Here is a 72,089-nt window from a genome sequence, read left to right on the forward strand (position 1 = left end):
ATGCTTTATGTTTAATATTGAGCATGTGCGTATAGAGTTACTTGTGCCATTTGACGTGCTTTTGTCTTGTTGTGCGTGTGTGATTATGTTTTTGTTGTTGTGCTTATTTACGTGCTTATATGACGTGCTTTTATGTGTATTGGAGACTTGAGACTTTGGACTAAGGCAGGTACCGTAAGGCCGGACTTTGAGACTTGAGATTTTTGGACTTATTATGGCGTAACTCTACTCGTTATATATTGAATTATTACCTGTTAGACTTAAAAGAATCGACAAAAGACTTATTTCTTCGACTAGACTTTTGACATAAAACCTTCGAACTCACCAACCTTTGTGTTGACACGTTTTAGTATACTTTTCAGGTACTCAGGCTAATCAGGAATAAAGACTGCTATGTTAGGCTTGGACTTCGGAGATTAGTGCTCCTTTATTTATTTCCAGACTTTGAGGCTACATGCCTTGGATTATTTCTTTATGTACTTGGTTGTAATAAGCTATTTTAGCACTGCTATGACTTTGAACTCATGTATCTGGGAATATATTTATTATATTCTATTTCATTTAGCAGTGTCTATGTAATTCCATGTCGTGCTGTACTTTTCATGGCACCTCATGTTTCCGCCAATGGTGGGGTGTTACAGAATGGTATCAGAGACGTGGTTGTAGAGAACTAGGTGGAAAAGCCTAGACTATAACCTAAGAACCCCGTATAGCATTTACGATAGGAATCATAAATGCATTCTAGACGTGCTAACGTCACTTATATTTTGAGTTCAAGTTCCATTGAGACTTATTATCCCTGTGCTTATTTTGACTATGGCTGTGATTTGGTGACTGTGTACTTGTGGTGACTGTGTGCTTTCAGTGTTATTGTGATTATTTATGTGTATTAGGGCAAGATGAAGTGATGGCGCTAACTAGTATCGCATAGCGATAATCATAGAAAAGCCTGATCAATTGTTCTATGATTACCGTCATGCCTTGCGACATTTATTGACATCAGTGATTGCACTTGTAGTAAGGGTGTGGTAGCTACCCTGGGATGCTTAATGGGTGTTGGTTAGGTGGAGGGTTAGCCGCTGGTACACCCTGTATACATACCCGACCAATACCTAGAGAGCATACTAGTACCGTGATCCGACTTTGCATTAGATGTACTAGGGGTGTGGAAGGTTAGCCGCTGGTACACCCTGTATACATACACCACTAGTGCAACGGATGTAGGTGTTAGATTCGGACCACATTTTAACTGCGGTTTAGGATTATATATTATTAGTATATATATATATATATATATGTATTGCATTGACATGAATTGCATGACTAGTTTAGGTCCTAGATAGCACCCCTTAGACCATAAGACGAGGGAGCTTACTGAGAGCATCATGTGATATTAACATCGTCGAGTGTATTCTTCCCCGACTAACGATGCATGGCTATAGGACAATGGCAAGAACAAGATCTAGTGCTGGAACTAGCGGCGGTCGTGGAAGAGGCCATGGTGAAAACGAAGACTCTGGTCAAGGTCGTGGTGTTGGTCGAGGAACTGGACGGAGTGGAGGTCGTGGTATTGGTCGTGGCACTGGGCCTGAGGTAGTTCAAGGTGTTGGCCGTGGTGCTGGTCGTGGAAATGAACATGTTGGAGGTCGAGGTACTGGTCGTGGCGTTGGTCGTGGTGCAGGGCGCGGTGGCGGCCGAGGTAGTGGTCGTGGACGCGGTCGTGGTGGAACTGAAAATGAAACTACTAATGAGCAAGGTGGCATGCAACCAGACCCAGCCATGGTTGCCATGATCACCCAAGTGGTTAATACTATACTTGCACAAAATGCTCAAAATGCACAAAATGCTCAAGATGCGCAAAACACAGAGAATGAAGATGCTCAGTATGAGGATGCTCAATATGATGATGCTCAGTATGAGGACGCAGGGGATGATCAGGATAGTGAATATTATGAAGACGTTGATCAAGGAATTCGTATTGGGAATGTGCCAAGGGGACCTAGAAGTGGTTTCAGGACTTGTACTTACAAAAACTTCAAGGATTGTGGCGTGCAAGAGTATGATGGTAGAGGTGGAGCAGTCAAGTTTATTCAATGGTTTGAAAAGATGGAAGCTGTGATTGGTATTAGTGAATGTACTCCTGAACAAAGGGTCAAGTATGTGGCAAACTCTTTCACTAAAGATGCTTTGTCTTAGTGGAACACTCAGTGCCGAATCAGAGGCAGATTAGCGGCAGAGGTGATGTCTTGGTATAACTTTAGAGAGTTGATTATGAGGAAGTTCTGTACAGCAACCGAACTGGTGAAGCTAGAACGAGAGTTTTTGGAACATAAGATGGTTGGTGCTGATCATGCTGGATATACTACCCGTTTTAATGAACTGTCAAGGCTTGTTCCACATTTGGTTGAACCTGAGAACAAAGGTATAGAGAAGTATCTTCGTGGGTTAATTCCTCAGGTTAGGTCGACTATGGCTGTTGTTCACCCACTTACCCTAGAGGAGGCTATATTGAGGTCTGAAGCTATGACAGAGGAGTTGGTTCAGTGTGGAACAATTACTGTTGTTGGGACAAAAAAGATAGGAAAGCAGTGGGACGAGTAGTAGTAAGAAAGTTTGGCGATTTGATGGGAAGAGACAGAACAGAGGCAAGGTATTTGCAGTGACTGATGCTGGCAAAAAGGAATATGTGGGTCCTCACCCTAAGTGTACCAAGTGCAATCTTCACTATGCAGTAAATCAGAATTGCTTAACATGCTACAACTGCAATAAGACTGGGCATTTGGCAAATTACTGTCGGGAACCAAGGACTCAGGTGGCACCATTGAATAGGGCACCATTGAATCAAAGGAGACCAACCGAAGTTCGTGGAGGATGTTATGAATGTGGGGCCACTGATCACTATCGGAACACGTGTCCTAAGTGGGTTGGAAAACAAGTTCAAGTGGCCATTCATCCTAACCAGCTACAAATTACTGGACCTAATCAGAATAGGGGCAATCAGGCTCCAGCTGCTAGAGGTTGTGCTTTTGTTCTAAATGCTGCTAAGGCTCGCAACGACCCGAACTTTGTTGCAGGTACTTTTCTTCTAAATGGTCATTACGTTACTGTTCTCTTTGATTTTGGAGTTGATTATAGTTTTGTCGCGACTAGTTTCGTTCCTTTACTGAATGCTAAGCCGAGCCCTATTTATTTATGTTTTGACGTAGAAATGGCTAATGGTGGGTTAGTCAAATTAGACCAAGTCATCCATTCGTGCACATTAGTTCTTAATAATCATGTTTTCTTTATTGACTTAGTACCTTTTGAAATGGGGAGTTTTGACGTTATTGTTGGTATGGACTGGATGTCTTTGGTCGATGCGACAATTCTATGTAGTGCAAAAATTGTTAGAATTCCCTTACCAAATGGCGAGATATTAGAAGTTCAGGGTGAGGTGTCTGATTCTTTTGAGGGTCGTGTCATGAGTGCGTCTGCTAAAAAGGTTAGCTTGATTGATGTCCCCGTCATTCAGGACTATCAAGATGTTTTCCCTGATGATTTACCTGGCTTACCTCCGTCTCGACAACTTGATTTTCGCATTAGTCTTGTTCCTAATGCAGCTCCTGTAGCAAAGTCCCCTTATAGATTAGCAACAACTGAATTACAAGAGTTAGCCATGCAATTAAAAGAACTTCAAGACAAAGGATTTATTAGGCCTAGTCAATCACCGTGGGGAGCACCTGTTTTATTCGTCAAAAAGAAGGATGGCTCTTTTCGCATGTGTATTGACTATCGCGAGTTGAATAAGTTAACAGTAAATAATCGTTATCCCCTTCCTAGGATTGATGATCTGGTCGACCAACTTCAAGGCGCAAAGTGTTTCTCAAAAATTGACTTACGTTCAGGGTATCATCAACTGCGTGTACACGAGGACGATATACCAAAGACTGCCTTTAGAACGAGATATGGACATTTTGAGTTCACAGTGATGCCTTTTGGATTGACTAACGCACTAGCAGTATTCATGGATTTGATGAATAGAGTGTGTCGACCGTATTTGGATAAGTTTGTAATTGTGTTTATCAACGACATCCTAATTTACTCAAAGACAAAGGAAGAACATGCTGAACATCTAAGAAGGGTACTAGAATTACTGAGGAAGGAAAAACTGTACGGAAAATTTTCTAAATGTGAGTTTTGGCTTGATGAGGTACACTTTTTGGGACATTTCGTGAGCAAGGATGGAATACACGTGGATCCTAGCAAGATTGATTCAGTCAAGAACTGGAGAACACCAGAGACACCGACTGAAGTCAGACAATTCCTTGGTCTGGCTGGCTACTATAGAAGGTTCATCGAGAATTTCTCTAAGATTGCATTGCCACTTATGCAATTAACCCAGAAGGATAGGCCGTATGTCTTGGGTGAAAAACAAGAAGCAACGTTTCAAATCTTGAAAGATAAGCTATGTAATGCGCCGATTTTGAGTCTGCCTGAAGGATCTGATGACTTTATAGTGTACAGTGATGCATCGGGTCAAGGATTAGGTTGTGTGCTTATGCAAAGAGGCAAGGTCCATGAGAAGAATTACATAACTCATGACTTGGAATTAGGAGCAGTGGTTTTTGCATTAAAGTGCTGGAGGCATTATTTGTATGGGACCAAATGTGTAATCTACATGGATCACAAGAGTCTACAACATATTTTCAATCAACAAGATTTAAATATGAGACAACGAAGATGGCTTGAGTTACTCAGTGATTATGACTGTGACATTCGTTATCACCCGGGGAAAGCCAATGTAGTGACCGACGCCCTAAGCCGTAAAGAAAGGGTTAAGCCTAGACGGGTACGTGTTATGAGTATTACAGTACAAAGGAGTGTTAGAGACCAAATCATAGAAGCACAGTCAGTGGTTGTTGGCGATAAAGATCTTCTTAAGAAGGAACTACGAGGAATGGAACAACATTTGGATAGAAGAGACGATGACGGCTTGTATTTCGTGGACAGACTATGGGTTCCTTCCACTGGTGATTTACGAACATTGGTATTGAACGAAGCTCATAATACAAGGTATTCGGTCCATCCGGGCACCGACAAGATGTACTATGATTTGCGTGAGTTATATTGGTGGCCTGGCATGAAGAAAGAGGTTGCTGAGTTTGTAAGTCGATGCTTGACATGCCTACAAGTGAAAGCGGAACATCAAAAGCCTGCGTGATTATCAGACAACCAGAAATTCCTGAATGGAAGTGGGAGAACATAACTATGGATTTCATTACCAAGCTACCTAGGACGAAGGAGGGTCATGATATGATTTGGGTGATCATCGATAGACTGACAAAGTCTGCTCATTTCTTGGCCATTCGTGAAAAAGACCCCACAGAGAAATTGGTGAGGAAGTATGTAAAGGAAGTCGTATCGAAACATGGCGTACCAGTTTCGATTATTTCAGACAGAGATACTTGCTTTAATTCTCAGTTTTGGCGAGGGTTTCAGAAGGCCTTTGGGACTAGGATAAACATGAGTACGGCGTACCATCCACAAACCGATGGTCAGAGTGAACGTACGATTCAGACCTTAGAAGACATGTTGAGAGCCTGTGTCTTAGATGTTGGTGGTAACTGGGATGACCATCTACATTTAATAGAATTCTCTTACAACAATAGTTATCACGCGAGTATTAATATGGTACCTTTCAAGGCATTGTATGGACGGAAGTATAGATCACCTGTTGCACGGTCTAACTTTGGTGATAGCCAGTTGGTTGGGCCTGAGCTTATTGAAGAGACTGCCGAGAAAATAATTCAGATTAAAGAGAGACTTAGATTAGCACATGAACATCAAAAGAAGTATGCTGACGTCAGACGTAGACCCTTGGAATTCAGTGTCGGGGACCGTGTACTTCTTAAGGTTTCCCCGTGGAAAGGAGTGGTTAAATTCGTCAAGAGTGGAAAACTTGGACCAAGATTTATTGGACCTTTTGAGATATTAGAAAGAATTGGCAAGGTGGCTTATCGATTGAGACTTTCGGAAGAACTTAAGGGAGTTCACGACGTATTTCATGTGTCGCATCTTCGAAAATGTCTAGCTGAAAAATATCGTCATGTGCCTATGGACGAAATCCGGATTGACGATAAGTTGAATTTTGTTGAAGAGCCTTTAGAGATTGTGGATTGCAAGGTGCGGAAACTAAAGAAAACCAAGTATACACTTGTCAAAGTTCGATGGAATTCAAAGCGAGGGCCTGAGTATACTTAGGAACGGGAAGATCATTTCAAGACAAAATACCCCCAATTGTTTAATGGGACTAGTTCGAGTTAAATTTCGGGACGAAATTCTTTTAACGGGGTAATGATGTAACAACTGTCACCTGAGCGTTCGTCTGACTGTACTTTTCTGTTCGAATAAGGTTAGTAACCGTCAAACATAAGTCTAAAGACGTGAGTTTTTATGGATTAAAGTATGATTAAGACATGTCATTTTATTGTATACTAGTGTTTTAGACTTTTTAAGACTTGGTACGAATGTTTGAGGAAAACTAGCGGTTTAATAGAAATGCCTAAATAAAGACTTAAAATACTTTCGTGAGTCAAATATGGTCATGTGACTAGTTGTTGTGTTCATAATTCAAAAATATATTATAAAATATGGTCAAATCATTTCTATGACATTCGGTGTTCGTTCGGTAAGCAAAAAGGACTAAATCTGTCAGGCGTTCCGTTAGTCTGACGGACCTCCCCTCCCTTGGCTCTCCCTATAAATAGAAGACACGCCTTTTGCCCTCTTTTCCTTGTTTTGGTCGTTCACATAGCTACACACACACTCAAGGTTTTCTTTCAAGAATTCTAGCAAAATTTTCTATTGATTTTCGGTTCTAAATGCATGTAAATCAATCAAGGCTTCAATCATCGATCAAGAAACAAGTGTGTATTATCATAATCATCATAAAAAAACATGGGTAAGGCTGTTCTTCATCTATTTAATTCGTTCTATATGTATATATACGTTTACTTTTTCAGTATTTATCAAAAGCTAAGTGAATCATGTCGTTTGATTGTGGATTGTGCATCTTTCGGTTACATTTGTGTGTAAGAAACGAATTGAACCTTGATTAAGGCTTTTATTTGACATATTATGCATTCATGTAATTAGTTTTGTGCAACTACATATTAAAGATATCCTTTACTTGGCTAAAAGACTCAAAAACTAGTCGATTTCGTATCCTAAACGACGATAACAACCAAAAATTAAAGCCCGGATGAAGAATTCGGGCACAGTTTGTCAACATCAAAGTCTTCACCAGCAACCTCATCAACGAGAGATTGACCAGCACGAGGATTCACAATAGTCAGATGATGCACAAAAGGAACCATATTGGACAACACCTAGCTTGAAGAAGAGACAATTCAGAGCGAAGCGACTGCAAGTGATTTTCCCTCTCCAACATGCCATCTCGAGCCACCTGCAATTGAATATCTTTAATTTCAAGATAGCTCTCCAATTTACAAAGATCAGAACAACAACTGGTTACATCAAACTCAAGAACAGGATCCAAGACACAATAACCATCTTCAAGGCGCTGCTTCAACGTCTTCAGATCTGATTCCAAATGACGTATTTTTATCATATCAAAATATGAGCCAGATCCGATCTTGAATTTCTGGCCGACAGTCTTTATTCGACCATGTTTGCAAAAGGTACTCCTCTTCTTATGATGGTCCCACTTCATCATAAATGAATCGGAAACTTTAAAGGGAAATTAGGAAGGCGGTAATATAACGATAAGTCTTCAACAACAAAAGCCAGATCTAACATCCATTTATATCAAGATACGAGATCAACTGTTGCTAATTTACAAGACCCAACGAATATGCAGTATAGTCAAATTCCACCCCTTCCAAAAGATAGCTCACACCCAGAGGCACGCGGAAAGAGTTTTCAAAGTACTAATAATATGACCCTCGCAGCTCATACCTACACTACAGAATTAAACATATTGCTATTTTACAAAAGCTACTTGTCATTATCAGATCTCTGAAACCTTAGCATACTCACATTCGACAGTTGCCTGAACTTTGTAACGGCTTACCTATAAAGCTTGGGCAAACTCCGTGATAGGCTTACCATACGAAGTTGTTGATATGTGAGTAACAGGGGTTAGGAATTTTGTAAACAAAGAAACGACATACGCTCGAAAGAATTACAACTATCAAACAACTTATAGAATACATTGATGTGCCACTCATGCAAAAGTTTTTTGAGTTTAACATAACGATCTTCGCAGCTCCTTATATTAAATTAGGGGCTTGATGACGTACCCACCAATATGGATAAGGACTTCAGACGGAGACAATCCCAAAGGGACTTCAAATGGAGACAACCCCGAGGATGCCACGCAGACTACACGAAGCTTTGGTATAAAAGATAAGCACTAAACGTTACATAACCATATCACTTCCTTAAATAGAGGAAATTGTTGCCAATAATGCGAAAGGGCTAACCGAGTTTCCAAAGCTTATCCCCCAAGAAAACTGTTCGGTCGAATGTTCAGAAATAGTTGAAGTTTAGTGAAGAATACTTGTACAGGATTCTGAACCATTTCAGAATCACTTCACTGAAGCTTCACTTCAGATCAGATTAGCCCAAACTGAAAGCATTTATTCTGAAGTTGAAGACTGAAGACTGAAGAAAGAGAATCATCTCAGAAGCAGAGCCTAGAGAAGATTCTACCTGATCGAAGACTGAAGCATCTCAGTGTAAAAGTACTTACAACACTTTTACACTGATTTCAAGTAAGCTTTTTTTTACTTTATCTCTCTTTACCCGGTTAATTACATTGTACCTGGTAAAGTAATAGATTGAGTAAAAGGTTGGGAATAAAGTGTGAAATGTCATATCAAATGACTTTCACACTTAACCTTAAAATACACATTTTGAGGAATCAATTTGAATTCCTTAAATGTTTCCTAACAGTATTTATGTACGGCCATTGTCCACATCATCATGGACTTTGCCTATAAATACAAGGCTTCTCATAACTTGCAAAACGCTCGAAATTTTGGCATTGTAACTTGTGAGTTATACTCTAAGTAATTCTTACGAGCATTTCCAAGTTATTAGATCATGTGTATTTCAAGGTTGTTTAGATATTACACTTGGGTGTTTATCTTTGTTCCGCAACAACCTTTGTATTTTTTTTATATCAATGAATAAAATACATTGAAAAGTATATCGTGTCTCAATGCCACATACTTGATTATATATATATATATGGTAAAGTTATTTTGAGAACCCTTTTTTTGTGAGAACCTTTGAGAACTTTTCAAATCAAGCCCAACCGATGATTGTTCTTTACATGAAAATAGTTTTTTGACTGTTTTCTGAATAACTTATGTGTAACTTTGAAGTTTATAATTGTGTGGAGTCATGTATTATCATCCGTTATACAATTATGTGGAGATTTGGATTCTTGATCACATGTGCACGAATATTGCTATGATCACATGTAATCATAGCAATATTCGTGCATATGTGATCAAGAATCCAAATCTCCATATAATTATATAACGGATGATAATCCATGCATCTACATAATTATAAACTTCAAAATTACACATAAGTTATTCAGAAAACAATCAAAAAACAATTTTCATGTAAAGAATAATTATCGGTTGGGCTTGATTTGAAAAGTTCTCAAAGGTTCTCACAAAAAAAAAAGTTTCTCAAAATAACTTTTCACTATATATATATTATTTATATAGTTTCAACATTTTAGTTTCTTGCAATTTACTTTTAGTTATATACTTTATTGTTTATATCCATATCTGGAACGCATTTTGAACTTGTCATTCCAGATCAAAATTGCTTGTCAGTCGGGTTTAACCATCTTATTTGGGACTTACAAAAACCTACTATAAAAAGGAGAGAAGCGGAAGAGAAGAGAATAAGGAAGAAACCCTAAAAGTAACCTATATCATATTTCGATAGGCGTACAAAGGAGTAATATCTTACGAGCAGGGAATCGCCATCTAAATCATCCATCTCCCTCTTTCACAAACCTCAATTGGTTGTACAAACACAAAACAACAAATAAGAAAAGGGAACAAAACTGCAATTGTAGGTTGGTGGTTGTTTCTCACACTGGTCCCCATTACCCATATTCCTTCCACGATAGCATGCCACCAAATAAGACAAGAAACTCGTACCGAATCCTAACCCTTATTGAGATTCATTTATAACAACCACACATGCGTGTTAATCACATGACTTAACTTGGTTATTGAAGCATTAAAATAGATAAGTTTGAAAATCTCAAGCTGATTCAGTTCCGAGTTGACCCTACTCCAAGCTGATCTAAACTGGTTGTCCTGATCCGACTCTTCTTCTAAGTTGACTCAGATTGGACGAACTCGCAGGCTGATCTTCAAACTTCCCCCCAATTTCAGGCTTCCCATTTAAGTAAGATGAATCCTAAGGGGCATATAGGATTACTAATTTTCTTCCCAAAGTGTGCCATCGAGAAAAACATCATCATGCGTTGAGCTGAGTCCAGACTTATTCGGTCTGAGTTTAATTCAGGGCAATTTCGCATCACATTGTGTTTTATACTTAATGGTGAATGATTTTTAAGAAAAATTTAAAATTACATATAAATTAAAATTAAAATTATGCATAAAGTATAGTTAGTTTTTTTTTTTTTTTTAAATTTAGATTCGATTTAGACGTGCTGAAGACAATTTTAACCAGCGATTTGCTGGACCTTCAACCCCCTTCTCATGAAAAATACCTTGAGATTTAATTGGTGTAAATCTGAGATGAGTTCAAGTCAAAACCTCAAGACCGGATCGAACTATGGTCGGTTGGACAAGCAAAATCCGATGAGCGAAATGTTGTATTGGAATTGTATAATTATTGTACCAACGGTTCGTTTAACTTATTTTGCTTGCTGATTCCCTTTCTCAAGAAAAGAAAGTAGGGGGGGTTGTAAATAATTTATCAAAAATACAGCGAAACTCCTCCCTTGTCTGACATTTTTTTCCCCATTCGTTCTTTTGAAGTTTGAACAAAACCCCTAAAGTCAGTCAGTCTGTCCTCCTCATCTCCTTGCACAACGAAACTTCTTTCTTCCACACATCTATAATTCAAAAACATACATCAATCAATCAATATCTACTACTATGGCGGCGGCGACAGCTGTGAATAATAATACATGGCAGCCACAAGAAGCAGGGTTTAAAGAGATCTGTGGCTTACTCGAACAACAAATCTCTCCTTCTTCTGATAAGTCTCAAATTTGGCAGCAGCTTCAACACTATTCTCAGTTCCCTGATTTTAATAATTACCTCGCTTTCATCTTGGCTCGCGCTGAGGTATCATTTTCCTCCCCAAACTTTTTAAATTAATTCATCAATTTAAATTTAATGTTAGGGATATTATTATCATTATATTGATTTTTAGATTGATAGATTTTAGTCTATCATGGAAAGCTTGTAATTTGTGGGTCCCCCATAGTTTGATTAAAGTAGTAGAAAGTATGATAATATAGTTGAGCTTCTTTTAGTTCATCAAGCATCTGTGAATTTGTATGTAGTTTAAAAACTTATCTAATAATCATGAGTTTAAATGACTAATACTTGGAGGCTTTATTACTTTTTATTTTTCCTGTTATTATATCTTTTGGTGTTATTATAAGATCCCCCCCCCCCAAATAATTAGGAAACACCTTGTCCTAAAAATACAACGGTTGACTTATAATTTGTTTAGGGTAGTTTGACTGATGATCAGTTACGTAAAATACCTTGGTAGCAAGGCAAAATAGAAAAAAACTCTTACCGATTTCAATCTGTGCAATATCTTAAGTTAGGTAGATAGATATTTTGGTAGAAACAAGATAGAAGCTTAGGGTGTGCTTAGTTGTAGAAAACTATGAGTGTTTTTTAGGAAAAAATGTCAACGGAAACATTGATAACAGAAAATGTATACAACTGTGATTTTTTCGTAATGTTATTTCTGAATACAGAAAATTCAGTTTTCTATTTTTTTGACAAGTATATGTTCTATATATATCAACTACTCCACAATTACGAAGTAGCAATCATGGTACAGGAGTTACATTACATTAAAATTGTTCCAATTCTCCCAACTAAAACTACCTTTCCTAACCTGATGTTTGTACTATAAGAAGCTTAAAGCCTTAATTTCTTGGAACACCTTGTCAATGATGACCGTTTGTTGCTCAAAAATCTTTTCATTCCGGGCTTTCCATAAGCACCAACAAGTAACAAATACAATTCCTTTGAATACTTTTCTCTCTTTCTTACCTAGACCAACTTTCATGTGCACCTCAATTAAATCCTTGACTGATGAAACCATGAAGGAGTTGGTTTTGCACCAACATCCAATCCTCCCCCAAATTGTTACAGCCACTTGACAAGAACAGAGTATATGCTCGATTGTCTCATTCCAACTATTACATAAGCCACATAAAAGAGAACCAAAATTACAACTACGTAGTTGAAGAGCTTTATAGGTAGGTACCCGATCAAGAGCCGCTCGCCATATGAACACGTTACACTTTTTTGGCACTCCTTTTGCCTACTTAAAGACGTATCTTTGACTGTAATCCTTGCCGCTTGAGATGAACTTCTTAACACTTTTCACCGAGAACACTTCATCTTTCTCCCCTAACCACGCCCACCTGTCATATGAATCGGTTAACCTCACCCCTTCCATAAGAGTACTAAAATTACTCCATTCTTCGACTAGCTCAGCAGATAATGGTGTCGAATACCACTACGGGCAGCCTACAAATCTCTTTTCATCAGGACAGAATCGGTCACTCACCGAGCAAGTTTTCGCTTTCTCCATCTAAAACCATCTGGGAAAGCTATCTTTAAGACACGAATCATTGATCCACGGGTCCAACCAAAAGCGAATGTTGTTACCATTGCCACATATACCTTTAAACATGCTGCTTAGACCTTTACCATGAACCTTATACTTATCCACCAGGCCAAATAAAGACTTCCAAACTCCTGTAACTGAAGCCTTAACCAGAACTGAAAGCCTCCCCCTATTTGATCCATGGATTGCATCAATTACCTTTCTCCACAAGGCTGTAGGTTTGTTCCTGTATCGCCAGATCCACTTTGAAAGTAACGCGACATACGAGTCTTTCAATTTCGTGAGACCAAGACCACGATCTTTAATCGGTGAAGTAACACGATCCCATGACACCCAATTAATCTTATTTTGATCCAATGTCCCACCCCATAAAAATCTTTGAATGATCGATTCCAAACCATTAATCACCGATTCTGGAACTTTGAATAACGAGAAGTAGGAAGTTGGTAAACTTTCCAAGACCCCTTTAATTAGATTTATCCTCCCCCCAATGGATAAACAGTTGGCCTTCCATCTAGCTAATCTTGATTCGAAGATGTCAAACAAAAAGTTCCAACTTGACAGCCTGTTCATATTTCCTCCCCCTCCGTATACCAAGATGATCATAAGGTAGTGTGCCTTCTTTACAACAAATAACATCAGCCATTCTTTTAACTTCTACATCCTCCACTCCAACACCAAAAAGATTTGATTTCCTAAAATTAATTTTCAATCCAGAACAAAGATAAAACACTCTAAGCATTCTCGCAACTTTGTTGATATTATTGCTTGACCATTCACCCACAAAGGTTTAGTCATCGGCGTAGAATAAATGTGAGACAACAGGACCGTTGTTTGGTAATTCCAGTCCAAAAGAGAATGAGGTTGAGGTGTTATTAATCATGGTCGAGAATCCCTCCATAACCATCAAGAATAAAAAAGGAGAATCACCTTGGCGCTTACCTTTGAAACATTGGAATTCGAAAGTAGGTGATCCATTCACCAAAACCGCCGCCCTTGCCGACAAAAGGAGCCCATGAATCCAGCCACACCATCTCGATGGAAAACCCATCTGTTCCATGACAGCTAACAAAAACTTCCAATTAACGTTGTCATATACCTTATTAAAAATCAGCCTTGAATAAGAACGCTTTCTTTTTCGTCTGTTTGATCCAAGATACCATGTCATTAAGAATCAACGGCCCATCCATAATCAGACGATCACTCAAAAAGGCAGACTGGGTGTTGGAGATAAGCGGGCTTAATACCTTCTTTAAACGATTGCTCAAGACCTTCGAGATCACCTTACTAATAATGCCGACCAATGTGATTGGTCTATAATCATTAAGGCTACCTGGATCAATGGTTTTCGGGATGAGAGTAATGAAAGCAGAGTTACAGCCTCTACTTATCTTACCTGCATGAAAAAATTCATTAAAGATAGCCAAAAAATCCGCTTCGAACTTATGCCAAAACTTTTTTAGAAACTTGATATTGAAGCCATCTGGGCCCGGGGCCTTATCATCTCCACAGTCGAATACAGCAATCTTGAGTTCCTCAGCCGTAAAGGTAGCAATAATATTATCAGCCTCCGAAGTAGGTAATGTCGACCCAAAACAAAAATTTGGGAGGGGCCTGTTGGGCCAACTTTCCTGGAATTTATCTCTAAGGGAACACTTTTCTTGATCAGCTTCGGTTTATCCACCCCTACTTCATTAACGAACAGAACCGGGATACCATTACACCTTTTCCTATTTTTCTAATTTATAACTACACTTTGGAAACTCATTTTTATAGTTTTCTAACTATTTTCCATTTTATAATTGGTTTTCCAATTGACAACTAAATGCGTTTTCAAAATTTTCAACGGTTTTCCAGAGATATAAGAACCCCTTTTATTTTTTTGAGAATTGAAAATTAGAAAAAGGTTTCTATAAATAACACAACCTTAGGATTTTCTATTGGCTATTGCCATCCCAAAATAGAATGTACCTCCTTTTTTGTGTGGAAGGAGTAGTAACTAGTAAGTAAAGGATTGAAAAACAAATCCTATGTTTGCAGAGGTTTTTTATACATCAAATTATCTCTGTGGGTTTCAAATCTTTTCTTTCAGTTGCCAAGTAGAGTGCTCATTTTGCTGCATGTATAACTGATGTCCTTCGTTTGAACTTTAAGAACTATTCTGTAGAGAATACTTATATCTTCACTACAGTTTTTTATCTTCTTTCCTATCATTTTGTTTATTTGGTATTAATGATGTTATTGTCTTGTTTGCATTAGTGACTAGGTGAAGGGGATTAGGGGAATGTTCTTTGATATGCATGTTCTTTGGGTTGATATGACATGTATAAATTTACAGGGTAAGCCAGTGGAGGTCCGGCAGGCAGCTGGATTACTTTTGAAAAACAATCTAAAAACTGCATTCAAGTCCATGCCTCCAACGAATCAGGAATACATAAAAGCTGAGCTGCTACCATGTTTGGGCTCAGCAGATAGACAAATCAGGTCTACTTCTGGAACTATCATTAGTGTTCTTGTTCAGATTGGTGGTGTTTTAGGATGGCCTGAGTTGTTGCATTCCCTTGTCAAGTGCTTGGATAGTAATGACTTAACTCATATGGAAGGTGCTATGGATGCTTTGTCTAAGGTATTTCTTACTAACGTTTTGTCATTTATGCATAAACTGTTTCATTTTTTGGTATTTTCTATCCTAGTGTAGAGTGTGGATATTAAGTTAAAGGTTTTGCACATTTGGTTGTTTCTTTTCTATGTATCTTGTGTTGTCTACCATGTTTACGTAGAAAACTATAGAATTCGATTTTTTACTTTCCATAATTAACCTTTTGCCCTTTCCATGCATTTAGACTGATTGAAAACTACTATCATATGATAGATTATGAGAAGTATAATGAAACAAGGATGTAATTACTTTTTTGCATAGCAAGGCTAGTGTTATCGCCTTAGCAGAAACATGTAGGTGTTTGCTAGTTAAAATAGCTTAGGTCACGAGAAAAGCCTGGTGTCGTGTACAAGTATCAGGTATTAATACTTCAAATAAGTGATGGTATTGATAACTTACCCCTTGTACTAAAGCTTGTATATATATAGAGAAAAGTGAGTATGGGGCTGTTATGCACCCAACTTGGGTGAAAAACCCCTCACATACCAATATTTTAATATTTTGAGTAAATGCTTGCCCCCCCATGATTTTTATGGTTTAAAAAAAGGTACGTGAGGGGTTTTTCACCCAACTTAGGTGCCTAACAGCCTCATATTCCCTCCCCCCATATATATATATATGTATATATATTTATCATCCTCTACTTGCTGCGTATGAGTGTACCAAGGGAGTCAGGGACTTCTTGAGACATAGTTTGAATTTTAAGATGTTAGTGATACTTGTGGATATGCATCTTAGTTTAAGCAGGCTTTCATGCTCTGTATAACATGATAACCTCAAATGACAGTTTTCCAAGTGTCGGTCATGCAAATGCAGGCTCTTTTTTTTTTTTTTTTGAATAGCTTCCTGACTATCATTTTATAGTCACATTGGGTGATCTGTCTGAGTCCGTAGCTATATATCAGCATAGTGCTGTTGCATATAGCTCGACACACGTATTACTGGACAGTGATTCAAATTTGCACCGGAGTCAATGCTTTTATTGGATATGAGTCTTTCACCACTTCCGCACATGCATGAGTTTTAAGCCTCTTAAGCCGACTTAATCTTTATGACTCTACTTCTCATTATGTACTGTACTAGATGCTTAGACAAGTGAGATGCCATGATACAAAAGGTGATCTTAATATTTAGGTTAGGGTGAACTCGAATTGGCTCTCTGATCGTATAATAATGGTCTTAATCACTGTATAGTTGTTCAACTGTCTAAACTCTGCTAACATCCGTAGGAATAGGTAACTTTTCTTCTCTGCAGTTGACTTATACATTGCCATTAACAGTAAGGTTACTTTACATTAAAGTAGGCAATGCATTTACAAGAGTAGAAATAAATATTACTTTCTCAATAGTGTACCATTATGTGTGTGTACATATATACACTCTCCATGTGAACAGATCTCAATCCACATAAATGCAATAAACAATCGACCTTGTCTGCAAGAAGCATCTTTAGGTTGCTCACAATATATGAATGATAATTAATTGTAAACTACAGATTTGCGAGGACATTCCTCAAGTGTTGGAGGCAGAAAATTCTGGACCATCTGATAGACCGATTGATATATTCCTCCCAAGATTACTCGCGGTAACACTTTGATCTTGCTATTATGATAACTTTGTTTCCCTGCACCATCTATTGATCTCATGTGTTATTATATTGCTACAGCTATTTCAGTCCCCACATGCCACTCTTAGAAAGCTAGCATTGGGTTCAGTAAATCAGTACATTATGTTGATGCCACCAGTAAGTAGGATTTGAGAATTTATCTTCTACCAAATAACTATAGTTTCTACTGTATAAAATACTAAACAGTAAACACTTGAACTTTTTACAGGTTTTGTATATGGCTATGGATACTTACCTGCAAGGTTTGTTTGTTCTCGCTAACGATTCATCATCAGAAGTACGGAAATTGGTAAATATTTTTGACCCATTGTCATTTAGTGTGGCATCTGAATTTTAAATCTTTCTTTCACATCTATGCCCCTTTTAGCTTATATTTTGGAGTCTTTGTTTTTTTTTACATAGATGTTGCCATTTTTGTTCTTAATACCGAGTTGGTGCAAACTAAGTAATTATTTTCTGTATTTTTTTTCTCTCTTTTATTGAATTTTAATTCGTTTTGTAATTTAATAGAATATATATGTTGTTATGAGCTGCAGTTCCGTGCAGTATACACTGTTCCTTTAATAGAAGTTTTGCAATTTAAGGCTTTTATCCCTTTTTTGTTTGGTACTTTGGTTTACTGAATCCTGTTTGAATATATATTATGTTCATATCAAGTGCTTTGTATCATCATGAAATCATGATTCTAACTGGTCACATGGTGTTTAGGTTTGCTCGGCTTTCGTGCAACTTATTGAAGTTCGTCCCAGTTTTCTTGAGGTAGGATTTTGTTATAATTTGATTTGATATTCTTTACTTCTGGTATTCATCATTATACATCTTGCTGCTTTCTTAATGCATTATATCTCCAACAGACATTGTGATTTTCTTTATGCATAGTTATACGTGATCTTTATTTTACCAACATATTGATTTTGTGCCCTGCAGCCACATTTGCGTAATTTAATTGAATATATGCTACAAGTGAACAAGGACCCTGATGATGAAGTGTCACTTGAAGCCTGTGAATTTTGGTAAAGGTTTTATTTGTGCATATCATTTTTTTTTGTGTTCATCTCCGTTAAACTAATTTTTCCCTAATTTTTTTCCGAACAAGTATCTATCTATACTAGTAAATTTTAGGTTTCATTATTTGTTGCTTTGTTAAAAATTATTATGTTAACATTAGTTTATGCTTACAAAACTGTAGATCAATATTATACTTAAGTAAGATTTTATAAAATTTTATAGTTTCATATTGATCATTTATTATCATCACTTAATTTGTTGAAGTTACTAGAAATTTATAGTTTCATATTTTTGTTTGGTTAAATTAGTCTATACCTTAAGGTGGTGAATTTTTGTTATTAAACACTTGGAGTATATTCAACAATTCTTCATTGTTACCAAATACGATTCCTAGGTATCATACGAAGTTACGAACACAAAAAAAAGAAAACATAAATGATGTACGCAAATTAGATTTATTCTCTTATGTTGAAAATAGAACTGATGCTAAGATCTTTTATGTCTGATTAACTCACATAATCTGCAGGTCTGCATATTGTGAAGCTCCATTGCCACCGGAAAATTTAAGAGCATTCTTGCCACGTTTGATCCCAGTACATTAGCCTTCCTTATTGCATTATTATTCTCATCTTTTTCTTTCTGCATTAGTTTATGCCATATTTTTGGTAAATGTTGTTTGTATTTTTTACGTGTATATGTGCACTTGGTAGGTTTTGTTGTCAAACATGGCTTATGCTGAGGATGATGAGTCGCTACTTGACGCAGAGGTCTACTCTTTTCCTTGGCTTTTCATTAATTATCTTGTTCTTCCCTTGCAGATTATAATTAAAATTGTCTTGCAGGAGGATGGCTCTCTTCCAGACCGAGACCAGGTTTTGATTTCTGTCTCTATTTAGCAAACTCTAGGATCATTCCTGAACAATTTTCTTAATTTATGTTACCTATGCAGGATTTGAAGCCACGCTTCCATTCATCACGTTTTCATGGATCAGATGATGCTGAAGATGATGTATGATCCTGATATATTTTAAACTCAGTCTGAATATATATTTGATAAATACAGAGGTGGTAGTTTTGACCCATTTAGTTATAATGGTTAACTAGATGAAAATTGTGTTGATAGTAATTGTGGATCATTATTCTAGAAAAAGGTTTAGAACGACACAAAAACCCTAACCTTGTGGTCTTTTGCACCTGACTGACCTTCACCAAGGACTAGCCCCATACAATGTTCAGCTGTCTTAGGGTACTAAAAATTATTTAGTTTGATATGTCCAAACCATCCATTTTAACATCTTTAAATAAGCACAGATGCACAATCTTCTCATGTGGTAATATTAGTGGCATCTTCTATACCTTTTTCTTATCTACTGCAATGTTCAGGATGATGACATAGTGAATATATGGAACCTCCGCAAGTGCAGTGCTGCTGCCTTGGATATGATATCTAATGTGTTTGGAGATGAAATTCTTCCAACTTTAATGCCCTTTGTCCAGGTATTTAATTTAGTTTTTATAAGATAGAAACTCCAAGAGTATATTCCATCTTAATAACCTAACTAGATTATCAAAGTAAGCTTATTACTTGAAAGTTCTGTATGGATCATAAGGATTCATACAAATTTTTGGTATCTGCAGTCCAAGCTAGGTACAATAGATGATGCAAGCTGGAAAGAGAGGGAAGCTGCAGTTTTAGCTCTCGGTGCCATAGCTGAAGGTTGCATCAATGGTCTTTATCCTCATCTTTCTGAGGTAATCTCTGTAGTTGCATGTTTTTCAAAAAGATGCTTGAAGTTTAAATTCTATAAGTGGAGCAAAGAGTTGCATGCCTGAAACTCTGACAGCAAAACTGCACTAGCATGGGATTCAAGTATTTGCTGGGAAAAACGTGGGAACACCTCACATTTTTGTTTGTTAAAATAGAAGAGATGTTCGGTTGTCTTACTTTTCTAACCTTACTGGTTTCTGTGGAGTTGAAAGATTGAATATGTAATCTTATGTTCTTCATTTGATGACTTTTGCAGATTGTAGCGTTCCTCATCCCTCTTTTGGATGATAAGTTTCCGTTGATACGAAGCATTTCTTGTTGGACACTTTCACGCTTTAGCAAATTTATTGTCCAGGTTTAGTAGTGATTCTTGCACCCTTGGCCAACATTACCTGCGTTAGAGAAATCACATCATTTGTATGTACACTATTATTCTGTTTTCTTCTCAATGGTATTAAAGTTAGTTATCTGACTGTCTGTCTCAGGGCATTGGTCATCAGGAAGGACATGAGCGGTTCGAAAAAGTTCTCACTGGCCTTCTAAGAAGAATTTTGGATAATAACAAGCGTGTGCAAGAAGCTGCTTGCTCAGCTTTTGCAACTCTTGAAGAGGTTTATAGGAAATGACGTGTCAGTAATTCATGTGTCTGAAAGTTAAGTATATAACTAAAGTGTCTTTGGGTACAGGAAGCCGCTGACGAGCTGGCACCACGTTTGGAGATCATTCTAAAGCACCTGATGTGTGCATATGGGAAGTACCAGGTTGATACTTAATCTTCTGTTGTTTTTGCATGTGTTAAATGGTGGCATGTGCAAGTTAGATAGGGTTGGTACCATGTTAAAATGGGTAGTTTTTAGAAACGTGTCTGGCTTTGTTTGACCACCAGCACTTGTCTTTTTCAAAAGATAAAGTTCATATACACAATTAGTGTCAGATACCCGATATAATTTTTTAACTAGAAATGGATTTAGGATGTTTTATGATTTGAAAATACACTTCTGCTTTTACCCACATTTCTTTTATAGCTATTTGTTGTTTTAATTTTACCCACACGACCTGTATGATATATGATATCAGTATATTTCACCTTTTAAAAAGTTAATGGTCAAAATTGCCACCTTTAACTTGTGCTGTTCGCATTTATGAATATATGTCCTTTGTTTTTTTTGTTTTTTTTTTTATTCTCCCTTATCTAATGTTCTTTTGTGACGATATGTAGAGGCGGAATCTCAGAATTGTTTATGATGCAATTGGTACCTTGGCAGATGCAGTTGGAGGGGAATTAAATCAGGTAATGCCCATAATTCCTGTGCTGTAGTAGTGTCTGGGATATTTATTATAGTTTATATTTTGTTTACATATTTGCTTTTTTCCTGAATTTAGATTTTTAACTGACTATGTTTTAATTATCGTAAATTGCAGCAAAAATACCTTGAAATCTTGATGCCACCATTAATTGCAAAGTGGCAGCAACTATCAAATTCAGACAAAGACTTATTCCCACTTTTGGAGTGCTTTACATCCGTAGCACAGGTATTATATATATTTTTTAAATATTCCTTGTAATTGAATTGTAGAACTCAAATTTTAAGTGAATAGTAACATATGGGTACTTGGTCCTTTACTTGAAGTGGACCTTTTTTTTAATTTCATTTTATCCCCCAACATTTTTGGTTCTTTATCTTTTGTCTACTTTCTATTTTACTCCTTTACCTTCTCTCCATCTTTATGTATAACTTATTTTTTTTTTTTAATATTCTTTATATCTTATAAACTCTCGTTTGATTCCTCTTTTAACCTTTATATAGTTCTTCGTGAATTTTTTTACCAGCTACCCCAGCTTGAAGTGCGGGCATTATAAATCTCTTTTCTTATCATATTTTTCGTAATCAAGCTCACTTTTATCCAGTAGATAATCCTTAATGTACATAACAACTGATCAATTCCAGGCCGACTTTTTCCCTCTTTTACTCTTTTTTTTTTAAAGTCTCGTTTCATTCCTTTTTTAACCTTTATATAGCTTTTCGTGAATTAATTCTACCAGCTACCCCAGCTTTAATTGCGGGCATTATAAACCTCTTTTCTTATCATATTTTCGTAATCAAACTCACTTTTATCCAGTAGATAATCCTTAATTTACCTAATAACTGATCAATTCCAGGCCGACTTTTTCCCTCTTTTAGTCGTTAATCCTGTGGTTCCAGTATTGGAATGCACACTTTTTTTCAAATTTATTAAAGTTGGATGGGAAAGAGGTCAAATCGCAACCATTGCTAGAATTTAACATGTTTAGTTGTCTTTTGCTTGGATCGTGAAGTGGTTAAATTCACCCGTTGTTAGAATTTGACATGTTTAATTTGTCTTTTCAGGCCCTGGGTAGTGGATTTTCTCAATTTTCACAACCTGTATTCCAGAGATGCCTAGACATTATTCAGACCCAACAGCTTGCCAAGGTTCCCAATAGATAATTTGTTATGAAATCATTCATATTGTTCTACTTTAATAATTTACATGTTTGTATGTTGCTTTTGGTGTTATTATTTTCGTGCAACGCATGTGGCATAAAAACTAATTTGTAATGTATTCATTGGTACCTGTACCTGCAGGTAGATCCCGTTTCAGCTGGAGTTCAGTTTGACAAAGAATTTGTTGTTTGTTCGCTGGATCTTCTCTCTGGCCTCACCGAAGGTCTTGGTAGTGGAATTGAGAGTTTGGTATCCACCTTTTTTTTTCTCTTCATATTTATTGAATACATGTAAAAATTTCCTACATGTAGTTTGTAGGAATGCAATCATTTGCATAATACATGTTGTCATACTTCTTCACAGGTTTCCCAAAGTAATTTAAGGGATCTCCTTCTACAATGTTGCATGGATGATAATGCTGATATCCGTCAAAGTGCATTCGCTTTACTTGGAGACCTTGCAAGGGTAAATTTGGAATAACTGTATTTTGCTTTGTTTGATATGTATGTATACGAGAGTAAGTACTTGCGGCGGTGAGATGGTGGGTTGATAGGTCATAAAGTATGATAGCCAAATGCCTTAACCGTACGGGCTTCGCCCTCGGATTTAAAAATTCGTCGAAAGTATATTGAATGACATCATTAATGAAAGAGCATTAAATTTTAAGAACACCCATACAATTTTTATAATTTATCGATGTACGGTTTTTGAGATAAAAGATTTTGAATGAAATGGAGGAAGAAATGATTTATAGAGGAGAGAAAAAAAATGATTGGTTGAGATTTGAGGAGAGAGAAAGGGTGTTAGGTAAATATAGAATTGATATATGGGCATTTTGGGAAAGTAAATGTTGAAACTTAAAATGTAAACAGGGGAGATCTGCTTTATAATATAGTATAGATAATTGTTAAATTTTATGGAATACATGTCATTGTGATATGTATTATTACTATTATTTTTGAGTTCAGTTATTCTTTGAGTCTCACTCTATTCTATTTTTTTTCCAGTATAATTACTGAAATAGTTTTATGGTATGGTAGCCTGCGTTTAGATGTAAACCCTTGCTCCCATATTTGTATTACTGTGTAACTTATTTTTTTGGTGTTCCCTTTTTAGGTTTGTCCAATTCATCTACGACCTCGCTTGCCTGAGTTCCTGGAAGTTGCGGCTAAGCAACTGGTATGATGACTTTCAAACTCCCTATTCTGTGTTCATTTATTAGCATTTTTTTAAAATTTATAATGCTAACCCGTGCACCTTTTGCAGAATACACCCAAGCTGAAGGAAACTATTTCTGTGGCAAATAATGCATGCTGGGCTATTGGTGAATTAGCAATTAAGGTGCATTCTCTTTTTGCAGTGTTTGGTATGAAAGAATCATAGAAGGAAGAGAATGTCCATTCTGCCGGAATGGATAAATATTGCTTGTTTGTTATGAAACAATGAAATGAATCATTCTTATATACTTACAAACACATTGCCTTATCATTCCATTCTCGATATAACCATTCTTTTTTTCTCTGTATAATCTTCAGTAAATCTAAGCCCAGTTAATTTCCAGTATTTTGCATATTTAGTTTAAATTATTTACATTAGAAAAGATCTTTTATTTTTGTTTACCAATTATCTGATATATTGCTTTGATGCATAACAAACGATGTTATTAAAATATTAAATGACCATCTCATTATAGGAACACTTAACGTGGTGTGATGGAATCTAATATGTTTTACCTTTTTCTCACTGAAAGCATCTTATAAAGGCATGCTTCCATTTGAACATTTTAAATAATTCAGGTTAACCAAGAAGTTTCTCCGGTGGTGATGACAGTAATTTCATGTTTAGTACCAATCCTTCAACATGCAGAGGTGACTTCTTTGTTCTGTCAAATGTAGTTCAGATTTGTTCATCGCTTCCCTTTTTATCGCAACGATATTATTATTCTCTTGAAGCAGGGGCTGAATAAGTCGTTGATTGAAAATAGTGCGATCACCTTGGGTAGACTTGCCTCAGTTTGTCCTGAGCTTGTATCACCTCACATGGAGCATTTTATGCAATCATGGTGTATTGCTCTGGCTATGTATGTATATCTGTTACTATATATGAAGTCATTTTATAATATAAGCACATTATCTTATCTACTAAAATTTATCATTTGTAGTTAAAGTTTCATTATTTTTGTATGTTGACAGGATTCGGGATGATATCGAAAAGGAGGATGCTTTTCGTGGTCTTTGTGCAATGGTATGGACCTCTGTTACAGTCAAGCTTTTCGTTTGGTTTTGAAGTAGAAACTTATGTTTGCTTGGTTTGCAGGTTAAAGCAAATCCATCAGGGGCTCTAAGTTCTCTTGTTTTCTTGTGTAGAGCAGTTGCTAGTTGGCATGTAAGTTTTCTCATGGAACTGGAACATGTCACTAAACCTTTAAATTTATATCAGATAAATATTTGTGTCAAATGATCGTGTCTGATCGCTTTGACTAGATATCTCTTATAGTTCAATTATAAAGAAACGAGAAATATGGACTAGACATTTAGGAAAAACAATTTGATTAAGAAAGTTATAAGTGTTTAAACTGTATTTGATTGGTGTTTTGGTTACATTGGAGGCAAATGATTGGAATGGATATGATTAGGATAGTTTTAATATGCATTTGTATATCTTTTCGTTTTAGGTTGTCGTGGGATAAAGTATTATTAAAAAATGGATATCTAATCTTTTGAGCTATGATTTTGTCACTCTTTTGCAGGAAATAAGGAGTGAGGAATTACACAATGAAGTTTCGGAGGTACTGCTTGGTTATAAGCAGGTATGTGCTCACAATCTTAACCACATCTTTCGTCTTGAAAGTTGAAATGGACATATGCTGGCAGAAGTTCATATATGGAAACAATATCAGTTGATGAATTAGATAGGAAATGAGTTTCATGTAGTAATTGAGCTAAACTTTCAACAATATTGTCTCTAAAAGATTGAATGGGCTAACGGCTATCTTTTCTTTACAACGGGGGTTAACAGCTATCTAGTGTGTATCTAAATGTGTAGGTCTTAAATATCATATCATTTCAAAGCAGTTTGTAAGTTCAGTTGTATGGTTTAGTAATCATAAGTACTACATTATGTAGTTGAGAATTCAAATGATCTTTGGCAAACATGTTGATGGGTAAACACCCATTTTGACTTGTTGCCAACGTGGCACTTGTATGTGATTTTTTGGAATATCTATTTGTTTGAATTATAGATGCTGAAGAATGGAGCATGGGAGCAATGCATGTCCGCTTTAGAACCACCAGTAGTAGAGAGGCTTTCAAAGTATAAAGTATAGCTGTTTTATATGGCAAATTGGTCTTCAATGAGAGTCTTCATTTAATCATGGCATATTCTTTCAAAGCTGTGCATCTCAAAAATCCTTATGAGACTCATGTTGTGCATTATAATTCACCCGCAAAAAGTTAAATTGTGCTTTTCCTGATGCAAAATACAAGATTTGACACTCCAACATTTTCAGCGTGAACTTTGAATTCCAAGGTGAAGACATTAGGTTACTTGGACGTGGATTTGGTGTACAGGAGATTTTCTAACATTATCCACTTTTGGGCAGTGATTTTTGTGACTTTTCTTGATTATTATACATTGTGCGTTGCTACTATGCGTTCAAGTATTCATCTTCTCATTTTTCTTTTGTTATGGGATAGTTATCACAGGATATGGTTTTAAGTTATGGAAAACATGTATTTGAATTGTACTCATATTGCATCGAGCTGATCACTTTGTGATGCCTTTAGATGGCTGGTAATACTTTTGGATTGCTAGTTCCAAGGTGTGTACGTGCTTAAATATCCATTTAATCAACACAGCTTCTATATGCTTTTGTTAACCTTTATTTTTATTTCTCCGAGTAAGTTACCGGTAGAAGGGTTAGAGAAACAGGTTACTGTTCTAAATGTGTCTGACAGGGCCACAGGGGCATGGGATGGGAGAACTATAAGTGCATAAGAAAAACAGAAACCTAACAGCAGTATAAGTATAACATTTCACGACCAAGTATTAAGTGTATTAGAAAGAATTACTTGATCAATCAAACCGTATATAAAATTTATTTCTTTTCAACTTTCTTTCAGATTTGAAAAATGACCAAAAAAATTGTTATTTGAAAGTTAGGTTTCGTTTAGTTTAACCAACGAACATTAACACATGAATCAAAAGTAATATGTCTACCACCATTCAAATCATACACACGAGAATTAACATTGTTTACAACATCACAAGGCTTAGCCTTGGCACCATTAACATTGTTTTTCAAAAAGGATTTAAAAGATAAATTGTTTGACACATCAGAAACAAGCTTCTTTTTTTTACCCGCTTTTCTCCTTTGCCTTTTCTTCCTTTTATCAACTTTAGTGATCTTAGGTACTAAAGACTTAGCTACCCATTTAGACTCACTAATCAAGCTCTTTCCACCTGTGGGATTGACACTAAGAAGATTAGAACGAGAATTTTGAAGAACTTTTATCTTTTTAGTCTCTTTTGAGGGTGCGGAAACTTCTTGTTTTTTAGGTTTATCATGAGAAAACCAACCATATCTATCCCTATATCTAGTTGCACCATTTGTAGCATCCCTAGTTAGCAAAACTGAGCTAGACCTAGACACTTTAGAAATTGAACTAGAATGAGAGCTAGTCGAAGAAACATTTGATTTGATTTCCAGAAATTTCACTTTGTTGTATTTGATTTTGGGAATGGTCTCAACTTGTTTGGTTTTAACATGCTTTTTCGGGGTAGGACACTTTGTTTTTAACTTATTGATTCTTGGTTTGGTGACAGTCTTTGGTTCAGTCTTGACGAGTTTGGAAATAACCCGTTTCTTTGAATAATATGAAGTTGGAGCTTTGGAAAACGATTTTGGAGATTCCTCTTTTGATTCAACCTTGATTTTGGTAGATTCAATCTTTTTCTCAGTTTCAGAATCAAAAACATATTCTCCCTCCATGAATTTATCAAAATCATTTTTGGTGAATGGTGAAACCGAAGAGATTTTTGAAAAATCAGGAATCTTGTTTTTCCAACTTCACACTATGGGTAATCTCAGGAATGAAATCAACTTGAACTGACACATCTTTGGTTTCACAAGAAATTGAAGTAGAAGTATCAACACCTATACTAGCACTAAGCTTAGGGTGAACAACTAACTCTTCAAGAGACTCACAAGTGAAAAACCTAAAGTAGTACCATATCAAAACTAAAATATGCGCAAGTTCGTCATAAGATAAATCAGATTGCACATAATCATCAGCTATAACAGTAGTAGCATTTTGACATGAACACTCAAGAGAATCAGTCAATGTTTGGGTGGAGGAAACAGTAGATGAAACACAAGTAGTCTGAGTGGAATGGTTTACTTCAGCACTTAGATAAGTTTGAGTAGAAACATTCACACAAACTTTCTTGGTGTCTACATCAATTAATTCATTCTCTGAACTTGGATTTTGAGACTTGAGATGATCAATGACTTGTTGTTGAGAATTCACCTTTTGTTGTAAACCTTCTATTTGTTTTTCCAAAAATGTGGATGGAACATACATTTTAGTAGGTTTAGGTGAAATACCAATTGACTCTTGGTTTTGAAAATTTGATGCTATTTCTTCTAATTGGAAAATTGAAGATTCTTTAAAATTACATGAAGCATTTATAGCATCATAGTTGACCAAAAATTCAGTTTGAGGTAATTTCTCAACATCATTAGTCTCAAATTCGTCATCCAGTGGACGAATAAATTGTTGTACCATACCAAGGCGAAGAAATTTTTCATCATACAGAGGTTCAATTTGGTCTTTTGCTTTTTGTAATGGTGTGATATTCTCAAATCCCAACCCATGAAGAAGTTCCGATTTGTCAATTTTCGAAGAAATTTTTCATCATACAAAGGTTCTATTTCATCCTTGGCTTTTTGCAATGGTGTGATATTCTCAAATCCCAACCCGAGAAAAAGATCATCTTTTGCAATTTTTGACTTGTTAAAGTAGGCAGTGAAATCCAAGAGAGGGTTTTGTTTAACTTTATATAACTTCTCTTGATAGAAAAGTATATTCTTTTTGAATTCCTCAATTTGGTTTTTAAGATTTTCAATCTCAACACCTTTCAAAAAACAAGTATGATTTAAATCAGAAATCTTTCTTTCTAGGTCAACATTGTTTGGTTTGGATTCTTGAAGCTTTTTATTAAGAATATCAACATCCATTTGTCTAGCATTTGCTCGAAGCCACTCATTGGTCTTTTGAATTTCAAGATCTTGATTGGCTTTTTCAAGATCATGAATGGTCTTTTCAAGATTGTGACATTTATGTAATAACTTAGAATCAGGAGAGGCATTCAACTCACATTCTTTAACCAACATTTGATCTTCGTATATTTGAAAATCTTGTTTAATAGTATCATAGTCAAAAAGTAATTTTGAATATTCTTCAAAAAGTTTTGAAAATTCACTTTTAGAGAATGAAATACTATTTTTCAACTTCTTATTTTTGTTGGTTAAAGACGTGATATGAGTTGTTAAATTTGATAAAGCTAAATCAAACGACTCTTTATCTTTAACTATTGAAAAAACAAGAGTGTAGATTTACCTCATCATCCGGATATTCATCATCAGTGCTTTCAGCCTCAAAAGCTTTGTCCTTGGCCAACCTCGCCATGAAGCACACATTTGCAGAGAGATCCTCATCTTCATCATCCGAGAGCAACAGCCATTTGTCATTTTTAGCAAGCAATGCATGACCGGCTTCCACTTGCTTTGCCAACAACATCTTCTACTTGTAGTACTCATAGTTCCGCTTACGAGGTTGCTTGCAATCAATTGCAAAATGACCAGGATTACCACAATTGTAGCACTTTTTGTCAGAAACTTTACCCTTCTCAACAACTTGTTTGTCATAACCTTCAACTTTCTTTTCCACATGCTTGGATCCACTTGATTCACCTTGACCATTAATTTTTGAATGATAGTGTTCCTTCTTGGGAAATGCACTTGTAGAAGAAGTGCGGAGATTGTTGTTAGTTGGCCTCGCTTTGTAGTACTTTTTCTTGAAGTGCTTTGTAACTGCGGGCAAGAGCTTGATATAATTCGTCAGACACACCATCTCTTGGAGCCAACATATCATCTCCCTCCTCATCAGACGAAGAAACAACTACCATTTGCCTTTTAAGAGCTTCAGAAACCTTCTTTTCAACAATTAATGCCAAAGGATCAGAAGATACAACTTCTGGCATTTTATTCGATGAAGCTTTGTTTAGGACTTGATGATCATTGAGTTTGAAGGATTCATGAAGATTATGGATGGAGAACTTGGCCAGATTTTGATGTTGCTTAATCTGAGTTCCATAATCTTCCCACTCAGGACCAAGAGCTTTGATGAATTTGATCTTTAACTCAATCTCTGATTTCTTGACATTTTTCTTCCTAAGTTCATTTATGACATTGCAGAATCTACAATAGACAGCCTCAAGAGATTCATTTGGCAATTTGCTGAAGTTGTCAAACTCAGTCAACACATTTGTTAATCTTATTGTTGAAGCTAGGTCAGATCCTTCCATTTGTCTTGCCACCTCATCCCATATCTCCTTGGCTATATCATAAGAATCAACAGAACCATAGATTTCATCTGGCAGTGCTTTGTATAAGCATGATCTAGCTCTGTTATCTGCAGCTGTTCGATCTTTTTGTTCACATTCAAAAGATCAAGAGTGAGTATAGCACCAGTGGTGGGATGACGATGAACTGCAAGTCCATTAAGAATGGAATCTTTAAGAAGGTGACCATTTGGTTGACATTCCACATAATCCATGAATCTTTTCTTCCATAGTCCATAAGAACCACGGTAGAGAACTGGGGGTCTTGTGTCAGAACCTAATGCCAAAGCTTCACGAGAAGCCATTTGTAAGAGATTTGATTTGGAACTTGACTTAGAATGAAAGTTGAAATTTTTCAGAAGCTGAAACGATCTTGAGAAGATCGTTTTAGGATATGGTTGTCTTGGAAGAGATCGTCCTAGATGAATAAATTTAAGAACGACTTAGAAAAGATCGTTTTAGGATTAAGAAGAGTAAGGCGATTTAGAGAAGATCGTCTTGAATGAACTTTGATTAAATTTGGCTAAGTATGAAATGAAACTGAAATTGAGGAATGATTTTGTGATTTGGAAATGGAAATTGAAAAGGAATTAAAGGAAATTGAAAAAGAAATTGAAGTATAAAGAACTTTGAAAATGAAACGATCTAAAAAGAGATCGTCTTGGAATTTTGATCAAGGAAATGAAACGGTTTTGATAAGATCGTTTTAGAAGACTTGGAAATTTTTCTAAGTGTTTTTGAGAATTTTTGGACAGAGATTTGTTTTGAATTGGAAGGAATTAGATTTGAGCAAAACCAATCAATAATGATCAGTTACCCAGGAAGTGCGTGATTCCCAATCACAACAACTTCAAATGATTAACCACACCAACACAACAAACAGCAAACACTGAGACGATCTTGGTCAAGATCGTTTTAGTGTCAGGTAACTGAGACGATCTTGGCAAGATCGTCTTAGTTTCTGCCAACTCTTTTTCAAAGTTTAAACACTTTGAATTTTGACCAAACCAATCCAAAATGGATCAGTTAGCCACAAACACCACTTTTCTAACAACCACACTTGCTAGAACGATCTTGTGAGGATCGTCCTACAAGCCACAACACAAAATGTATCAAATATGGAAAAACAACCACTGGGACGATCTTAAGGAGATCGTCCTAGTGAAGATCGTTTTGAGGTCTTCTTCTCCAACAGAACACAAAGTAAAAACTCCATTGATGAATTTTCAAGCTTCAATAACTTTCGATTTACTGAGTGTTAGAATGTGAAATCACTTGCAAAACGTTTGTAATTACGTCCGCAACAACTCCTAATACACAATTCAGCTTATAACACAACAGAATCAAAACCCAATTTTTAGCGCCAAAACTAAAAATTTCAATCTAGAGATTTAGATCGAATTGGAACGTAAAATTCAACAGGTATATGTTTTGAGCTATGAGGAATCGATTGGTGAACAAAAACTAATGATTTTATGCGATTTGAATGAAGAATTATAATGAAACAGGGACGATTTTTGTGGAACCAGTTTTTGGTTGATTTTGAATGAAATTTGAGATCAAAAACAGTTATGGATCGATATCAAAGTGATATTTTGCTCTGATACCACATGTAACAACACGATTTCTGCTATTGATTCGATCTCAACAATGGCGGTTCAAGTGTGTGTGTTCTTGGTGTGTTTAGTGTGTGTGATTTTCTAGAGAGAGAGAGAGACAATCTGAATAAGTTGTATGTAAAAAATGGATTAAAGGCTTATGATTTCTAAGGAGTTGAGGGTATTTATAGTCTAAATCTACAATTAAGCTAATTGACACTCCTAGTCCCTCAACCTTAAAAATCATTTCACCATGTCTTAACAACAATAACATCTACTAACTTAAATTACAATTTATCACTATTATTGGATTTTTAACAAATGCTCTTCAAGAATTCAAGAATGTGTCGGGTCTTGCTGCTAGTTTACCAAAGAGTGTGGCGTACTTTTGTAATGTCCCTTCTTCTGATAAACTAGCTATTTTGAATATTATGCCTTTTGACGAAGGTAAGTTACCAGTTAAGTACCTTGGGGTTCCTTTGGTTTCTTCGAGGTTGGTTTATCATGATTTTAAAAAGTTGATCGACAAAGTTCAGCAAAGGGTTTTAGATTGGAAAACAAAGTTCTTGTCCTTCGCGGGGAGGCTACAACTTATTCAATCTGTCTTTTCATCACTTCATGTTTATTGGTCATCTGTGTTCATATTACCAAGTCGTGTTATTTTTGAGATTGAGCAAATTATGTGTTGTTTTCTTTCGAATCAAGGTGAAATTAACAAGGGCAAATCCAAGGTTACGTGGGAGGCCGTTTGTTTACCAAAAGAAGAAGGTGGTCTTGGTATTCGTTGGTTACATGATTTTAATAATGCTCTTATTGCTTCAATTATTCAAAGCATTGTTGCTGGTAAGGAATCTCTATGGGTTCGTTGGATACATAGCTATAAATTAAAAGGCAAGAGCTTTTGGGAGATTCATTGTCATGGTAACATGACATGGTCTTGGAGGAAACTGTTACAAGTTCGACAACTGGTACAACCATTTTTCTTTTTTCGTATTGGGAGAGGTAATCTGATTCATGCTTGGCATGACAATTGGGATGATGTATGGGCACTTAGTACCTATCTGTCTCCTAGAGATATTACTCGTGCAGGTTTCTCCCTTAAATGCAAAACTTGAAGATGTTTGCATCAATGCGAATTGCAGTTGGACGAGTGAATGGTCATCAAAATTTTTGTTTCTTGTGCCTCCGGTCTTAGATGATCCAAGGCCTGATATTCTTCTATGGAAGGATCGCAATGGATTACTTCATGATTTCTCGGTGGGAGTTGTGTGGGAGGATATTAGACCACGAGCTAGTATTGTCACTTGGTTTGATTTGGTGTGGTTTTCTCATAGGATTCCTAAGCATGCTTGTTTACTTTGGCTGGTTTGTCGTCAGAAACTCAAAACTCAAGATCGTTTAGGAGCTTGGGATGTCCATCAGTCATCGACTATTGCCTTGACTTGCCCTTTTTGCGAATCAATTCCGGATTCGCATAGTCATCTTTTCTTTGAATGTCAATTTTCTATGTAGGTTTGGTCAAGTGCGTTTATTAAGGCACAAGTTCAACATGTATCATCAGATTGGACGACTATTATTGCTGCGTTTAATGCTTTTGGGAAACGAAGATCATTTTCAAGTATTGCTTCTCGCCTTCTTCTTGCTGCTTCTACTTATTATATTTGGAAAGAACGAAATGCAAGACTTTTTACAAAATCGAAGAGATCTACTACGCAAATAGTGGACCTCATTTTGGAGACTGTTAGAATAAAGCTAATGACTTTCCGTTTCAAACAAACGAAAAGGGTGGAGGATGCCTTGAAGATATGGAAGTTACCTAGTTCGGTACTTAAAATCTAGTTTGTTACTTCCGTTTTCCTGTTTCTGGTTTCTTTATTGTATAGCTGGTAGTTATTTGGATCGTGGTTGTTCTGCACTATTTGTGCAACTTTTTGTAAAGTCGATGTAGCATTCAGTTACATCGCCTGTTTATATTGTGATTAATACAAGTTAACAAGGGGTGATGACCTTTTACCGAAAACATGCACATCAACCATTTAGGTCAGAGAGAGGGACACATTTACAAGGCACCTAGATGAGCCAAGCATCCTCAAACATGCACATCATCCAACCCAAAAACAGTGAGAGGGACACATTTACAAGGAATATAAACACTTCAATCAAGGGAACAAGAATTTCTCTCTCTACTATGGGCGATTTTTTTCCTATTTCCTTAACCTAATCTGATCGATCTAAACGTCTTTTTCTTCATGATTTGTCATGGATTTTTCCATACATGATTATGTTTGAAGAATTACGTTTATGGTTGATTAATTAGGTTTTTTCTTTTTGTGCTTCGTCCATATTAGAATTAGGGTTTTTGTCTTGTTCGTTTTCCCTTCCTAGCGATGATTGTTTTCTTCTGGTCTTTTAGAGGTACACCTGATCGCGGCTACGTTTGTAGTTGAGCTAGAGCGCTGGTTGATCTCTAATGGACTTAGGGTTTTCAATCTGTTCTAGGGTTAGGGTTTCTGTTTTGTTCTTCACGTAGCTGCTTGTTTCGCTAGTTCTTGTTTATGCTCGTGCTGGATTGCTGCTATTCCATAGTTGTCTTCTTGTTTTGTTATTTGATTTAGAGAGAGGTGTATAAATCATTCTTCTGATTTGCCTGATATTCATAGTTTTCGTGCTAAGTTGGATGTACTGAAATCTTCTTTTTTGAATCCTGGTGAAATGAGTAAGAATAAAAAGAAAAATAATAGCTCTCCATCTCCAAATAAATCTCCGGGATCTTCGTCTGGGGGAGATGGGAATTAAAAGATAAAAACGAAATCCCCTTTGCCTAATTTGCATGGAGATGATGGGAATACAAAGAGTAACTTGTCGACGAAGGATAATGAAGGTGGGGCTGCGAACCCCAAGACTGATGAAATTGGACACACGTTTAAAAACTCTAATCCTAACCCTCATAAATAGCAAATAAAGAACTTTGAATTTGCAAAGAATTCTGAATTTTCCGCTGCCCCTATTTCTGATAATTGTGAGTTAGGAAAGGAATATCTCATGCATGGATATCCCTCTGTACCACTAGGACTTGATAAACAATCTGAACTCAAAAATGTTGTTGAGACTGAGCATATTTCAGTTGAGACCAATGAGGAAAATAAGGGTGTCAGGGAGGGAAATGTACCTGCTGGAAACGATCCTGTATCGGGAAATAACCCATTGCCTACAAAACATGTGTCTTTTGCTGACATTGTGAATGAACAAGGCTCGCATGTAAGTGATGGTAAAGTTAAAAGGAAGATTAACTTGCGGAAAATTGACATTAGTATCCCTGTGTAGGGAATTGATGTTGTGTTACCAAGGGAGTCTATAAGAGAAGTAAGTGCCCGATTTGATAATACATTATATAGATATTTTCTTGGAAAACGAGCTGCTTTCCCTGTTGTTGATAACTTTGTCAAGTATGCATGGGTCAAGCATGGACTTTCACGTATCATGATGAATTCGAATGGATTTTATTTTTTTAAATTTCATTTGGAAGCAGGTATGGATTATGTTCTTGAGAATGGCCCGTGGATTATTCGTGGTTCCCCATTTTTTCTAAATATCTGGCATCCAAACATTAATTTGCAAAAAACAGAACTTTCTACTGTTCTTGTTTGGGTTAAATTACATGATGTCCCTATGGTTGCTTACACTGATGATGGTCTAAGTATGCTTCTTTCTAAAGTAGGCGACCCAAAGAAACTAGATTCATACACGACTGATATGTGTCTTGAATCTTGGGGAAGGAATAGTTATGTTAGAGCTTTGATCGAACTTAATTCTGAGCAAGAGTTTAAAGATAAAGTGGTTGTTGCAATTCCTCAACTTGAAGTCAATGAGTTTAGTAAACAGACTATTAAGATTGAATACGAATGGAAGCCTCCAAGATGCCCTGAACAGTGTTTGGGCATAGTGAAGCAACTTGTCCTAAGGCTGTTAAAATTGCTCCTAAAGACAATTCTAAGGTTGACAGTGAAGGATTTCAGCAAGTGAAGAGTAAAAATAAGGCAACGCATGGATTTCCAGCAAAAAAACAAAAGACGAAAGTTATTTATAGGCCGATTATTAAACCCAAGGAGGGTTCAGCGGGGGCTAGCTCTTCTACATCAGTACCAATTTCGAACTCATTTGAATATTTAAAGGATGATGTCATAGAAGTTAATGAGCCATTGGTCTTGAGTGATCATAGGAAGGACCAGAATTCCTTGGAAGCTAGACTTAAGAGAGCTAAAGATATGGCAGATCGCTTTGGTGGGGAATCAGATGAAAATGAAGTTGAAATTGTATATGAAGAAGCTGCTCAATCCATCTCGCATATTCCTAAACCTATTGTTACTTCTGAGGGGGCAAGCACTCCCGGTTCAGGGGTTTCAAATGGGTAGTATTGCCTCTTGGAATATAAGGGGATTGAATCGCCCCCTGAAACAAAAACAGTTTCGATCTGTGGTTAATGAACATCATCTAAATGTGTGTGCTATTATGGAATCACATGTAGATGTGTCATGCTTAACTACTGTTTGTAAGAAGGTATCTCGGACATGGGATTGGACTTCCAATGGAAGCTTGTGTTCGAAAGGAACTCGTATTATAACTGGTTGGAATAGAGATATTGTTGACTTGATGGTTCTCTCGCAGAGTGATCAAGTTATGCATGTTCAAGTTACGTTTAAGGTAGACAATAAAACTCTGTTTTGCTCGTTTGTTTATGCGGATAACTACTATATGGCTAGACGGAAATTATGGGCAGATTTAGGTATGCATAAATTGTTTGTGAATGATAAACCTTGGATTATTATCGGAGATTTCAACTCCTCGCTTAACATTGAAGATAATTATGCGGGATCTTCCAATATCACAACGGGTATGCAAGATTTTAAGGAGTGTATTGATGCTATTGAGGTTTTTGATATTAATAGCTCGGGACTACATTATACGTGGATCCAAAAGCCTAAGAAGGGACATGGAGTTTTTAAGAAGATTGATAGGGTTATGGGGAATATTGTGTCTATTGATACATTTCCAGCTTCGTGTGCTCTGTTCCAACCTTATAGGGTTTCTGATCATTCCCCGTGTGTCCTGAAGCTTCCATCTATATCTCGTGAAAGACCTAAACCGTTTAAATTTGCAAATTTCTTGGTTAAAAAACAAGGTTTTAAAGAAAAGGTTGAAGAGGTATGGTTGAGTACTAAAGTGGAGGGTTATCCTATGTTTCGAGTTGTCAAAATACTTCGAGCATTGAAGTCCCCTATGCGAAGTCTCTTGCTTAAGCAAGGGAATTTACCTAAGAAGGTTGAATCGGTTAGGAGACAGATTGATGACGTCCAACAAGCTCTTGATTCTGATCCGTTTAATTCTGATCTTTGTACTAAGGAAACTACTTTGTTACAAGAATTTCGCCGTGCATCACTGGATGAAGAAGAATTTCTTAAACAGAAGTCCAAAGTTCATTGGTTGAGTGATGGTGACAAGAACTCTTCCTTTTTTCATAATTCTGTTAAGAGCAAAAATCATCGGAGTCGTATTAATATTATAAAAGATAATTCAGGGATTACTCATGAAGGAGGAGATGCACGATCACCCCTTGTTCATCACTACCAGAATTTTTTGGGCATCGCAGGTACTACAACTTTGATTCTCCCCTCTGATTTGTTTGTTCGTACGCTTGAAGAAGAGAAATCTGTGGATATGATTCGTCGAGTTACTGATGAGGAGATTAGGCTTGCTATGTTTTCTATTGACGATAATAAAGCACCGGGTCTTGATGGATTTTCCTCAGCATTCTTTAAAAATACTTGGAGTATTGTTGGTAAGGATGTTTGCTTAGCTGTGCATGATTTTTTCTGTACGGCTCAATTGTTACAAGAGGTGAATCATACTTTTTTAGCTATGGTCCCTAAAGTGCCTACACCATCCTCCATTAATGATTTGCGACCTATATCCTGTTGTAATACGATTTATAAGTGCATAAGTAAAATAATTACAAACAGGATAAAGGAAGTTCTTCATAGTATTATAAGCCTTAATCAGTCGGCTTTTGTTCCTGGTAGACGAATATCTGATAATATCCTGGTTACCCAAGAGTTAATGCACAATTATCATAGGAATTCTGGTCCTCCTAGATGCGCTTTAAAGATTGACATTCAGAAGGCTTATGACACAGTGGATTGACAGTTTTTAAGGTCTACTCTTTGTGGATTTGGATTTCATCCGATTATGATTAATTGGATTATGAAGTGTGTCTCTTCTACCTCATTTTCCTTGTGCATTAATGGTAATACTTATGGTTATTTCAAATGTAAACGAGGTCTAAGGCAAGGGGATCCAATGTCACCATATTTATTTACAATGGTAATGGAAGTTTTAACTCTTATTCTACAGAAAGCGGTTGCAAGTCCCTCCAGATTTTGGTTTCACAACAAATGCAATAAAGAGCGAGTTGTCAACCTTTGCTTTGCTGATGACTTATTTCTGTTTGCTCCAGGTGAGGTTCATTCAGTCAAAATTATTATGCAAGCTCTTAATGATTTTAAAGATATGTCGGGCTTGGTTCCTAGCCTACCAAAAAGTACGATATTCTTTTGTAATATATCTGATCAGGTTAAACAAGGCATTCTTAATTTGTTACCCTTTGAGGAAGGTTGTCTTCCTATCAGATATTTGGGTGTTCTCCTTATCTCCTCTAGACTCCTTTATAGAGATTGTAAAATCCTTGTTGAAAAAATGGAGAAAGGGATCACGGACTGGAGGAATAAAACGCTATCATTTACGGGTCTTCTTGAATTAGTTTAAATCTGTGCTTGGGTCTCTACACCTTTATTGGGTATCGGCTTTTAGCTTGCCTGTATAGATTATTAAAGATTTGGAACAGAAAATGCGTGAGTTTTTATAGTGTCAAGGCCCTATAAAGAAAGGTAAAGCTAGAGTTTCATGAAACACTGTTTGCCAATCTCCTATCCTCATCCCCCCAATCTGCTTTGTCCTTAACAATGGATTTAACTGTGGCAAGTATGGTTGGTTGACCATCTCTGACCACAGCATCAACCACAAGGGTTTGTGTAGGAACATAAGGACCATCATTTAAGATGTCAGGCATATTGTTATCGATGGATTCAAGGAACAAAGACATACGACCTTTCCACCCACTGAAATCATCTTTGTCAAACATAGGTGGTCGAGTCGATGAACCATTATCAACATAAGATGACATAATTGCTTTACTAAAAGATAAATGAGTAAGGATCTAGCCAAGTTAATTCTTAACACCCACTCTGATACCAATTGACACATCCCATGGTGTAGCAATATACAGAGTATATTATACACAAAACAGTTGTAGAGGGGGGTGAATACAACTTTACTTGATCTTATCACACTTTTAAAGATAGTTTAAAGATTCATTTAATGTAAATATTTAAACTAAATGACATAATCAATGAAACAGTAAAGTAGAAAATAAAACATTCTTAGACACAGATTGGTTTTCAAATGTAATTCTTTATTCAAGATATAATCTATACAAAGAATTGTTGGGTTGTTGCGGAAACAAGATAGCCTACAGATATCTAAACAACCCTTGAAAATGACAAACAACAATCAATAAGTTCCTACTCACGAAGACTCAGTCAAAGCTGATCTTCTACAGACTAAGATGTGTATAAGAGCAGAGAACTTGTGTGAAGAATGATTCTCAGGAATGTCGCACATGCTTGTCAAGGAGTGGAGCATTTATAGGCGAAGGCTCTGCATCACTTGGTGTCCAATTCAACCACGTAAATCACTCTGGTTGGGTGACAGAGGAATATTTGATCATGCTCTTTCATCGTACTTGTGGTCCCCATGTACTACTGCACATTCTCTCTTCAACCAATCGCTGTATGGACACGCATACGTAAATGCAACCACCAACCTGAATACAAGGAATAATCCTAGTCACATCATTTGTTTTTATCTTCAATTCAGGTTGTTATCTTCACTTGATTGTCAGGCACAAATTGGGCCGTTTGTCAAAGCACCAATCTGCACAAGTATCTCCAAACTGAATGCTAGTCCTAAGCTGTCTTCCACTCTCAGCCTAGTCCTCTATCTTCAATCCTCCTCTTCGACTTGAATTGAATGCAGCTTCCATAATACTAGCTTGGATAATACTAGCCCTTGAGAATTACAACATTTTGATGCAGCTTGGATAATACTAGCTTCCATAATATGTAACAATTACAACATATGAAGTATGATCTGGGTCAGAGACAGATAGCAAGCTGTGTGAGCTTAGACTGACCCAGATCAGATCACAAGAACTCAAAGATTTACTAAGTTTTTATACATCAGATTTGTCATCATTAAATTTACAATTACATTGGGACTCAACAATCTCCCCCTATTTGATGATGACAAAACCTAATACACTTTTTCTAACTATCAGCTTGCAAAGAGTCAAATAAACATAAACAAATAAACTGTGACCCTTTGATTCTTTTGGGTTCTTTTCAATCTGATATGAAACAGAGACTGCTTTTAATTGATAAACATGAAATACATTTGAGAAATTACATTACTTGTTGAACTATACATTTAATTTCCCAACATCTCTACAGCTTCATGTTTCACTTCAAAGGATGGGGCAATGGTTACATCTAATTTTCTATCAAGGCCTTCATCAATCACAAGTTGTTCATAACCATTCCCTATCTCACTAAAAGCTTGACAAAATTTATAAAGAGCAAAGAGATGCATATGAGGTATCTTCTTCAGTTCAGTAGTTCTTTGGAAGACCAGCTTATTGGAAGACCAGCTTACCTCTTGCATTCACAAAGTACATTCCATGCTCAGGACTTTCAATGAACAAACCACTTCTTGGATTTTCCACACCAGCAGGTAGAGATAGATCGAGATGTTCAAGCAGCTTGTCGAGTGCATCTGGTGATAGCTGACCAAGAAACTCTGAAGGATTTAGATTCTTGATAACAACTGCATGATCACCTTCAGGAGCTTTAGGTACAACAACTCTTCTTCTCTTGTTTCTCAAGGGCTCAACTGTCTCATCTTCTCCAATTACATCATAAGTGTTAGGTCTTGGTAGCCCAAATACATCAATATTGAACTTTCTGATGATGTCAAACTTCTTCTCCAAGGCTTCAAGAGCAGTCTGTTGATGGATTCCTGGTGACCTTATTATCATGTTGTGCAGTTCAACCCATTCAGTGTAACCAAGTTCATACAGCTTACCTAGATCACAAGTTTCACTATTTATTTCAAAACCAACTCTTGTGATCCTGATACTTGGTTCAGCTTGTCCTATTTTTCTCTTTAGTTGTACACCAGTGACCTGCTCAGGATATTTTCTTTTATGAATTCTTTCAATAATTTTTGTCTTGTGATGAGCTTCCCACTAGTCATGAGCAATGGCACTTTGCTTTATATCTTTAACTTTCTCTGAAGGCTTGGTATGAACCACCACAGACTTTCTTTTCTTTGAAGTTGGCTTGCCAGAGTCAATTTTTAAATCTTTATCTTCATCAACTTCCTTCTGGTAAGCTTCTTGCATAGCTTGTGCAATCTGTGGGTCATTTTCAGTTTCATTTGCAATTTTAGCCTTCCTTTCCCTTTCCAGTCTATCTTCCACCACCATCTTGTGTGCTTCTTCAGTTGTGACACATAATTCAGGAGCTTTTTCTGCAGCCAACTCCCAATCTAATTTATCTTGTTCAGACATCTTCACTCCACTAGGACCTTCTTCATTTGTTCTCTTCTTGAGCATAAATTGGTCCAGAGTAATATTGTCTTCACTTGATGATGAATCTTTAGGTTTTTCTTGGGAAGCTTAGTTAACTTGCAATGACACAGCTTGCATAGGGACAACTTGGATAGACTTGTTAGATTTGTCAACTTCTTCTTCTTCCATAGATTTCTTCCTTATATCTTCATCACTTTTCTCCCCCTCAATTTGATTCTTCTCTCCTTCATCTGTTTCACCTTTATTAGACTCAGACTCTGATATTTTTATCTTTTCTTTATCTCCTCCTTCACTTGATCCAAACACAACAACTCTTCTATCATCAGCTTCTCTCTTCCTTTTCTCTTTGAGTAGTCTTTTATCCAGCTTCTTTATGTACTCAACAACCTTCTTGTTAGTTTAATCTCTTTCTCTTTGCTTCTCAGCTTCCTTCTCCATCTCAGTCTTCTCCCCCTTTTTGTCATCATCTCCAGGGACAGAGGAGATTGGTGTAGCAAATACACCACTTAACTTGGTAGAAATCAACTCAACATAGAAGTTTATGATACAGTGTGCTCTGTAGAGATCTATGTTGTCATTGTGGAGATTAGCCATGTTTTCTTTCACACTTTTAGCAACATCAACCAGTTCCTTCTTGAATTCAGCTTGATTTTTTGTGGAAGTTTTGAGTTCACTGGTGACATCTTTTGTGAATTTAGTTGCTGCCTTCTCAATCTGACTTAAAGTACTCTTGTTTACTTCTTGTTCTTCATTAATGGCCTTGGTGAATAGATTCAGAGACTCAGTCAGCTTCCTTTGATTTTCTTGCATCAAGTCAACTGCCTTCTTCACATTTTCTTCTAGTGCAGTCTGAGCTTGAGACAATTTTGTAATATTTAAGTTCGTCAATTCCTGATCCTTTTGGATCTTGTTCAAGCTTTCAACCAGCTTTGAGTTCTCAACCTTAGAGGCTGATGTGAACACAGTGAGCTGATCTACCACATCTTTTAATGAGATGGTGGCAGCTTGAGAAGAACTTGCAGTTGGCTTAAAAGCCACTGACTCTAGAAAGAGCAGCCTGCAATCCTTAGAATTAGGTTCATTAGGCTCATATAGAAGGGGGTGGAGTGTAAGAGAGTTTTGGTGAATTTTCTCATGAGATTGAGTCTCATGAGCAGATCTTTCAGAAATGATGTTGAGCTGTGCAGTCTGAGTAGGATTGTCTTGAAGTTCAGACTGAGGGCCAGTGGGAATATGTTGATCATGAGGTTGATCAACTCCTCCAGTGGCATCTTCCATCAGATTATCCCTTGAGGATGGATGCGCAAGCTCTTCATCGAATGAAGAATCACTCCCGGAGTAAGTGATTTTATTCTCATTGACATCGTGAGGACCATCAATGGTTCCCTTTGCTGCACAAGGGGCTAACATGACCTCCCTAAAGAGAGCCATGTAACCTACAGGATCCCTCTGTCCAAGGACAGATGCAGACACAAACCCTGCAGGTATAATGTTAAGGGTAGATGATTGCCCTTCAATAGAGGTGTGTTGTGTCACCAAAGTATCACGAGGGAGAATTGAGGCCTGTACCCCTCCTTGTGATCTAGAAGGGGCATTGACAGCCAGTGTAGACTCAGAGTGTAAGATAGAGGGAGTCTGATCAGCTTAGGAAATGAGAGCAGTGTCACTTAGGCGTTCAATACTAACATCCTTTGGCTGATCATCCTCAGGCAACATGTGCATAGACACTGACTCTATTTGGATCTAGGATGGATCCTCTAGGTTCCCTTTAATAATATCATCAACCTTTTGGAAGACTGATGATGATGAATCTGGTTTTGACACAATATGACCTTGGGAGGAGGTCTTTCTTTCAATATCGTTACCCTGTTGAGAGGGTTGGATAGTAGCAATTGTCCCTTTTATCTCGTCTACATCCTTTTGGGAGGATGCAGATGGGTTTGGTGTAATCGGTGGATCAGCTTGGGTGGCAAAGTCAGCTTCGGAACGTTCCTCAGCGTCCAATGCACCATAGGGGAGTTTAAACCTTAAAATTGGAATTTTCTCAACCCCAGAAGCAGATCTTTTTCTTTTGGATCTTTTCTTTTTAGCATTGGCAGGCACTACGTCCTCAACGATGTGTTTTTGAGAGTAGGATTGTAAAATTTTGGTGGAGGGTGTGGTTAGAGAGGCTGATGATGTGGCCAACTCTTCACCTTCTTTTGGTGGAGAAGAATGAATAGATTTGGAAGAGTTTGAGGGAATAGAAACATGTGTACCTTGGTCCCCCTGATTGGCAGATTGAGTGTTAGACTCAGATCGCGTCGAAGAAGGGAGAGCTTCCTCACTTCCTTCTTCCAATTCTCTGTTTCTGCAAAAATCAAGGTAAACTTGCATTGCTTGGGTCAGACCCTGCGCAGTTACCTTGGGACTATTAAAAATATTGCTGTTAATGGGCTTGCAGATAACAGTCTGACCAGAAGCCATACTTAAATCATTTTCAAGGGAATCCTCAATAATCAAAGCAAAAATTCGTCCATAAGGAATGGTGAGTGTCTTTTTACTTACACGATCAACCATATCCTTAAAGATTGCATCGGCAAAGTCTATTCTATTCATAGTTACCATGGCATGAAAAATTTGAAGTTCAAGAACATTAGGTTGATCAAAACTACCTGCCTTCATTTGTTAAGATTTGCAAATTGTACTCAAGAGATAATTCCAAATACCAGTTAAATGTTTCATTTTTATTACAGATGTTATTGGACTAGAGTAATCTGTTAAGGTCAAAGCATTTTTAGCATCTGTGTGTGAAGCAATGGTTTCGTAATCATCTTCAGGCATATATGACAGTTCAAAAACAGACCTAAGTCTTTCACGAGTAAGGAATACCTTTTTCTTGCCATTGAGAATGGTGCCATAGATGGCAGTATGCTTCTTCTTGGTTTGACCAACAAAGCAGTCGCCCAAAATTCGCACAAAAGATCTTTAAACACCATATTTGGCTGTTCAATCAACATCTTGCCAAGGTAGTGATACCATATGAATGCTACAATATCATCATAACCTTCTGCCCAAGAAGGAGGACTAACGTTGGCACAGACTAGATTGATGATCTTGATTTTACTTGTATCAAGATCAGCCGGTACTACTGTTACATTGTCACCCACCACATATGGCGACAACTTGTTTGCGCTAACAGGAGAAGGGTGTTGAATCTCAGATTCAGATGAGGAATCTGCATTCGAGTTAGTAGCAGAAGGAATAGAAGAAGATGATGAAGTCATATTAATATATTAAATGATTTAAAAAAAATAAGAAGATTTTGATGAAACGGATATACAGATTTGAGAAATTGAAAGAGAGTAGAGATTGATTTGAGAATATGAAAGAGTGATTTGGGAATTAGGTTTCAATTGGGTATTTATAGTTTATTAAACAATTGTTTAAAAGTTACCGTTTGGAGGGAAGGAAGAGAAATAATCTCATTTGTGGAGAACAAGTAGTGGGGGTACCTTTTTGCAGGAACAAACCGTTATACCCACACGTGTCAGTCACCAAATGAGTTGAAACGGATAAAAAAGTAAATTAAATAATAATAAAAATATATAAAATGCACTGAGACATTTAATAACAAAAATAACCACGAAGCTGGGTCAGACTCAGCTTACTCAAATTTACTTGACAATAACCAAGTATAAGAGACTAATATGTCTCAGACACAACTTCCCCTTAAGATGTGAAATATTTACAAGGGGTCAGATTTGTCATTAATTATCTCACTGCCCTTCACATATTTAGCATACTTAACTTACTTATGAGATAATTGAACCGTTTTTCATCCAATGGTTTTGTGAACAGATCAGCTAATTGATTTTCAGTTGGAATGAAGTAAAGTTCAATATCTTCTTTCATCACATTGTCTCTGATAAAGTGGTATCTTATATCAATGTGCTATGTCCTTGAATGTAGAACAGGATTATTAGATATGGCAATGGCACTGGTGTTGTCGCAAAAGATTGGAGTCTTTGAAGTAATAACACCATAGTCTTGAAGCTGATATTACATCCAAAAGACTTGTGAGCAACACAGCTCCCTGCAGCTACATACTCAGCTTCTGCAGTTGAAATGGAAACCGAATGCTGCTTCTTACAGGACCAGCTTACAAGTCTATTACCAAGCATTTGACAAGCACTAGATGTGCTTTTCCTGTCTATCTTACAGCCTGCAAAGTCAGAATCTGAATAGCCAATTAGATCAAATCTTGAGTCTTTGGGATACCAAAGACCAAGATTGGGACTACCTTTAAGGTATCTAAAGATTCTCTTCATAGCTTTTAGATGAGATTCTTTTGGGCTAGCTTGATATCTTGCACAAAGACATGTAGCAAACATGATATCTGGTCTACTTGTAGTTAAGTAAAGTAAAGATCCTATCATACCCCTATAAGTTGTGATGTCAACAGATTTGCCACTTTTATCTTCACTCAGCTTATCACCAGTTCCCATAGGAGTTTTTATAGGTGAGCAATCACTAAAACCAAATTTCTTTAAGAGATCTTTTACATATTTTCCTTGGTTTATAAAAATTCCATTTTTAGACTGTTTAATTTGTAAACCTAGAAAATAGTTTAGTTCTCCCATCATGCTCATTTCATACCTTTTAGACATTAATTTTGAAAACTTTTCACAAAGTCTTTCACTGCTAGAACCAAATATGATATCATTTACATATATTTGCACAAGTAAGATATCATCCTTATATTTGCTCACAAACAAAGTCTTGTCAACATTACCTCTTTTGAACTTGTTTTCAAGCAAAAATTTAGACAAAGTATCATACCATGCCCTTGGAGCTTGCTTCAACCCATAGAGAGCTTTGTCAAGCTTGAATACATGATCTGGATACATGGAGCTTTCAAAAACAGGAGGTTGTTCAACATAGACTTCTTCCTCCAATTTCCCATTGAGAATTGCACTCTTCACATCCATTTGATAAACCTTGAAGCCTTTGTGAGCAGAGTAGGCCAAGAACATTCTAATTGCCTCCAATCTGGCCATAGGAGCAAAGGTCTCATCATAATCAATTCCATCTTCTTGTCTGTCACCAAGAGCTACCAGTCTTGCCTTGTTTCTAGTTACCACTGCCCTTTCATCCATCTTGTTTCTGTAGACCCACTTGGTGCCAATCACAGTCTTGTGATGAGGTCTTGGAACAAGTTCCCAAACCTTATTTCTTTCAAACTGTGTTAATTCATCTTGCATTGCATTCACCCAAGATGGATCTGCCAGAGCTTCATGAATTTCAGTTGGTTCCATCTTATTGATAAAATTAACGAACATGCAAAAATTTCCAGTTGCTTTTCTTCTTGTTTTAACACCAGAAAGAGGATCACCAATGATTTGATTAATAGGATGACATTTTGTCCACTTGGTAACATGAGTTTGATTAACAACGATAGGAAGTTCAGACTGATTCAGATTTTGTGGCCCAGCATGATCATCTTGAGGAAAAGAATGATCAGCTTGCACAGAGGAGTCTGGGTCAGCTTGAAGTGGGACAAAATTTTCTTCAGGGATTGGAACATCAAGAGCATCTTCAAAGATTGGTACATCTTCATCATCTTCTATAGGTCGCTCCCCCTGAGTCTGAGCATTACCAAAATTAACTGGTGGATTTGATGGAGGCTCATTCTCAGCTTCTGTAAGTTCTTCAAAATTAATAGCATTCTCATCTTGAAATTCCTTAGAATTAGAACAACCTTCTTCAATAGTTACATTTACAGAGTTTTCAATTGTTTTTGTTCTCTTATTGTACACTCTGTATGCTTTCATCATTGTTGCATATCTAAGAAGGATACCTTCATCTGCTTTCTCATCAAACTTTCCAAGATGGTCTTTCTGATTTAGGATATAGCAAGGACTTCCAAACATTCTTAGGAAACCTATTTCAGGTTTTCTCCCCCTAAGAAGTTCATATGCTGTATTCTGATGTCTTTTTTACAATTAGGGATCTGTTTTGGGTAAAGCAAGCTGTGTGAATTACTTCAGCCCAGAAGTGAGACTTCACATTATTTTGAGCCATCATTGATCTGGCAGCTTCAATGAGAGTTCTGTTTTTTCTTTCTGCAACACCATTTTGTTGAGGAGTTCTTGCTGCTGAGTACACTTGTGAAATTCCTTTTTCACTGTAGAATGTGTAGAGAGTGATGTTTTTGAATTCAGTTCCATTGTCACTCCTTAACTGCCTAACAGGCCTTTTGTAGAGGACTTCAGCTTGTTTAATAAAATGAATGATAACATCAGCAGCTTCACTCTTGTGCTTTAGAAAGAAAACCCATGTATATCTTGAGAATTCATCAACAATGACCAAGGAATACCTCATCCCTGTGAATGATGGAGTACTAATTGGTCCAAAGAGATCCATATGAAGCAAATCCAAACAATCATTGATTATGGAACAGGTTTTAGACTTAAATGAAGCCTTGTGTTGTTTGCCTTTTTCACAAGCATCACACAGCTTGTCCTTCTCATAGATGATCATTGGAAGACCAGACACCAACTCCTTACACAGCTTGTTGATATCTTTGAAATTCATATGAGATAACCTTTTGTGCCATAACCAATTCAGCTCATCTTTAGTCTTTGACATGAAACAGACTTCTCTAGTGACAGTTGGTCTTTTCATATCAAAAGAATATAAATTCTCATCCCTTTTAGCAATCAGAACCACATTGCCTTCTAAATCAAGAACAATTCCCTTATCAGCTCGGAATCTTACTTCATAACCAGCATCACACAATTGACTCACACTAATCAGATTGTGTTTCAAGCCATTAACATAAGAAACTCTTTTGAAGGTAAGGGGACCATTCGAAAGTATGCCGAAACCTTCAGTCTTTCCTTGAGAATCATCTCCAAAAGTAACACTAGGACCAGCGCGCGTCCTAAAGTTACTGAGCAGGGGCTTACATCCGGTCATATGCTTGGAACACCCACTATCCAAGTGCCATATATCTTCGTTTTGATAGCCCTGCATGCATTGTTAAGAGATTAGTTCATTTTGGGAACCTATCCAGAGATGGGTTCACCATAGTTGACAGTAGGGTCTGACTTAGATTCCGACAAAGAACCAACATTCTTAACAAACTTTGTTACCCATTGTTTCTTTAACTGGCCTTTGCCAGAATTGAAATTCGTTTTAGCAACACTTAAACTTTCCTTTTTAGCAAAACCTTTTCCTATTCCATTTTTCTTACACTCAGCTCTTAATTTACTTTGATTAACAATGTTTGGATCAGAAACATCTTTAAGTAAATTCTCATTTGAAGGACCATCACCAATTCTAGACTCAACATGTTTAGAAATTAGTTGATCTGAGTCAGTTTGGTGGATTTTGAAATAGACACAGATTTGCTTTTGGATATTCTTTCTTGAGAACCAGACTTCACACTTTTTAACAACTTAGTTTTCTCTTTTGGAACACTATGATCTCTGGCTTTCCTTTTGTTTTTCTTTGAAATGACATTGTTTGTTTTAGATTTAGAATCTGAAGACTGGGAGATGGTCAGCTTGGACAAGTCAAGACTTTCCTCAGGTTTTAATTCAACAATTTTATCAGCTTCAGACACAGCTTCAGCAATAGTTTGACCATTAATTTCAGGATCATTAAAACCTATCCCAGTAATCCTAGCCAACTTAATTGGTTTGGATTTCTTACCCTTGGTTTGGACTTTAGGAGGTGAAGGAGGCTGATAACAGGGTTCCATGGCACAGACTTCACTTATAGCTATAGCCCTATCATAGTCACCATCAAACACAACTTGGACTTGATGAGGAACTTGAACATTAACACACTTAGCAGCTCTTTTAGAGTTGATACACCAAGATTCAGTGATCTGTTTGACCTTTAAAAACTTTTCTTCTGCAATTTTAGCTTCTTTTACTAAAATGGAGTTTAATTATTTTTGAGCTTTAACTTCAGATTCAAGTTTTTCAATAGTGTGACTCTTAGAACTGATATCAAGTTTTAACAAAGAAATTTCCTTTTTAAGTTCTTGATTGAAATGCTTTTGTAAAAGAACCTCATCACCCAATCTGTTAAGTCTAGACAGCTTATCATTGTCAAATAGATTTGAAAAAGAAATTACCTCAGGTGAAGTGGTTTGACTGGTTGAGGCATTGTGAGCTGACCCAGATTGCTCTTGAATTTTCTCAAGATCTTCATTAAACTTCTGAGTAGCTTCTTTAGCCATGAGACATGTTGCATTTTCATACATTTCATCATCAGATGAAGTAGCACTTTCTGCCCAATCTTTAGCAACAAGACTTTTCTCATTTGATTCAACCATTTTATTCAGTTCATCAACTTGTGCCTTTAAGGCCTTATATTTTCCTTTGAGCTTTGAATATTTTTCACTTCTTCCACCTTTGGATGACCCAGCTTGCTTAGTCTCTTTGGATCTACAATCATCAGCCATATGTCCAGTTTTGCCACATTTGTAACAAGTAACACTGGACATGTCAAATGGCTTCTTGGACTTATCAGCTTGGCCACTTTTTTCTTTTCCTTTGACTTTATTAAAAGACCTTCTTCTGATTTTATCAGCCAACATAGCAACCTCTTCAGCCAAATCATCACTATCAGATTCTTCACATTCAGAACCGGAACAAACAGTGTCAGTGTTGGAAACAACATGAATAGCTTCATTGACATTAGGAATGGTCTCATCAGACATTGGACTGGGATGTTCAGTCAATGATGCAACAAGTGCAGTAGCAGTCTGATTTTAGGAATCACCCATAGCAATTAGCTTTTCAGCCTCTAAACATTCTTGGTTATGAAGTAAACCAAAAAGTCCAGGGAGATCAAGATCTTTATACAAAGAACTTAGTTTCATAGAAAAGATATAATTATTCCATTTTGGTGGTAGTGAGTAAAGAAATTTGCTCTTTAAAACTTCATTAGTTTTAATTATACCAACAGCAGCTAAATCATTAACCAAAGCATTAAAGCGGGTATGTGTATCAGTTAAAGATTTATTTCTCAAGAAGAAGAATCTTTCATACTTCCTGGTTAAGGTAGTTATAGTGGATTCCATGGAAGTAGAGCAACCCTCAAACATGACACACAAAGTACCCCACATTTTCTTAGCAGTTGAGCATATTTTAATAGAATGGTAAATATCTTTGGGCACAGCATGGACAATGAAATTTCTAGCCTTCACATCCAGATTTGCCAATCTCCTATCCTCATCCCCCTAATCTGCCTTGTCCTTAACAATGGATTTAACTGTGGCAAGTATGGTTGGTTGACCATCTCTGACCACAGCATCAACCACAAGGGTCTATGAAGGAACATAAGGACCATCATTTAAGATGTCAGGCATATTGTTATCGATGGATTCAAGGAACAAAGACATACGACCTTTCCACCCACTGAAATCATCTTTGTCAAACATAGGTGGTCGAGTCGATGAACCATTATCAACATAAGATGACATAATTGCTTTACTAAAAGATAAATGAGTAAGGATCTAGCCAAGTTAATTCTTAACACCTGCTCTGATACCAATTGACACGTCCCACGGTGTAGCAATATACAAAGTATATTATACACAGAACAGTTGTAGAGTAGGGGTGAATACAACTTTACTTGATCTTATCACACTTTTAAAGATAGTTTAAAGATTCATTTAATGTAAATATTTAAACTAAATGACATAATCAATGAAACAGTAAAGCAGAAAATAAAACATTCTTAGAAATAGATTGATTTTCAAATGTAATTCTTTATTCTAAACAACCCTTGAAAATGACAAACAACAATCAATAAGTTCCTACTCACGAAGACTCAGCCAAAGCTGATCTTCTACAGACTAAGCTGTGTATAAAAGCAGAGAACTTGTGTGAAGAATGATTCTCAGCAATGTCGCACATGCTTGTCAAGGAGTGGAGCATTTATAGGCGAAGGCTCTACATCACTTGGTGTCCAATTTAACCACGTAAATCACTCTGGTTGGGTGACAGAGGAATATTTGATCATGCTCTTTCATCGTACTTATGGTCCCCATGTACTACTGCACATTCTCTCTTCAACCAATCGCTGTATGGACACGCATACGTAAATGCAACCACCAACTTGAATGCAAGGAATAATCCTAGTCACATCATTTGTCTTTATCTTCAATTCAGGTTGTTATCTTCACTTGATTGTCAGGCACAGATTGGGCCGTTTGTCAAAGCACCAATCTGCATAAGTATCTCCAAACTGACTGCTAGTCCTAAGCTGTCTTCCACTCTCAGCCTAGTCCTCTATCTTCAATCCTCCTCTTCGACTTGAATTGAATGTTATTACATTTTGATGCAGCTTGAATAATACTAGCTTCCATAATATATAACAATTACAACATATGAAGTATGATCTGGGTCAGAGACAGATAGCAAGCTGTGTGAGCTTAGACTGACCAAGATCAGATCACAAGAACTCAAAGATTTACTAAGTGCTTATACATCAGAGTTGTCATCATTAAATTTACAATTACATTGGGACTTTACATATACCTACTCTATATTTTAACAATGATCGAGATAAATTGGTATGGAAGGATAATGATGGGAATATCATTCCCTTTTCGACTTGGGGCGTTTGGAATACAATTAGAGTCCGTGAACAAATTGTCTCATGGCACTCAATTGTGTGGTTTTCACAGTGTATTCCTCGACATTCGTTCTTTATGTGGCTTATTGTCAGGAAAAAATTAAAGACTCAAGATCTCATGAAGAATTGGGATGTTGGGGGCAATATGAACCTTCAACTTCAGTGTTGTTCGCTTTGTCAAAGAGGCCCGGACTCACATAACCATTTATTCTTTGAGTGTGATTTTTCTGAACAGGTTTGGAGTGGGATTAAAACGCTTGCTGGCATGGCTGATGTTTCTGAAAAGCTGGATGACATTATAGATTGGCTTATGGTTCGTGCTAAATCAAGATCGGCTAGAAGCATCATGGGAAGACTTGTGGTTGCTGCAACGGCCTATTATGTTTGACAGGAAAGGAATGCACGTCTCTGCACTCATACTAAGAGACCAGTGGCTGCTATACAGAAGATCATTAAGTCGACAGTTAGGTGGAGGCTTGTGTCGCTGAAATTCAAGAATACTCCAAATGTTGCTACTTTGTTGGAAGCATGGGATATCCCTCGGAATACTTTTCTCCAATGTGAAGCAGATTAGAATTAGTATGAGTTACTGTTGAGTGTACTTTGTAACTCTTGTTTTATTGCTTGCTTGTTTATTGCTTGTTGACACTTGTATGGCCTGTCATACTTGTGAACTGGTTTGGTACTCTGCCAAATCACTTGTTTTTGTATTGTTTGGGTTTTGGAATATAATATACTCACTGGGATATTAAAAAATCCCATTACCCAATCAAGGGAACAACAAGATAACTAATAGAGCGTCGCCATTAGATCTTGATGATATACCCTATACATAGCTCTATCTTTGTGCCCGGAGCAGATACGAAGCCATCTTCATACAGGTAAAAACATTTATCTATATATACCGAAAACGGAGTTCAACCTCCGTTCAACATAACCATCCCGGAGCTCTTAAAAGCAGCGATACCTAGCTCCGAGTAAATATATAACAAAGAACGGATATAGATTATTTCCATAATTATCCGAAGGAAACATATATCAAAGTCTAGATACCTCGAAAACGGTTTTGTAAAAGATGACCACAAATCTCCTCAAGAAGGAAATAAGATATTCTCTAAAGAGGAAGATATTTACCCTAGTTCTCTTATCTTCCTCTCCAAGTTTTCTAACCTCTATATAAATAGAGGAAGAAGCCATACGGCACAGGATCATCATACGATATACAATTCCCTCTATAATAATAACTTACATTCAACCTTCAAATTCATACAAAAAACCCTAAATTATCCCATAAACCCTAAGTCACACGAAACGACTTAGGACCAACAATAATATGCGTAAAGCGGTCTTTAACCCTCTGATCGGAAGGGAATCGTCAACAAAACACCTCCAAACCCACTCATACCTTCGGTTGAGTCATAGTGCGATTATTTGATCAAACAAATTGGTGCCATCCGTGGGACCTCCAGTACGGATCCCCTCTGATCCCATCTACGGTCAAAATAATCCGCTGCGATGGCCAAATAAGGAGTAAACCCTCCGTCAGGCACTTACAGCGCAAAGAAACCGCAGACGCCTTCAAAAGGATTAGACACCAGTGGACGGTTTTGCAATAACTCGCTTATGTCAAATTTAGATCCATCAACAGTCGCCACTGATAATATGACAGTGACGGCTGAAAGAACATTGGGTTCACAAGAACGGACCCAAGAGCACCTTATACCTATCTCACTGGATCAAAGCTCAAACGAGCAAATACCCATCGTTTTGCACCCCCAATCCCAGAATCCCAAATCGGCATATACAAACCAAAAAATCTCACAAGGCTCCTGGAATGCTTCTTTAAAAAATGGGACACATAAAGGAGTTTAATGGACACGACCTGTGAAGAATTCGTGTTTTTTCAAGGACACGAACACAACACGAAAATTAACAGGTCCACCTGTTAAGGAAACGTTAACACAAATTCTATATGTCTTGTTTAATGTACATAGTTTAATTAAAAAAAAGGTGAAAATTGCAAAAACAACAACAAAAAATTGCAAAAACAACCAAATCATCAACAATACAAATAGTTTTGAAAGTCTTGCATTTGTCTCTATTCTAAAGATCTAATATTAAAGAAACGAAAATGATGCTAATATAAATACATAGATTGGATCTCATCTAATTAAGAAAGAATATAGCTAATATAGATACATACAAACCCATATATCTAATTTATATAAACACCATACATCTTCAAAATTCAAGATCGAGTGGATCGATTGATGATTGATTTATTTTGCAAAGTTCAAGATCTTCAAGGTTCAAGAACGGATCGATTGATGAATGTCGAGTGATGATTGATCGAGTGAAAGGTTGGAACATGGAAAAAGAACAAGTGGATGAGTAGATCGATTGATATATGTGAGGTTGCGATTAGGAAAAAGATTGATCCATTAATTGTGAGTGAAGTCGTGATGTATGTGGAACTTGGTCAAAGATCAATTGATTTAACATTTGATAATGTGAGTAAAGTGTGAAGGGAGCCAAGGAAAGTGAAAGAGGCGGATGATGAAATCAAAGTGGGGTAGGGTTTCACATTTTTAGTATGTTATATATATATATATATACACACACATATAATTTAACAGGTTTAATATGTCTGGACCTATTAAGACACGAAAAAATTTCGTGTCTTAACAAGTGTGGATCTGTTAAGACACGAAACATATTAAACCCAAACACGAAACATGTTAAAAACAGGTCGTGTCGTGTCGTGTTAACAGGTTTCGTGTCAAAATTGTTGGCCTTAATATGTAGTTTTAAATAACAAATTAAAATCTATGTCATTAATAATAAATAAAACAAATTAAATATAATATTCAATATCACATATCATAATGTCACAATTGGATGTGATATACTCCGTAATAATATAATATACTAAATTTAATAGTTATAGTTATTGGATGCTAGTTGGAATCAATTTGGATGCACCACAATCGAAACATAGATATATGGATATGTATATGTAAGTCTTTGCCAAAGACTCTCTATAGTTTATATCTCTTTCTTTCCACATCAAAAATGGATCTTCTATTCTTCTCTTCATCTTTCTGTTCTTCTTTAAAATCGATTCCACTGGAAACCACCATCTACATCAACCACCACCACGACCGGCGGCGACCATTGTTGAACTACTGAGTCACCCGATTTTTTACGTTCCTTGACCGAGTTAGCAGATCCTTGACCGAGTCACCCGAGTTTTACCATGTTTGACCCGAGACCTAAGCTTTAACCGAGTTTTGGCCCGATTCCGGCAGGTTCGTATCCCCAGACCACCAATCCTTGAGCCGATCCTTAAAAATTGGCCTAGATCAGCGATTTTTACAACCTTGGATATATGTGTCGCATATATAAGCCATGCGTCGCATATGTCTTCAACACAAAACTTGTATTTTTCACTCGGTCTTCACATGAAGTCGTCCACGAACCACCCTAATGCATCTTTTAGCCATCCAAAAGCCATTTCTAACTCTTTTACCTGTTCTAAGCCTGAAATCACTAACAATACCATGAAAGCATCGAATATACATGCAATTTACACATAATTAAGCTTAAAACGACTTAGAAACAATATGGAAATGTATATATATATGGACATATCACTCTTCATCTTAAGTACATGAGCGCTCACCGGTTTCCCATACTCGTGTTTCAAATCATGGTGTGACTTAACAAGTTCAAGCAAATCAACTCCAACTTGTTTTTCGTACATGGACCCTTGAGTTCTCTGATCATATCATATGGATTATACGTCTCGAATTGCTTTTGAAAATCGGGAGTCATGCTACTAGCATCAAACAAGCAACCTTAATATGTCTATCGTACTGAGTATTGTATGCTTCCAACTGCACAACAGTGGCACTCGCATCAAGGATTGCGGGCATCTGATTTTCAAGGACATCAGTATTCTTTTCAACTCTTAGGACAATCCCCAATTGACGATACAAGTCATTGAAATTGGTTCCATAAAGTTTTTCTCTTTCTAGCGTCGATCTGAAAACCGATTGGTGTATGTTTTGTGAAGGATTTGTTGTCGTTTACAAAACAGATTCAAGTTCAAAAATCAGTATTTTCGATAATAAATTCCTTAAGAATTACAATTACCCAATGTTAAATCATTTAACAATTAATTTAATTAAGGCTATGATCCAATTGACATACCATTATTTTATCAGTTGATCTGCTAGAAATGACGTACTCAAAAGGTATGTGACGATCAGTAATTGCATTACAAATACATTTCCTAGATTTATGGGACTTACAAAGACACTTATAGGGGTATTAAATGTTTTGTCTCTTCTTATGCCACGGGTCAAGGTCTCACCGCTTAACTTGTTTTCAGTCGCCCAATTAAGAACTTGTAAATAGTCTACGATCGTCTCACGAAGAGTAGTAATTTACCTTGGAGTTGGAATTCACCTACATCTCACGTAGAGCAAAAAGTAATTGCAAGTGTTGTTAGCAAAGTGGGTGACAAAGACTTAACTTTAATTGGGTAATGCAATTGATGTGAATCAAAAGTTTATGTATGAAGATTCATGCACATCTTCATAACATAATGTTTAATAAAATCATTTTTACTGTCTTAACAACACAAAAAAGCGCAAAAGTAAAGGTTTACGATTTACTATAGACGCAATTAAGATCCCACTTCTTTAGGGAGCTAGCGCATACCGACTTGTACCTCTCTTAGAGTTTGTTCAAATGGGTGAGCCAGTGTATCTTTTGATTGTAAGACACCAATTTTATTGCTTAAGCCTTTAAACAATATACAAACAATTATCAAATAAAAACATAGAATAATATGCTAACTAGAAATTTTCAACAGCTTCACGACCAGATTTGGCCTGTTTAACGATAGAATTGGCCTTCGAGCAAAACTACATCGTTGTAGCCCTATGAATCGTGCATGTACAGTCCAAAGGAGAGCTCCAAACTCATGTTATATGATTTTTTTAGTGAACAGGTGTCAAACAGGAAAAATCACATAGAAAATTCGCATAGTCACACAATTACTCAATTAATTAACCCTAATTATTGGACCATTTAACTAACCAATACTTATAAATATATTTATGTAATCACTATAACGAATTTTGCATGAATTCCTTATGGTTTTATTTCTATTTAACAACATTAAATAACAGATACAAATAACATGTAATTTATCACATAAACATGTCAATTCACATAAATCAAAACTTGCATAAAGGGTTTAATTTAATCATTAACGTTTAGTGGGTTGAATTAATAATGTCAACAAAACCCTAATTTTATTTTTTTATAAAAAATCAATTTAATTAAAAATAATAAACAAACAAATTTTAATTATTTAATTTTAATTAATCAAACCAACCCTCAAAACCCCCCTTCAAGTTTTGTGCTTTGTAACTAATATATCACATAGTAAGCTCTGATTCCACTGTTACAATTCATAACTATAATCACAAGTATTACACGAGTATGCAATAGAATAAATCATATGCAATATAACTTATTAACAAAGTAATTTTATCTTAGCTTTCAATAATTTTATCTTAGCTTTCAATAATTAACAAAGTATTATTATTTAGGGTTTAAAGTAAAATCCCACTACGATCACATACACGACATATTGAACAATACTTGAAAATTGCTAGATTTTGAATCACCAAAAGCCTAAAACTCATAGTTTGCTTTTCGTCGAACTCCCGGAGTAAACAAAAGTATGTAAACAATCGAACCAAACAAGACCACAATTAGGTAATATTGTTTAATTGATGTAAGTTCTACACTTCTACAGGCGGAACAAAAATCAATATTTAGATTTCGTAGGTTTAATCTTTTGTTCGACCGAGAGAAAATCAAACGAGTATTGAGTTATATTTGTCAGGGTTAATTATTACCATATATATATATATATATATATAAGATATAAATATATATCCTTAATAACTTAACCTTCAAGCTAACATCTTTTATAATTTGACTTGGACTAGGATTCCTTAAATTAATAACTACAATTAATTATCTATCTACCAATATATATATAACAAGGTCCTAAATTTATTCGTAAACAAATAGGAACCTTTAGATGAGTTCCAACTTTGATTTAAAACAATTAGATCAAATTTAATTATTTCATCTTTATAAAATGACGATATTAATACTTATACTTTATATGATTAGTTAAAATTTATTTTTTTATATATTTAATTTTCCCTTTAGTAAATCTCCAAATTTAAGATTCATTCTTAACTACACATGTTTATTTTCGATGTGATTCATATTTACTTTCTATAAATAATGAAATACAGTATATGATACAATCTTTAGTAACTACTAGCACGTTACCCGCGCAATGCGGCGGTAGTCGTGACGGCGACAATGTGGTGGTAGATGCGACTATTTGTGGCAGATGAGACGTCGATTGATGTAGATTATTAATGGGGATATTTTAAAAAATAAAGGGTTGATAGTATAACTTAATCATTAATGTTAAGGGGTAGTCTAAGTAAAAATATTTTAGTGCTAAGTAAAAATATTACATATTTTAAGGGTGGTAAATGAAAATATTACATGGAAGGACATTTTAGACATTTCCCCCATGTAACTTTCAACATGAGGGTATTTTCTTTAATAAGTAGTATAGATATGTTAATGTCAACGTGATTCAAAGATACGAGCATAATACCCGCGCATTACGGCGGAATTTTGTTTTAAGAATGAGATAGATTTAGGGGTAGTTTAGTCCAACTGTAGAGGTGGGTATAGAAAGATGTATTAAGGTAAGGGGCATTTTAAACTTATCAGGTTGATAATAACTTAAAGCTAATTTGTTTTATAAGGGAGTATAGATATGCATGTAATTTACCATTTATTTTAATCTTACAAATAATAACACATAAAATCATATTTCACATTATTCCATTATATAATAATAATAATAATAATAATAATAATAATAATAATAATTAATAATAATTTATATTATTGCATTTTTATTTTTTAAAAGTATAATATCCATAATAATCTTTACCTACATATATTATTAAAAGTCGAAGAAAGTTAGCCATCTGACAAATGCACCTAAATTTATGTGATTCATATTTACTTTCTATAAATAATGAAATACAGTATATGATACAATCTTTAGTAACCATATGTTAATGTCAACGTGATTCAAAGATATATGCATGTAATTTACTATTTTATTTTAATCTTAGAAATAATAACACATAAAATCATATTTCACATTATTCCATTATATAATAATAAATAATAATAATAATAATAATAATTAATATTATTGCATTTTTATTTTTTAAAAGTATAATATCCATAATAATCTTTACCTACACATATATTATTAAAAGCCGGAGAAAGTTAGCCAACTGGCAGATGCACCTAAGTTTTTTCCACAAATCACGGGTTCGGCACTAGGGAGTCACGTGTTTGTGGAGTTGTTCTTTGGAGGTGCCACTATGCGGTAGCACATACCCGATCAAGACAATATAGTCAATCTTGGTGGAATCATCATTATATGATGAGCTAAAGTACAATTTGCTACATGTCTTTTATAAAGATACATTGAAAAGATCTCTATAAAAAGTAATGGTAATATTATCATCCAATGAACTAGGGGTGAGATTGGGTCGGTTTTGGCCCAAAACCGAAAACCGAACCAAAACTTTCGGTTTTTGAAAACCAGAAACCATTGGATTCGGTTCGGTTTGTCGGTTTCTCGGTTCGGTTTAGGTCGGTTTTCGGTTTTGTTTCGGTTTGTTTTTTTTTTTTTTTTGCTTTATTATGTAGTGTTAACTAAAAAAATGTTTATTATGTAGTAAAATTCTTAAAAGTTTATAGAAGCTAGACTATTAAGTTTTGGTCATCTATTGTTAATGTCTACCAGCAAAAAACATAGAACATAATATAACTTATATTTATATCGAACTGGGCTATTAAGTAGGAGTAGTTGCAAAAACAAATTAATGTGACTTTCGTATTCGTATTGTACATAATGTAATGAAGCATTAGTTATAGGAGCTAAACTAGTAATAGATACAAAATGATATAAATATTATATTAAAAATTATATATATAGTATTCGGTTCGGTTCGGTTTTGAGGGTCGGTTTTTGTACATAAAACCGAAAACCGAACCAATCTGTTCGTTTTTTGAAAAACCAAAACCAAACCGATCGGTTTGGTTCAGTTTTTGGTTTTATTGGTTCGATTTTATCGGTTTTTTTCGGTTTTCAGTTTTCTGGTTCGGTTTTTGCTCACCCCTACAATGAACATGTATATGTTGATTATATATTTTTTAGGTATATTTATTATGAGACGTATGAGTTTCATTGTCCCATATTAAGTGTCCTATTTTGATTTTTCAAGTCTTTTTCTTTCAACTTTAACATTAATATTTTTGTTTGTATTATATAGTATTCGATGAAAAATATATTAATGAAAAATACGTTTAAATCTCAATCAATTCATATACTTTATATTAAATGGGCGATGAAAAATATATTAATGAAAAATACGTTTAAAACTCAATCAATTCATATACTTTATATTAAGTGTTATACAACACAAACAAAAATATATACTCTCAAAATTAAAAGAGAAAGACTTGGAAAAAGTCAAAATATGACACTTAAATTGAAATTCGAACCTTGCTAATGTAACACCCCACCGTTGGCAGAAACATGAGGTGTCATGAAAAGTACAGCACGACATGGAATTACATAGATACTGCTAAACGAAATAGAATATAATAAATATATTCCCAAAAACATGAGTTCAAAGTCATAACAGTGCTAAAATAGCTTATTACAACCAAGTATATAAAGAAAATAATCCAAGGCATGTAGCCTTAAAGTCTGAAAATAAATAAGGAGCACTAATCTCTGAAGTCCAGTCTAGCATAGCAATCTTTATCCTTTATTAACCTGAGTACCTGAAAAGTATACTAAAACGTGTCAACACAAAGGTTGATGAGTTCGTAGGTTTTAGTCAAAAGCCTAGTCAAAGAAATAAGTCTTTTGTCGATTATTTTAAGTCTAAACCAGTAATAGGTCAATATATAATGAGCAGAGTTACGCCATAATAAGTCCAAAAGTCTCAATGTCTCAAAGTCCGGCCTTACGGTACCTGCCTTAGTCCAAAGTCTCAAGTCTCAAGTCCCAACTCATACAATAAGTACGTCCAAAGCACAATAAACAAACACATAATATCACACATACAACATGATCAAAGCACGTCAAATGGCACAAGTAACTCTATACGCACAGGCTCAATATTGAACATAAAACAGAAATCGACAGAACTGTTTGAAAATAAGTATACTTTCCACCCCAAAACTTGTAAAAAGAGGGGCTACGAAACTCACCCGAAAGCAGCACAAGTATAAATATCCTATATCAACGAACAGGAACACGAACTGTCAGAAACACTCAAACAAGCTCACTATCTGTCCAAAAGTCCTACATTGTCCACAAGTCACCGAGTAAGAACTTACTTAATTGTACACGTCCATGTCCTACACTAGTGTCTTAAGAAATACCATTATGTCTCGTCAAATGTCATAATATGTATATTATATATATATGTATATGTATATAACATAGTCTCTTGTCCTTATTAATTGTCCAAATGAAATTGTTCGTCTAATAAGGTCATGTTTTAATGTTTATATCTCGTCAAGTCTTCATATATAACGTCATAATAAACTATGTTAAGTCCGGAAAGTCGTATAATTTATTTAGTCCTTATAAGTCTTTTTAGATATATATACATATATATATATGTAAAGTCATATGTACATATAAATTTTAATTCTTTTATATATATATCCATACTAATTTCGTAATTTTGAAGATTGGAATTTAATTATAAAATTTTGAGATTAACTTTTTATTATAGATCAATTAATTGAAATAAAATTTTTATTTATTTAAAACTTTAATTTTTGACTAAAATACCAAAATAATATCCAAAACCCTAATCCTTATCAATAAGCCGTCGTTGACCAAGTTTGACCAAACCAAAAATTTGAACTAACACCAAAATACAAATCAAATCCAATTTTTGAACCAAAACCCTTTTCTGGCCGGTTTGACCGGCATTGACCGGCGTTGACCGAACAAATAATCAAGAAAAAGTCTAGATTCAAACACAAAAATACAATCCAACCACTTTCATAACCCGGATCTATGATAGATCTAACCAAAAACTAAACAAATTTGCTTTTATTCTCGGATTAAACAAGATTTCGGATTTCGGATATATATGCAACCGAAAACTTATTTTATGTTAATAAAGATTTCGGATCTAACAATTTCGGATTCAAGATCTTTGAACAAAATAAATTTCGAGCTTAACAACTCGGATATATAAAGATTTCGGTGTAAAGGTTCGGATCTAAGGATTTCGGATCCAAGATCTTCGAATTTCATATATTTCGGACATACATATACACACACACATATATATATATAACCGAAAATATATATATGATATATATAAAAAAAAAGGAGAAGAAAGAAGAATAGCCGATTTATATATGTTTATTTGTATTTATATATGAACTCCAAAACGATTTATATATACAAAATTAATGTTTTCGGATCTATATATAAACATAGCCGATTTATATATATAAATGAAGGAAATCCAAGATTTGAAGAAGAAAGAAACCGTTTAGATTCAAGTATCTAAACAAAACGTACCCAAAGATGAAAGAAAATAGAGAAAGAGATCGAGATTGATGATTGATGGTGGTTCGGTGGTGGTCTTGTGGTGGTTGTTGCGGCCGGATTTGAGAGAAAGAAGGGAAGGGGGGGTGGCTGGGAAATAGAGAGAGAGAAGAGAGTGTGTAAGTGAGAAGGGGAGGGGGAGAAATGAAGGGGTTAGGGTTAGGTTCCTAGGGTTTTGTTGGTTCATGTTTCCCCCTTTGACCGAGTTTGACCATCTTTGACCCTACTAAAACTCATTTGAGTCGACCATTTTACAAGACTCATGACCCGTAAATTTATTTTGTCGTCATATTTAAATGTAACTTTTCAATAGCTTTCTAACGACTATAAATATGTCTATATTTAGCTATTAAATCTTTAATTGATTTAATTTTAAGTATTTTACTTAATTTGGCATTTCCACAAGACAACTAGTTTTCTTCCTGTTCTCGAGTCCACGTACAATTTTTCTAAAATCTAAATGCTCACAAAGTCCGAAATAAACAGAAATCCATTTATTCCATGATAAAATCTTAAAGTCTAACGACGTACATAACGAACAAACTAAAAATGACTAGAAAAGTATTTCGGAAAGTACGGTCAGATGACGGTTGTCACAGCATTACCCCGTTAAAAGAATTTCATCCCGAAATTTAACTCGAACTAGTCTCATTAAACAATTGGGGGTATTTTGTCTTGAAATGATCTTCCCGTTCCCAAGTATACTCAGGCCCTCGCTTTGAATTCCATCGAACCTTGATAAGTGTATACTTAGTTTTCTTTAGTTTCCGCACCTTGCGATCCACAATCTCTAAAGGCTCTTCAACAAAATTCAACTTATCGTCAATCCGGATTTCGTCCATAGGTACATGACGATCTTCTTCAGCTAGACATTTTCTAAGGTGCGACACATGAAATACGTCGTGAACTCCCATAAGCTCTTCCGAAAGTCTCAATCGATAAGCTACTTCGCCAACTCTTTCTAGTATCTCAAAAGGTCCAATAAATCTAGGTCCAATCTTTCCACTCTTGACAAATCTAACCACTCCTTTCCAAGGGGAAACCTTAAGGAGTACACGGTCTCCAACATTGAACTCTAAAGGTCTACGTCTGAAGTCCGCATACTTCTTTTGTCGTTCACGTGCTAATCTAAGTCGCTCTTTAATCTGAATTATTTTCTCAGCAGTCTCTTCAATAAGCTCAGGCCCAACCAATTGGCTATCGCCAAAGTCAGACCACGCGACAGGTGATCTACATTTCCGTCCATACAATGCCTTGAAAGGGGCCATATCAATACTCGCGTGATAACTATTGTTGTAAGAGAATTCTATCAAATGTAGATGATCATCCTAGTTACCACCAAAATCTAAGACACAGGCTCTCAACATATCTTCTAAGGTCTGAATCGTACGTTCACTCTGACCATCAGTTTGAGGATAGTACGCCGTACTCATGTCTATCCTAGTCCCAAAGGCCTTCTGAAACCCTCGCCAAAACTGAGAATTAAAGCGAGTATCTCTGTCTGAAATAATCGAAACTGGTACGCCATGTTTCGATACGACTTCCCTTACATACTTCCTCACCAATTTCTCTGTGGGATCTTTTTCACGAATAGCTAAGAAATGAGCAGACTTTGTCAATCTATCGACGATCACCCATATCATATCATGACCCTCCTTCGTCCTAGGTAGTTTGGTAATGAAATCCATAGTTATGTTCTCCCACTTCCATTCAGGAATCTCTGGCTGTCTGAGTAATCCCGCAGGCTTTTGATGTTCCGCTTTCACCTGTAGACATGTCAAGCATATAAAGAACAAACTCAGCAACATCTTTCTTCATGCCAGGCCACCAATATAGCTCAGGCAAATCATATTACATCTTGTCGGTGCCGGGATGTACCGAATACCTTGTATTATGAGCTTCGTTCAATATCAATGCTCATAAATCACCAGTTGAAGGAACCCATAGTCTGTCCACGAAATACAAGCCATTATCGTCTCTTCTATCCAAATGTTGTTCCATTCCTCGTAGTTCATTCTTAAGAAGATCTTTATCGCCAACAACCACCAATTGTGTTTCTATGATCTGATCTCTAACACTTCTTTGCACTGTAATACTCATAACACGTACTCGTCTAGGCTTAACCCTTTCCTTACGACTTAAGGCATCGGCCACTACATTGGCTTTCCCCGGGTGATAACGAATGTCACAGTCATAATCGCTGAGTAACTCAAGCCATCTTCGTTGTCTCATATTCAAATCTTGTTGATTGAAAATATGTTGTAAACTCTTGTGATCCGTGTCGATTACACACTTGGTTCCATACAAATAATGCCTCCAACACTTTAATGCACAAACCACTGCTCCTAATTCCATGTCATGGGTTGTGTAATTCTTCTCATGGACCTTCAATTGTCGTGAGGCGTAAGCAATCACTTTGCCTTTTTGCATGAGCACACTACCTAATCCTTGACCTGATGTGTCGCAATACACTACAAAGTCATCAGATCCTTCAGGCAGACTCAAAATCAGCGCATTACATAGCTTATCTTTCAAGATTTGAAACGCTGCCTCTTGTTTCTCACCCCAGACATACGGCCTATCCTTCTGAGTTAATTGTGTAAGCGGCAACGCAATCTTAGAGAAATTCTCGATGACTTTTCTATAGTAGCCAGCCAGTCCAAGAAATTGTTTGACTTCAGTCGGTGTTTCTGGTGTTCTCCAGTTCTTGACTGAATCAATCTTGCTAGGATCCACGTGTATTCCATCCTTGCTCACGAAATGTCCCAGAAAGTGTATCTCATCAAGCCAAAACTCACATTTAGAAAATTTTCCATACAGTTTTTCCTTTCTCAGTAATTCTAGTACTTTTCTCAGATGTTCAGCATGTTCTTCCTTTGTCTTTGAGTAGATTAGGATGTCGTCGATGAACACAATTACAAACTTATCCAAATACGGTCGACACACTCTATTCATCAAATCCATGAATACTGCTGGAGCGTTGGTCAATCCAAAAGGCATCACTGTGAACTCAAAATGTCCATATCTTGTCCTAAAGGCAGTCATTGGTATATCGTCCTCGTGTACACGCAGTTGATGATACCCTGAACGTAAGTCAATTTTTGAGAAACACTTCGCACCTTGAAGTTGATCGAACAGAGCATCAATCCTAGGAAGAGGATAACGATTCTTTACTGTTAACTTATTCAACTCACGGTAGTCGATACACATGCGAAAAGAGTCATCCTTCTTTTTAACGAATAAGACAAGTGCTCCCCACGGTGACTGACTAGGTCTAATGAATCCCTTGTCCTGAAGTTCTTTTAATTGTGTGGCCAATTCCTGTAATTCAGTTGTTGCTAATCTATAGGGAGATTTTGCTAAAGGAGCTGCATTAGGAACGAGACTAATGCGAAAATCAAGTTGTCGAGACGGAGGTAAGCCAGGTAATTCAACAAGGAAGACATCCTGATAGTCCCGAACGACGGGGACATCAATCAAGCTAACCTCTTTAGCATACGCACTCATGACACGACCCTCAAAAGAATCAGACACCTCGCCCTGAACTTCTAGTATCTCACCATTTGGTAAGGGAATTCTAACAATTTTTGCACTACAAAGAATCGTCGCATCGACCAAGGACATCCAGTCCATACCAACAATAACGTCAAAGCTTCCCATTTCAAAAGGTACTAAGTCAATAAAGAAAGCATAATTATTAAGAACTAATGTGCACGAACGGATGACCTGGTCTAATCTGACTAACCCACCATTAGCCATTTCTACGTCAAAACATAAATACATAGGGCTCAGTTTAGCACTCAATAAAGGAACGAAACTAGTCGCGACAAAACTATAATCAGCTCCAGAATCAAAGAGAACAGTAGCATAATGACCATTTAGAAGAAAAGTACCTGTAACAACGTTTGGGTTTTTGTGAGCCTTAGCAGCATTTAGAACAAAAGCACGACCTCTAGCAGCTGGAGCCTGATTGCCCCTATTCTGATTGGGTCCAGTAATCTGTAGCTGGTTAGGATGAACTGCCACTTGAACCTGTTGCCCAACCCACTAAGGACATGTGTTCCGATAATGATTAGTGGCCCCACATTCATAACATCCTCCACGAACTCCGGTTGGTCTCCTTTGATTCAATGGCACAACATTCAATGGTGCTCTATTCAATGGTGCCATCTGGGTCCTTGGTTCCCGACAGTAATTCACCAGATGTCCAGTCTTATTGCAGTTGTAGCATGTTAAACAGTTCTGATTTGCTGCATGGTGAAGATTGCACTTGGTAAACTTAGGATGAGGACCCACATAATCCTTTTTGCCAATATCAGTCACTGCAAATACCCTGCCTCTGTTTTGTCTCTTCCCATCAGATCGCCAAACTTTCTTATTATTACTCGTCCCACTGATTTCCTTCCTTTTTGTCCCAACAGCAGTAATAGTTCCACACTGAACCAACTCCTCTGTCATAGCCTCAGACCTCAATATAGCCTTCTTTAGGGTAAGTGGGTGAACAACAACCATAGTCGACCTAACTTGAGGAATTAACCCACGAAGATACTTCTCTATACCTTTGTTCTCAGGTTCAACCATATGTGGAATGAGCCTTGAGAGTTCATTAAAACGGGTAGTGTATCCAGCATGATCAGCACCGACCATCTTATGTTCCAAAAACTCTCGTTCTAGCTTCACCAGTTCAGTTGCGGTGCAGAACTTTTTCATTATCAACTCTCTGAAGTTATACCAAGACATCGCCTCTGCCGCTAATCTGCCTCTGATTTGGCACTGAGTGTTCTACCAAGACAAAGCATCTTTAGTGAAAGAGTTCGCCACATACTTGACCCTTTGTTCAGGAGTACATTCACTAATACCAATCACAGCTTCCATCTTCTCTAACCATTGAATAAACTTGACTGCTCCACCTCTACCATCATACTCTTGCACACCCCTAGTACATCTAATGCAAGGTCGGATCACGGTACTGGTGTGCTCTCTGGGTATTGGTAGGGTATGTATATAGGGTGTACCAGCGGCTAACCCTCCACCTAACCAACACCCATTAAGCATCCCAGAGTAGCTACCACACTTTCACTACAAGTGCAATCACTGATGTCAATAACTGTCGCAAGGCATGGCGGTAATCATAGAACAGTTGACCAGGCTTTTCTATGATTATCGCTATGCGATACTAGTTAGCGTCATCACTTCATCTTGCTCTAATACACATAAGTAATCAAAATAACACCAAAAGCACACAGTCGCCAAATAATAGCCATAGTCAAAATAAACACAGGGATAATAAGTCTAAACAGAATGTGAACTCACAATATAAGCAACGTTAGCACGTCTAGAATGCATCTATGATTCCTATCGTAAATGCTATACGGGGTTCTTAGTTTATAGTCTAGGCTTTTCCACCTAATTCTCTACAACCACGGCTTTGATACCATTTTGTAACACCCCACCGTTGGCGGAAACATGAGGTGTCATGAAAAGTACAGCACGACATGGAATTACATAGATACTGCTAAACGAAATAGAATATAATAAATATATTCCCAAAAACATGAGTTCAAAGTCATAACAGTGCTAAAATAGCTTATTACAACCAAGTATATAAAGAAAATAATCCAAGGCATGTAGCCTTAAAGTCTGAAAATAAATAAGGAGCACTAATCTCCGAAGTCCAGTCTAGCATAGCAATCTTTATCCTTTATTAACCTGAGTACCTGAAAAGTATACTAAAACGTGTCAACACAAAGGTTGATGAGTTCGTAGGTTTTAGTCAAAAGCCTAGTCAAAGAAATAAGTCTTTTGTCGATTATTTTAAGTCTAAACCAGTAATAGTTCAATATATAATGAGCAGAGTTACGCCATAATAAGTCCAAAAGTCTCAATGTCTCAAAGTCCGGCCTTACGGTACCTGCCTTAGTCCAAAGTCTCAAGTCTCAAGTCCCAACTCATACAATAAGTACGTCTAAAGCACAACAAACAAACACATAGTATCACACATACAACAAGACCAAAGCACCTCAAATGGCACAAGTAACTCTATACGCACAGGCTCAATATTGAACATAAAACAGAAATCGACAGAACTGTTTGAAAATAAGTATACTTTCCACCCCAAAACTTGTAAAAAGAGGGGCTACGAAACTCACCTGAAAGCAGCACAAGTATAAATATCCTATATCAACGAACAGGAACACGAACTGTCAGAAACACTGAAACAAACTCACTATCTTTCCAAATGTCCTACATTGTCCACAAGTCACCGAGTAAGAACTTACTTAATTGTACAAGTCCATGTCCTACACTAGTGTCTTAAGAAATACCATTATGTCTCGTCAAATGTCATAATATGTATATTATATATATATGTATATGTATATAACATAGTCTCTTGTCCTTATTAATTGTCCAAATGAAATTGTTCGTCTAATAAGGTCATGTTTTAATGTTTATATCTCGTCAAGTCTTCATATATAACGTCATAATAAACTATGTTAAGTCCGGAAAGTCGTATAATTTATTTAGTCCTTATAAGTCTTTATATATATATATATATATGTAAAGTCATATGTCCATATAAATTTTAATTCTTTTATATATATATCCATACTAATTTCGTAATTTTGATGATTGGAATTTAACTATAAAATTTTGAGATTAACTTTTTATTATAGATCAATTAATTGAAATAAAATTTTTATTTATTTAAAACTTTAATTTTTGACAAAAATATAAAAATAATATCCAAAATTCTAATCCTTATCAATAAGCCGTCGTTGACCAAGTTTGACCAAACCAAAAATTTGAACTAACACCAAAATACAAATCAAATCCAATTTTTGAACCAAAACCCTTTTCTGGCCGGTTTGACCGGCATTGACCGAACAAATAATCAAGAACAAGTCTAGATTCAAACACAAAAATACAATCTAACCACTTTCATAACCCGGATCTATGATAGATCTAACCAAAAACTAAACAAATTTGCTTTTATTCTCGGATTAAACAAGATTTCGGATTTCGGATATATATGCAACCGAAAACTTATTTTATGTTAATAAAGATTTCGGATCTAACAATTTCAGATTCAAGATCTTTGAACAAAATAAATTTCGAGCTTAACAACTCGGATATACAAAGATTTCGGTGTAAAGGTTCGGATCTAAGGATTTCGGATCCAAGATCTTCGAATTTCATAGATTTCGGACATACATATACACACACACATATATATATAACCGAAAATATATATATGATATATATAAAAAAAAAAAGGAGAAGAAAGAAGAATAGTCGATTTATATATGTTTATTTGTATTTATATATGAACTCCAAAACGATTTATATATACAAAATTAATGTTTTCGGATCTATATATAAACATAGCCGATTTATATATATAAATGAAGGAAATCCAAGATTTGAAGAAGAAAGAAACCGTTTAGATTCAAGTATCTAAACAAAACGTACCCAAAGATGAAAGAAAATAGAGAAAGAGATCGAGATTGATGATTGATGGTGGTTCGGTGGTGGTCTTGTGGTGGTTGTTGCGGCCGGATTTGAGAGAAAGAGGGGAAGGGGGGGTGGCTGGGAAATAGAGAGAGAGAAGAGAGTGTGTAAGTGAGAAGGGGAGGGGGAGAAATGAAGGGGTTAGGGTTAGGTTCCTAGGGTTTTGTTGGTTCATGTTTCCCCCTTTGACCGAGTTTGACCATCTTTGACCCTACTAAAACTCATTTGAGTCGACCATTTTACAAGACTCATGACCCGTAAATTTATTTTGTCGTCATATTTAAATGTAACTTTTCAATAGCTTTCTAACGACTATAAATATGTCTATATTTAGCTATTAAATCTTTAATTGATTTAATTTTAAGTATTTTACTTAATTTGGCATTTCCATAAGACAACTAGTTTTCTTCCTGTTCTCGAGTCCACGTACAATTTTTCTAAAATCTAAATGCTCACAAAGTCCGAAATAAACAGAAATCCATTTATTCCATGATAAAATTTTAAAGTCTAACGACGTACATAACGAACAAACTAAAAATGACTAGAAAAGTATTTCGGAAAGTACAGTCAGGTGACGGTTGTCACAGCTAAAGACCTTACCAATGGGTCACCAACCCATTGACAATTTTATTAATTAATTAATTTGTATATATAACATAGAATGTACTATTATGTTATATATTAATTATTATTTTATTGGATATACGCTAGCTATTATTTTTGATTTATTATACTAATATTGGTTACATATTAAAATTGGTGATGAAAAAAAAAATGTAAATTAAAGTCAAAGCTGAAATTAAAAATCAACTTGAAGAAATCGAGAGCTATGATTGGTCGATAAATTATTTGAACAACTGTATTTTAATATATTAAAAGAAAGATAGTTCTTTGAGGGTGTCGTTAGATTACATTGATGATGTTATTTTTAACATATTATTTGGTCTAAAACATTATTGACTCTCACACTTTAGATGAGTAATCAATATATATATTAGGGGTGTCAAAATACCTATAACTAAATAAACGACCTGAACCAAATGAATTTTCGTCATACGGGTCACCTCATTTGGGAATTTATGGGTTTTTTGGGTTAATGCGTACCCAGATATTGGTTTAGTATATGGGTTAAGCAGATAAAGATTTGGCCACCTGAATAACGCATTTGTGTACGAGTTAAACACAATTTAAACGAGTAGCAAAAATTTCCATGTAAATATACCACTACAAAAAAAGTAATATTTAAAGGTCGAAAAGACATGGATGAAGACTGGAAGCCTCTTATTAAATATGTAATCCATCATGAATTGTCTTCTTATGTATTCCCATTATAAGTTTATCAGGACATTATATGCACCAATGTAATTTTTTATTTGTACACGATTGCACCATCAAACTTTTTATTGAATTGGTTTTCATATAACATTCAAAATTGTTCAAATATGGGTGTATTAAACTCTCAATATTTGTACAGATATGGTCATTAGACAATTCAAATTTTGATGATTTTCTAATGACCATATGTGACACATTTTAAAAATTCATAATCATTTTTAAACAAATTGTGAAAGTTTGAAACCAGTGCCGTAAAAAAGTTTATGTTGCACCTGTGCATAAATTTTAAAAATTTATTAGGTAACCATTTCAATAAAAAAAAAAGAGTTTATGATGCAATCATTATAATTGTAAAAATACATTGGTTAACGAGTGATTAACTTAAATTATTTATTATATATATGTTGAAATGGATTAAAATATAATTT

The 72,089-nt window shown here is 36.1% G+C and overlaps 1 protein-coding gene across 1 annotated transcript; it reads left to right on the forward strand.

The window, feature by feature from the left end:
• Positions 1–10,936: 10,936 nt before the first annotated feature.
• Positions 10,937–26,264, forward strand: LOC122584452 (transportin-1). The gene is made up of 29 exons (XM_043756614.1): positions 10,937–11,351; positions 15,224–15,511; positions 17,040–17,129; positions 17,211–17,288; positions 17,380–17,460; positions 17,880–17,930; positions 18,099–18,184; positions 18,706–18,772; positions 18,890–18,946; positions 19,022–19,051; positions 19,129–19,188; positions 19,563–19,676; positions 19,818–19,931; positions 20,204–20,302; positions 20,433–20,558; positions 20,634–20,708; positions 21,167–21,238; positions 21,370–21,480; positions 22,317–22,400; positions 22,554–22,661; positions 22,776–22,877; positions 23,529–23,591; positions 23,679–23,753; positions 24,209–24,280; positions 24,368–24,492; positions 24,605–24,656; positions 24,729–24,797; positions 25,162–25,221; positions 25,654–26,264. Exons 1-29 carry the CDS (start codon positions 11,160–11,162, stop codon positions 25,735–25,737), a joined length of 2,685 nt encoding a protein of 894 aa, XP_043612549.1. The 5' UTR covers positions 10,937–11,159; the 3' UTR covers positions 25,738–26,264.
• Positions 26,265–72,089: the final 45,825 nt, after the last annotated feature.

The sequence above is a fragment of the Erigeron canadensis genome, unplaced genomic scaffold, assembly GCF_010389155.1.
Source record: "Erigeron canadensis isolate Cc75 unplaced genomic scaffold, C_canadensis_v1 Conyza_canadensis_unscaffolded:280, whole genome shotgun sequence".
Taxonomy (NCBI): domain Eukaryota; kingdom Viridiplantae; phylum Streptophyta; class Magnoliopsida; order Asterales; family Asteraceae; genus Erigeron; species Erigeron canadensis.

Coding starts and splice junctions, on each gene's coding strand:
- LOC122584452 (XM_043756614.1), top strand. CDS start 11,160: ATGGCGGCGGCGACAGCTGTGAATAATAATACATGGCAGCCACAAGAA. Junction 20,709..21,166: donor GTGCATATGGGAAGTACCAG/GTTGATACTTAA, acceptor GACGATATGTAG/AGGCGGAATCTCAGAATTGT. Junction 22,401..22,553: donor AGACCCAACAGCTTGCCAAG/GTTCCCAATAGA, acceptor CTGTACCTGCAG/GTAGATCCCGTTTCAGCTGG.